This window comes from Benincasa hispida, chromosome 9 (assembly GCF_027475165.1).
Source record: "Benincasa hispida cultivar pf3 chromosome 9, pf3_genome.v1.1, whole genome shotgun sequence".
Taxonomy (NCBI): Eukaryota; Viridiplantae; Streptophyta; class Magnoliopsida; order Cucurbitales; family Cucurbitaceae; genus Benincasa; species Benincasa hispida.
In genome coordinates, this window is record NC_143486.1 from 25,596,869 (window position 1) to 25,668,957 (window position 72,089).

At 35.0% G+C, this 72,089-nt stretch overlaps 1 protein-coding gene and 1 pseudogene across 1 annotated transcript; one reads left to right on the top strand and one right to left on the bottom strand.

Moving 5' to 3' along the window:
- The first annotated feature begins 15,735 nt into the window (after window positions 1-15,735).
- Window positions 15,736-34,169, top strand: MIRO2 (MIRO-related GTP-ase 2). Its single transcript, XM_090317821.1, has 13 exons — window positions 15,736-16,101; window positions 17,082-17,364; window positions 17,906-18,082; window positions 18,214-18,465; window positions 19,230-19,298; window positions 19,434-19,489; window positions 19,881-19,962; window positions 31,796-32,007; window positions 32,156-32,225; window positions 32,474-32,586; window positions 33,044-33,194; window positions 33,391-33,577; window positions 33,698-34,169. Exons 1-13 carry the CDS (start codon window positions 15,902-15,904, stop codon window positions 33,769-33,771), a joined length of 1,926 nt encoding a protein of 641 aa, XP_090173947.1. The 5' UTR covers window positions 15,736-15,901; the 3' UTR covers window positions 33,772-34,169.
- On the bottom strand, window positions 28,944-30,418 carry LOC150033704 (uncharacterized; annotated as a pseudogene).
- Window positions 34,170-72,089: the final 37,920 nt, after the last annotated feature.

Genomic DNA, 72,089 nt, shown 5'->3' on the forward strand with positions numbered 1-72,089 from the left:
ATAGAGAGATAGAACAACAACCAGCAAAAGTTAGACATTACATTTAGCAATTACATTCTTCTGCCTCATTTACAAGAGTGACTTGGCATGTCGTGAGAGTACTCGGATGGATAAAAGGACGTTTATGAATTTATGCAACATGATTAGAACGACAAGATGTTTGGAGTCAGGTAGATGTGTTGGTATTGAAGAAATGGTGGTAATGTTCCTACACATTCTTGCTCATGATCTGAAGAATAGAGTAGTACGCACACATTTTTCAAGATTTGGCGAGATGGTTTCGAGATATTTTAATGCAGTAGTACAACTAGACACCGTGTTATTGAAAACCCCCAAACCAGTTACAAGTGCATGTACCAATTGATGATGGAAATGGTTTAAGGTAGAAAAAAGTTCCAATATCGTTCTATTAGTGCATCCGAAATCAATTGTGCTAACATCTTCTCGAATTATCATGATTAAACAATTTCAACAGAATTTCCTGGGGGCATTGGACGGCACGTACGTGAAAGTGAATGTCAGTGTCGTAGATTGACCACGATATAGGACAAGGAAAGGGGAAATTGTCACAAATGTTCTTGTGGTATGTGACCAAAACGGAGAATTCATCTTTGTTATGCCAGGCTGGGAGGGCTCGACCACTAACTCTAGGGTCCTAAGGGATGCAGTTACGCGACCGCACAGATTGAGGGTTCCAAAGGGTATAAAAATCACTCATGTACACAAGCAACCTCCAGTTACTCCATTAATAGACATGTATTACAATGCAAAAAATGGTATAAGGTACTATTACCTATGTGATGCTGGCTACCCTAATGCTGAAGGATTTTTTGGCTCTGTATAGAGGGGAATACTACCATCTCTCAGACTGGCATGGAGCGGGAAACACACCGACAACATCGAGAAAATTTTTCAACATAAAGCATTCGTCAACAAGAAATATTATTGATCAAGCATTCTAAATTTTGAAGGGTCGATGGGCAATTCTTAGGAGAAAATCCTTCTACTCGGTATAGGTCTAATGTCGAATGATAACTGCATGTTTTTTGTTTCACAACTTAATCACAAGGGAAATGGGGATCAGTGCTTCACTTTATGATTTGCTATACGAGAATTTTGCCTCTGCTGTTACGGAGGGAGAGAATATTGAATTTATTGAGACATTAAATGAATGGACAAAATTTAAAGATTATTTGGTTGCAGAAATGTTTTCTCAGTGGCAAAGATCATGATTAACTTTTCTGAAGAAAGACATATTTGAACATCTTATCTATTTGTTGAACAATATTCCCATGTTTCATTTATGTCGTGAACATTTTTAATTCGACTATTTTAATCTATGGTTTTAGTTTTTTATTTTATAACATGTCATATGAAGCCATTTAATTTTCAATAATGTCTTTACGATGTATGCATTGATGAATTAGAATGGCAGGTAATGGAAAAAGATCAAAACACACGTGGACAAAAGTTGAGGACGTTGGGTTGGTCAATGCCCTAACCTATTTGGTGGAGTCCGTTTGGAAGTCTGACAATGGGATCTTCCAGTCAGGATATCCACAACACTTGGAGTGAATAATGGAGGAGAAGTTTCTCGGGTGTGGCCTAAACCAGAATACTATCGAATGTAAGATTAGAAGTCTAAAGAAACAATATTCAGCAGTAATGGAAATGTTAAATCAATCAGGGTTCGAATGGAACGAGAAGTTTAGGTGCATTCAGGTGGACAGGGAAATCTTCAACGTCTAGGTTCGAGTAAGTTTTTTAAAATATTAAATAATGTACACTGAACCTGTTTTTGTATAATTTCTAGTATTGCTCCATATACACATCATCATTTAGCTATTGCATTTATTTTTCTTGTTGGTGGTCATATGTATAGAATTAAATTCGGGATTGGACACAGTATAAAAGTCTAGGTAAGGCCTTCCTTTATATATTACAATATAGTAGTGAGGCGTACCTCAACATCCTTCTGCTCATGGTGTTTCACGATTAGTATTGGAAATGAACGAAGAAGTGGTGGAACATGCTTTTTTGAACTTTCATGTAACAAGTTTATAAACGACGTTAACCATTTATCTAATATATTCAAATCAATTGCTTCTTGCCAGGTGGTTTGACTAATAGTGGGCCAAGAAATATTGAATGGTGATGTAGGCGGGGTTTTCGAGGAATACAAATAACCTAGTTTTTTCAGCTATGGTGAACATCTAGAATAACTAATGAATCATCCAAGACCTTATTGATTCAGAGAAAATTGAGCCACCAAGGGAAAACCTAAGAGCACACCCCGAGTGGGATAACTCTAAGTACGACATTCAGTAAGAAGTAAGCGAATGCAGAGTCATCCTAACGCAAAGGGATTGTGGAACAAGCCATTCCCCCATTACGATGAACTATTAAGTATGTTTGGAAAGGATAGGGCAATCGGGCACTATTGCAAGCCACCAATGGTGATGGCATCAAATTTGTTATGGGAAATGGAAGACGAGATTCGGCTAGGGTCACAAGAATACCTTACTCTTGATAATGAACCAACCCAACTGCCTGAGGATGTAATGGAAGAAGATCAAGAAGATATGTCCATGTGGAGAGTAGGTGTACCAGATATTTCTATTGGCAGAGCAAGCGTACCAGCGGAGCCATATAGAGGGAGTAATAGGAAACAACTCACCTTCCAGAATGAAATGATCAACATCATGCGATCAACCACTAATATGCAATCAGCGCACATGGGCAGACTCGTGTGGCAAGTCGAGAAATATGAGATGGAATTTGGATATCGGAAGGAGGTAATTTAGGCCATATTTGGTATTGAAGGGCTCATTGAGAATGATAGATGTGACCTGATTGATATAATTGGTACAAACATACAAAAAACAGACCTCTTCCTAGTCGTACTAGAAGAGACACGGCTACGGTATTGTACATGCCTACTTGCTCGAACCCACTAGACTGATGTAACACCCCAAATTTTTGTTAGTAATGTAATTTCAGTAATTTCTTTTAATTGGGGGTATTTTTGGAATTTTTGACTTTAAGTGTAATTGCGGGAATTTAATTATTGATGTTAAAAATTATTTATATTGAAAATGATTGGCAGAAGTTATTTCTTTTTTGAAAGGAAGGGAAATTAAAGAATTATGTAGATTAGGAAAAGAATAAAATAAAATAAGATATGTTTTATTCTTTTATTTTTTTTATTCTTTCCTTTTCTTTTTCCTTTTTTTTTCTTTTTCTCTCCTTTCCCTTTCTTTTTCCTCGTGCAGACACCCCCCCCCCCCCGTCTTCTTTTCTTCAGCGCCACTCTAAACCCCAACCCCTTGCTCGCCAAACCTCTCGACCGTCGTGTCTTCCGTTGAGCCCAACACCCATGAGTCGTTACCTCGATCCACGAGCAACGCGTGTCACCAGCAACCCTAACGCACAATCTCTCCCTTCTCAGTCGCATGTCTGCACCTCTTCTCGTCATCGACTCTACACACCGGAGTTCTGCACGCCTCCACTCACATCGAATCGATGTCGTCAACTCCCAGCCGTTCGCGGGTTCCATATCTAAAGTCGCGCGCATCTTTCGTCGTTCATGGGTTATGTGTCATTGCCCATATTTGTCCACCGCCGTTTCCCTAGCCAGCCACACCGATCCATCACCACCCAGCCCCTGCCGCCATCGATTGTTGCTGGTTTGGAGGTTGGGTAAGTTGTTTGGCATAATGGTTAATTTTGGGTTACTCAATTGATTTTGGTTTGGATTGTTAATTTACCCATTATGGTTGGATGCTAGATTTGGGGATTTTGGAGGAGAATTTATGCGTTGTCCAGCGGGTGTTGAAGTTCTTTCTTCATGACGATTTGGTAAGTTCCAAGGCTTAGTAACCCCATTGTGGTTTGGTTTGGGGATTAGATTAAATTTTATATGTATTGGTTTTGGGTTAAAAGTGTTAATATCTCTCGAGTTTGGACTTTAGATTCAAGATTTGAGACGTTTAGGGGCGTTGCTCATCAAAGTAAAGGCCAATTTTATTTTGAAGTTTGGTAAGTTTAGAGTAAGTTGTTGGTTGGTTATTTTGAATTAAGATTAATTGTGGAGAATTAAGTTATTAATTTTGGAATTTGTGTATGTTCAGGTAGCCAACATAATTGGGTTTTGGAATTAAGTTTAGACCAAGACATAGTTTAGGTAAAGTTAAATTGGAGGTCTTTGAATAATTTGATTAACTGGAGTTAGACCCAAAATATTGATTTAAATATTGGATTTATTTTAGGTATTGTTTGGCTAGAAAAGGATAAGCTTGCTTGGGTTTCTTTGGATTTAACTTTAAGGTAAGTAATCTTACTACTGGAAACTGCCCACGAGCCAAGCACTAGATGTATGCTAGCATGATAGATGGATATTATGACAGATTGATAGCATGATAGACTGATAGTATAGTATAACCGATGTATATTCTTGTATGAGGATCTGAAAGATTAATTGTGCATATAGATACTTGAATGTTAGCATGAGATGATATTTGATTCCATGAGGTTGTATTTAATCTAATGATATTGAGACATATATGTATGTTGTAGAGGCATGATATTGTTGAGGTTGATGCCCTAAAGTCTCGTGTCCTATAGTTTGTAAATAGTTTCTACGAACGCTTATGATGTATAATATACGATATTTACTTCACTTCTTGACTTTGCACATTTGGATGTTTTATTTGCTTTACCATAAACCAATAAACTAAAATCTCTGGCTGTCATTATGTAACTTAAGCATGTATATGGTGACATACAAGTGGATCATGTCTTAAGTGACAACCAAAATGGTCTATAGTATATGGATATAGGAAGAAAACCTTATCCTGGTAACGTTACGGATGTGGCCCGCTTTGTGGAATGTTACAACGGTTGTGACTTGCTACAAATGATCTGATCCTGATCATTCATGTGCGGACGTGTGAGCGGGGGCGTCCTATACAAAGAGTTTGTATAAGGCCTGACCACGAAGTGTTAACATCTCGTCATATAACCCCGTTCATGACAAAGACTTCACTTCACTAGGATGACCATATGTAATATGACCTCAATCCTGAGTGAGTTGAGAACTCCTGCCATTGAGGACGGTCTTTTGATTTGCTTGGGTGCGAGTGGCTAGAGCGTCGTCTCAAACCTACCACTTTGGGGATTCATTTGATTTGGGTGTGGGAACTCAGCTACACAAGATGGAGTTCACTTCTTCTCCGAAGTAGGGGTATGTATATAGATTGGTCCCTTAAGGATTGATCCCTAGGCTTGAACAATGTGGCGCCACATACCTTCTCATGGCCTGAGAGGTGTTCACACATAGTAGGACTGTTATATTGTTCATTAGAGGGATCAATGGTACTTAAAGAGTGAGATGTAACTACAGGGGCAAAACAGTAAATTGGCCTAGTTGTACTCATGAGCATCTGTGAAGGGTCATCGTATTGATGATTGGTTATATCCGATAAACATAGAAATATATCTATGATAAGAAGAGTTGAGCTGTCGGTCTTTAGTGGAATGCTTGGCAGTTAACAAATGGTGGATATCGTGGCTAAAGAGTTTAATCAGTTATTCACGTACCATTGAAGCTTCGAGCCATAGGTTCATAAGGTCCCCTTGGTAGCTTGGATACAAGTTGAGAATCAGTTTTTGGGTCAGTTTGAAATGTTCAAATTGACAAGAGGGAGTTCGATTATATATGATATAATTGAACTAGTTAATTATATATGATATAATTGACTTTATGTATGAGATGCATTAATTTGGAGGAAATTGGTGGAGGAAAAATACTATGGTTAATATATGATATTAAACCATAGGTTATGAATATAATGTGATTATATTTATTATTTATTAATTGGACAGTTATGGTATAATTGGCCGACGTCTCTTCTGTTTTCATAATTGATGAGTAAGATGAAGAATCGTTTTGAGACGTTTAAATAGCTCACGGTGCATTGCGATTCTAGAGAGTCATCGCTTAGTAAATCAGAACCTATACAATAGTGCTGTTTACTAAACGATCGCTTACACCCGCACGCGCTACTTACTAAACGATCACTTACCTTTTACTAAATGATCGTTTAGCGCCCGAGTTTTACTAAACGATCGTATAGACGATCGCTTAGATTTTCCTACACGATCATATATTTCACGTAAACGATCAAGCATTTTGTCTATACGATAGACGAGTCTTTCTCCCATTTGCTTGATCGTTGTATATGATCTCTTTTCCTCCTCCCCTCTACCAAATCCGAACAGAGCCCACTCTTTAGATTCTCACTCTGAGAATACTAAGGATTCTAAGTGGTGGTGTCGTCCCTTTTCTTCATCTGTTCGTGTGGAGACTATTCGTGGTAGAAGATTGGGTGTTGTTGAATGATAGCTTGCCGTTCTAGCGAAAACGAGATTTGCTGCGAAGAGAGTCTTCAACTGGTAAGTTTACTTGTTCTCCTGTTTATTTATCTCTAAGCATATCGGTAATTTAGTATTATGATGCATATCTATATGTGTGAATATAAATGTGGTAATTCTTTCACAATACTTTTGGAAAGATCTGCTTCCCTCAGATGTACTCTTGTATAAGAGTTCCTTCAGTTTAGATGTATATGTATGTCGTATAACTATGATGTTGAGATGTATATGTATGTTATAGAACCATGTTGTGATACTTGTGATGTTGAGATTGTGATAGTGTCCTCACTGATTAGTAAGATGCCCACTAGATGTTATGTTTCCTTCGAGATTCACTAGAGGTGGTGTTATCCTTCGGGATTCACTAGAGGTTGTGTTTCCTTTGGTATTCACTAGAGGTGGTGGTTTCCTTTGAGATCCACTAGAGGTTGTGTTTCCTTCGAGATTCACTAGAGATGGTGCTTTCTTTCAGGATTCACCAGAGGTTATGGGTCCTACAGTACTTACTAGAGGTAATGGGTATACTTAACTACAGTAGGATAAAAATTAGTTTTTCATGTATGAGTTCCATGAGGACTAGAGGAGTATTTATGTTCCACTAGAGATAGGCATCTAGAGGATATAGATGCCTAGCTTGACCCCAATGGTGGGGTTACTTACTGAGTATTTTTATACTCATTCTTTCTCATGTTGTTGTTTCAGGTAAGGGTAGAGAATTAGAGAAGATAGCAACTGGAGAATGAGCTTTGAAGAAGTTCTACAAGAGGTATGTTTTGAAACTCACTTGTTTTTTGCAAGAGCATACTTTATATTTTGCCAAAATTAGTGAATTTGAGTGCATAGATGATCCTTGTGCTTCCGCTGTTGTTGATACAATCCTACAATTGGTATCAGAGGATCAAATAAGCATTCAATTCGGTTTAATTTTGGTTTGGTGGGTGTTTTATATGAGAAATATGAACTGATGCACTAATATGGTTTTCTGAGTTTTGGCTTTGTAATTCTCTTTAATTTCTCATTTAAATTTGTAATTGGCTCTTGTTTAATGAGCTTTTATGTATTAGCAAGAGTCCATAATTTATTTGGAGTCATAGAAGTTGAATTTAAGATGTAATTGAAGAAACAAGTGAAGAAGGCCGAGCTGCCGTTCCAGTTTTTCAGCTTCTGCTCAAAAGCGTTGTTGAGGAGCGATCGTCTAGCTCCAGACGCTACACGATGTGAAGAAAAGTTAAACGATCGCATAGCAATGGGCGCTGGTCGTTGTGATGTTAAATGCTAAACAATCGTGTTCCTGCGAGAGCTAAATGATGCGTTCAATTTGCTATACAATAACATTAAGTGATCGTTTAGCTTTGGCGTGGGAACTAAACAATACGTTGAATTTGCTAAACGATGGCACTACACGATCATTTAGCTACGATGTGTGCTAAGCGATGCGATGAAGTGCTACACAATAGCACTGAGCGATCGTTTAGATGCAGAGCTAGGCGATCATGTAGATGAATTGCTAAGCGACGCGATGATGTTCTATACGATGGAGCTAAGCGATCGTTTAGTCACAGCAGATACTAAACGATGACATGAAGTGCTAGGCGATGGTGTTAAGCGATCATACGATAGAACTGTTGAGGTTGATGCCCTAAAGTCTCGTGTTCTGTAGTTTGTAAACAGTTTGCACGAACGCTTGTATTGTTAATATATGATATTTACTTCACATCTCGTATTTTTGCTCAATTGCTTGTTTTATTTACTTTACCACAAACCAATAAACATAAAATCTCTGGTTATCTGTATATGACTCAAGCATGTATGTGGTGACATATAAGTGGATTATGTATTGAGTGATAACCAAAATGGTCTGTAGTATATGGATATAGGAGGGAAACCTTATCCTGGTAACGCTACGGATGTAGCCCGCTTTGTGGAATTGTCACAAGTGTTGTGATTTGTCACAGATGGTATGATCCTGATCATTCGTGTTGGGGACATGCGAGTGGAGGCGTTTTATACAAAGAGTTTGTATAAGACTTGACCACGAAGTGTTAACGTCTTGTTATATAATACCATTCATGACAGAGACTTCACTTCACTAGGATGACCGTAGATAACATGACCTCAATCCTGAGTGAGTTTGGAACTCCTGCCATTGAGGGCAGTCCTTTGATTTGTATGGGTGCGAGTGGCCAGTTTGCCGATTCAAACCTACCATTTTGGGGATTCGTCTGATTTGGGAGTTGGGAACTCAGCTACACAAGATGGAATTCACTCCTTCCCCGAGGCAGGATAAGTAGATAGATAACTCCCTTAAGGGCTGATTCTAGGGCTTGAACGATGTGGTGCGACACATCTTATCTTGGCCCGAGAGGTATTCACACATAGTTGGACTATATTGTATTGTTCATTAGAGGAATCAATGGTACTTAAGGAGTGAGATGTAACTACAGGGCAAAATGGTAATTTGGCTTAGTTGTACTTACGAGCATCCGTGAAAGGTCATTGTATTCATGATTGGTTATATCTGATAGACACAGAAACATATCTATAGTAAGAAGAGTTCAGCTGTTGGTCTTTAGTGGAATGCCTGACAGTTAACGGATGGTTGATCTCGTGGCTAAAGAGTTTAGTCAGTTATTCACGGACCGTTGGAGCTTCGAGCCACAGGTTCATTAAGTTCCTTGGGTAGCTTGGATAAAGTCGAGAACCAATGTTTGGGTCAATTTGAAAAGTTCAAATTGACAAGAGGAAGTTTGATTATATAAGATATAATTGGACTGGTTAATAACATATGATATACTTGGCTAAATGTATAAGATACATTATTCTAGAGGAAATTAGATATAAATATGTTTTATATCAAGTAGAAGAGAAAATACTATAGTAGTTATATGATATCAAACTATAGAATAAAAATATAATATGATTATATGTATTAATTAATTAGTTGGTTAATTATATGATAATTAATCCAAAATTCACGTTCGGACGTGGGTTAGTGGGGCAACGTCAGTTATTGTAACTGATGAGTTAAAATGAAAATAGTTTTCATTTTGATCAATCGCTTGAAGAGAAAAATCAGAGACGCGCGTTGGTGAACATCTAAACGATCGCTTGCATAAAATGAGAGTCTCTGCGATAGTCCTCTCCGCCTAAACGATCGTCTACCTCGCACCTAAACGATCGCTCGCTATTTCCTACACGATCGTATAGTATGCTGATTTTGCTAAAGAATCGTATATCTTTTCCTAAATGATTGTTCAGTAAAATCTACACAATCGTGTAGCTTCTCCTAAACGATAAGCATTCTGCTATGCGATAGCGTCTTTTTCCCTCCCACTTGCTTATCGCCTACACGATTTGTGTTTCTTTCTTCTTCTACCAAATTCACCAAAGACCACTCTTTGGGTTTTCGTTTCGAGAATACCCGGGTCTTTACTAGTGGTGTCGTCCCCATGGTGTTCGTGTTTGCGGTTGTTCGTGCTACTGCAGCCGACGCTTCCGCTGGGCATTGGTACATCGCGTGGAGATTTTCCGCTGCGGTGAGTACCGGAGTTTCGAAGATGGTTTTTAACTGGTATGGAACTCTTTCTCTTGTTATATCTCGTTCATAGCATGTCGATAATTAGTGTTTGTTTGCATAACTGTATGTTTTGAATATATAATGTGTATTTCGGTCACTGTGAGATCGGAGCGATCCGAACATGCTCATGGAACTCTTCTGTAAGAGATCTTTCAAGAACTAAGCGATAGCTAAGTGATGGAGTTAAGCGATTGTGTAGTTCTATACGATAGAGCTAAACGATCATTTAGCTTCGATAGACACTAAGCGATCGTGTAGTTCTATATGATAAAGCTAAGCGATCGTTTAGTTGAGGCAAACACTAAGTGATCGTGTACCCCTTTCACAACACAAGGCAATGGAGCTAGACGATTACCTTCAGCGCTACACGATCGACCTTTGCAAGACTTTGAGGTTGGACCGAGAACAGCCGGTTCGACCGATTTTCTCAAGGTCCAATCTGGTTCAGCCTCAAAGTGGTTTTGGCTGGTCTGATTTAGACTCATCCAGTCCGGTTCAAGGTGCTTGGGTTCGGTTTGGAGCAATTCAAAGACGGTTTTGAAGCTGATTGTAATAGTTAGGCTTATGTTTACTTGTTTATGCCAAAACTGAAACCATATCAGTCTTTGTTTAATGTTATATGCATTTGATGTATGTTATCATTAAATAAATCTTGTATGTGCATACAGTATGCCATTTAGATTTAAAATCCCACCATAGGAAGTATGTTACATGCATTGAAAGTATGCTATAATTGTTATAATATATAGTATGCATGTAAGGGTTTCTTGTACTTAATATAAGTGTTATATTAAATATTGAATGCCTTGTGTATGTTATGGATATTTAGCATGTCTAAAGTTTTATAAGTTGTTATAAAATTGGGTTAGACATTTAAAATCCATAAATAATAGTTGCATGCTCACGTAGGTTGACCACATGTTTTAATTGTTAAAACTTATAAAATCTAGGTTACAAACTCAACCGGTATATAATCATGTCTAAGGCTAGGGGTACTTAAGTTGACGGTTTACGAAATACCTCCTACTTAGGGATTATGGCCGAATTTTTAGCGTTGGTAACTGATTTTATGAGCATATTTGAGTGATGTGAGATAATAAAAAAATTTTCACCTAGACATCGTAGGTTAAAATCCAATTATAAGAGTTATACTTGAAGAAACCATATAGACTTAGGGTTGTTTTATTAGCCAAAAAGAACCTAAGTATAAATCTACCCAATAAAACACTCCAATAGCAGTTTAAGAACTTCTATATGATAGAGTTATTAGAAAACTTTAGTGGGAGATTAATAACATATTCGATACGTTATTTTTAGCTCTCACGTCTTTAAGAGTTCATAATCGAGATTTAAGCGATACTTCATGTCACCCTGGAAGTGAACTTCATTCAGAAAGTATTTTTTAGCTTAAATCTAGATTTAGGTGAATAAGAGGACGTTGTTCAAACATAAGTCTTTTATACGATAAATAGATTTCAACTGCCACGTCTCCACATAGTTTACACTGTGAGATTCATATGACGCTTCGTGTCACCCTGGAAGTGGCCTCCATTTGGAAAGTGTTTTGTATGAGTCAATATCAAGGTAAACGGAGGAAGTAGTTCATAGTAAGTGGGTGAAGGATATATGTCCATATATCTTACAGTCTTCTCCATTAGTTTGAACCGTGAGATTTCTATGTTGCACCTGCTAGTTTGCTTTAGACAGCCCTTTGCTAGTCGTTTAGCGACATTTATCCCCTCGAAGGGTTGTAACATAGGATTCGGAACAACTCAGGCTTCAGTAAAATGAATAGGGTTTTATAGTTTTGTCTTGGATATTGTCTTCTATTTCGAAGGCAAGTTCATACTGTTCTATAAGATCTGAAAATGACGGGTCACTTGTACTAAGTTGTTAGTAAAGATCTTGACCGAAAACGATAAATAAATGACTATAGGAATAAGAATTATTCCTGAGACAATAGGAATAAGAGTTATTCCAGGGATAGTGTTTAGTCAAATTTGTTTGTTTTAGTGAAGGAGTATGTGACTACCCCTCGATAGCACATAGTCTGACTCACTAAAGTATCACTGCAAATAAATAATGGTTATGGGTACATTATTACTGTTTGCTAAAACTTGATTTTGGATTTAGTTACAATTTACTAATTAGAATTTGTTTGAATTTTATCAGTATGTCGAATTTCTCTACAATACTCACTTCCGATGTGCATAACAGTAAAATCAAATCGACAAACAAATTACTAGCGGTTGATTCCACCAAAAGAGTTTTAACAGAGGATTGTCAATTATATAGATGAGAGTGCTGAATTCGAACAACAAGATAAATATGATTTACTTGTATCGAAGCATGTTTAGTGAAAAATGATAAAATCTAGATAATTGATTCAGGTGCCGCTAATCATGTATGTACTATCTCATAGGAAACAAGTTCCTGGAGACAGTTGACAGAAGGTGAAACAATCTTCAAAGTAGGGACTGGGGAAATTTTTTAACCCAAAGCAGTGGGAGATATGAAGTTATTTATAGGAGATAAGTACATTTATTTGAAAAATGTATGACAAACTCCATAATGGAAGCTGAGTATGTAGCTGCAAGCGAAGCAGCAAAAGAAGCAGTATGACTCAAAAAGTTCCTGACAGATCTGGAAGTAGTTCCTAATATGCAACTACCTATCACTCTCTATTGTGACAACAATGGAGCAGTTACAAATTTAAAGGAACCACGAAGCCATAAAAGAGGAAAGCATATCGAGCAGAAGTACCATCTCATCAGACAGATTGTACATAGAGGAGATGTAATCATCACCCAGATTGCTTCCAAAGACAACTTAGCTTATCCATTTACAAAGTCCCTCTTGGCTAAAGTGTTCAAGGGTCACCTAGTAGGACTAGGTCTACGAGTTTTGTATCACTAGGACAAGTGGGAGAATTTATGGGTATTGTAATGCCCTAGTTTTTTGTATTTGTATATTTTATTCTCTCCGTGTAAACTCAACATTATATATATGTATATATTTGTATATATTGATTCACTAGAGTCTTAGTCCAAGTGGGAGTACAACCCAACCCTGAGAGAAATAAATGAATTCCAAAAATCTTCGGCTTTGTTAGGTTTTATGTCATAAAACTCGCAGTTTATAAAATGATAAATATTTTCTATAATCAATATATTTATTATTGATTTCATAAATTGTATGAAAGTCTAAATCCAATAAACTAAGACCCATGACTATTGTATGAGTACGTGAACTTTATGTAGAGACATAAAAGTGGATCAAGTTCGAGTAAATAGTCAAAATGATTTATGGTACATGAATAAGGTTGGACACCTTATTCTGGTAACACCATTGGATGCGACATACTCTATTGTTGTTACAAAGAGTTATAAAGTGCTACATACGATATGATCATAATTCGTACATGTTATGACATGAGGAATGAGGGCGTCCTATGCAATGAGTTTGCATAAGATCAAGACCAAAAAATAAGTCACTCTTACTTTATAACATTGTTTACTGTATAAGACTCACTATTTCACCTAGATGACATAGGTAACTCGATCTTAATCCTGAACTAGATCTTAATCCTGAACTAACTATGAACTCCTGTTTATTCGGAATTGCCTTAGATTTGCATAGGTGAGGGTTGGCTCAAGAGCGTTGGCTCAATAAGACTCCCATTTCAAGGGTAAGACTGGATAGATAGCTGGGGACATAGGGCGCAAGACGAAATTTACGCCTACCCGATTTAGGGATAGGAGAAAGGTTGTTCTCTCAAGTACTGAATCCATGTCTTGAATAAGGCGCCCCACCCTCTCACTGAGCTGAGAGAGTTTGGTTTAGTGATTGGATCACAAACCAGTTGTTCATTAGAGGACCAGAGGATCATTAGGGACTTGAGGAATATGACGTAATCTCGGGGATAAAACAGATATTTGACCCAGTCGTTATTACGAACAACCTGTGAAGGGTCGACTTGCTGATTATGGTTAAATCATGTGGACATAATATATCTACAGTGAGGGGAGTGCAACTATGAGCTTTAGTGAGTGACCGATTAGTTAACGAATGGGGATTAATTTGGTCTAATGAATTTAGCCAATTAACCTCGGATCATTAGAGCCCATGATCTGTAGGTCCACGAAATCCCTCTACTAGCTCGTAACGGACTAACTCTGGAATAGCGTGATAAGTTAGTTTGGAATGTTCAAATTAGAATTAAGGGAATTAATAATTATATGAGATATAGTTACGTATATAATTTGAGAATTAAACGGAATAAGATAATTTATATATTTAAATATGATTTAAGTATATAAAGATTGATATGTGTAAAAATTAATTTAATATTTGATATTAAATTAATTGAGTTTTATTTAAAATTAATTTATGAAATTAATTTTATTTTTCAGTTTTAGAATCAAAATGAATTTTAAAATCAAAATTTTATTTTTAAGATAAAATTGAAAATTAGAAAAGCAAAACACAAATGGAAAAATTGGGTTTTCCATTATCCATCTTTCAAGTTGCTCGCGCAAAATGCAATCAACTTTGTCTTGTCTTCTCCAAGCATGAGCTGCAACTCATGCAACTCTTTCCTTTGCAATTTGATATGTAATATAATGAAGAGTTTGGAGTGAAATTTGGTGATGCAATAGAGAATTTTAGAGAAAATTCGGGTTGAAGAAAGGGTTCTTCATTAAGATTGTTGCTGTGAACTTTTCTTTTTCATCCCTTGATTCAATCTTGTTTTGAGTCCCACAACTCAATTTAGAACACCAAGAGAATAGTGGGGAAGATATTGAGGTGGTCTGCAACAAGATCTGGAGAAGATAGCAGCTGGAGAAGGAGCTTTGAAGAAGTTCTACAAGAGGTATGTTTTGAAACTCACTTATTTTCTGCAAGAGCATGCTTTATATTTTGTCAAAATTAGTGAATTTGAGTGCCCAGATGATCCTTGTGCTTCCGCTGTTGGTGATACAATTCTACACGAAAATTTCAACTCGAAAAAACATATATTTTGTGATTTTGTTTTTAAAACGGCCACATGTTCGGTCAGTTGATATTATTTTTGTGATCTTCAGAACAATGCTACTATACTACATCACATTGTCACCATCATTATCAAATGGAAGGTAAGTATCCTATATACAATTTCAATTCCAGATATACAATCCATATTATATAAAACTAAACTATTAAGTTATCTAGTTATTCAACGTTCATGCATACGATATGTGAAATAATAATGTTAAGTTAGCAAGATTCAATATATATTACATACAATGTACACATTCATTAGTAATTGAGAACAATATGAAATGTATTTTGGTGGTATGTTTTACCCATTGAAGGGAATTAGAATTATCACGGTCTTTGAAAAGAATAATGGAAAATAATCTATTATGTTATACAAATTGAGATTGTCCAATTTATGTCCTCAATGATTTGAGAAAATAGGTGTATGGTTAAAAATGAATTAACAATATCAAAGCATAAAACCAAAAAATAAAAAATGAAATAAAAAGAATTAATCTTATTTAAAACAACTGCATCAGATATCCCAACTCAATTCAACACTACGGACTTCCAAACATACCAAACATAGATAATAATTACCAATTCAACTAACTTTACACAACAAATATAGAAAACTTAATTCTCCAGATAATTTAATGGCCTACCTAATAATTATAACTCAACTGCTTTTATCGTACACCAAACGCCCCATAGCTAAAAATTTCAAACCTCGCACAACACACCAAGCGTATTTGCATTCGACTCCCTCGGTCCATTATTTCCCACGTCGTGGCCTTCAATCTTATGCATCCAACGAACTAATTCCTCTCTCTCCCTCCCTCTCTCTCTCTCTCTCCCTGTTTCGCTGTTCCAATGGCAGCTAAGACCGGCGCCCGCACCAGCGTTCGAATAGTCGTCGCCGGCGATCGAGGCACCGGAAAATCTAGCTTGATTGCCGCCGCCGCCACCGAATCATTCCCCGACAACGTTCCCTCTGTGCTTCCTCCGACTCATCTTCCCGCCGATTTCTACGCTGACGGCGTCCCGCTCACCATTATAGACTCCTCCTCCAGGTTTGCGACTGTTCGTGTTTGTGTTTTCTGTGATCTCTGAGTGATTCGGATGTCATTTTGGATAGGGATTCGTTTATGCTTTTCGGGTTTATGAAGTGTTGGTGTTTAATGTACTTCCATTTTTCTTTTCTTAAAAAATCGCATCCAACGGTTCAGTTAATAAGTGCTTGTGTATTTGTGATTTCTGAGCGATTCAAATGTCATGTTTGATATGGATTCGTTTGTGTTTCTCAGCTGGTGTTTAATTTTACTTCCATTTTCTTTTTCCCTTAAAATTTTCATTTAATGGTTCAATAAAAGAATGTTGGTGTATTTGTGATATCTGAGTGATTCGAATCTCATATTTGATACGGATTCGTTTCTGGTTTTCAGTTTTAGAGAGTGCTAGTGTTTAACGTAGCTCTAATTTGTCGTTTCTTTAAAAATCTCATCCGGTTCAATGAAAGAATGTTTATGTGTTTCTGATTTCTGGGTGGTTTGAACGCCATATTTGATATGCACTCGCTCGTGATTTCAGTGTTAGGTAGTGCCAGTCTTTAAAACAACTTTCATTTTTTCTTGCCTCAAACTTTTCATTCAACGGTTCAATTTAAGACTGTTTTAGTATTTGTGATTTCTGAGTGATTTGAATGTCATAGTTGATAAGGGTTACTTTATTTTTTCCGTTGTTGGAAGTGCTCGTGTTTAATACAACTGCCATATTTTCTTGCCTCAAAGTTCCTTTTCACGGTCAAATGAAAAAAAAAAAAATGTTATAGTTGTATCTGTCTTCTGTTTGCTTCAAATATTGTATTTGATATAGATCCGTGTATGTTTTTCAGTTTGGTAATAGTGTTTAATGACAATCGTTTTCTCTTTCCTCTAAATTTTAGTTTACGCTAGTTATTTTATCCTATTTTTTTCCCTCCAGTATGTAGTGACTCCTTTTCTTGCTGCTATTTCAATTTGTGATTAATTTCTTATGATCTATCTATAATTAGCACGGATAACAAATTCAAGCTCTATGAAGAACTGAAGCGTGCGGATGCAGTGTTATTAACTTATGCATGTGATCAACCGATGACTCTTAACCGTCTGACCTCGTACTGGCTCAATGAACTGCGCCAGTTGGAGGTGAAGGCACCCGTTATTCTGGTTGGCTGCAAGCTAGATTTGCGTGACGAACACCATCCAATAAGCATGGAGGATATCGTCGCACCCATTATGAAACAATTCAGGGAGATTGAAACTTGTATAGAATGCTCTGCGGCTACGCTACTTCAGGTATTTGAGAAGCCATTTGTTTTTGTTGCTTATTGATTTATTCTCCTTTGAGCTTTCTTTCTTACTGGATTATTTAGCTTTCAATTGAGAAATAAGCTTCAATTAGTGTTGAGGGGTTTGTATCCCTTGGATGTTTTCGTAACTGTTGAAATCTATCAATGAAAAGTTCATATCTTGTTAAAAAAAGTGTTAGTAACTTGCACCATCATTTTCATTTTTTTTTGTTTTTGTTTTTTTTTAATTTAACCACCATTAATTTATTTGCAGCAGTAAGTTGCACCTTAATGCTATTGCCATTTGTAGTGAAGTACATGGAATGTCGTCTTCCATTTTCTTTCCACTGTTGCTGCAACGTTATTTGATATACTGCATGTCAGATATCATTTCCATTTGCCATTTTAGTTTTATCCTTATTTAGTGTTGTATAATTTAAAGTATCTCATAGAGCTTCAATTTCTCTGTCAAGTGTCAATTAAAAGCCTATTTTGCATTTTAAGTTTGTTCCTGTTGAATCTTGAAACTCTAAACTACTTGTTTACAGGTGCCGGAAGTTTTTTATTATGCTCAAAGGGCAGTGCTTCATCCAACAGCACCATTGTTTGATTTAGAAGGACAAAGTTTGAAACCCCGATGCAAAAATGCTTTGAGAAGGGTATTTACTCTTTGTGATCGTGACATGGATGGTGCCCTTAGTGATGAAGAGCTGAATGAATTTCAGGTCACATTCTCACGTCTCTCTTCCTGCATCTCCCCCAAGAGAACTTCTTTTCCTTCCCGTTTTCCATCCGGTCATTTTATGGCACTTTCTCTTTCTTTCTTTGAAGCTAACATCTGTCAACTTTTAAACAGGTTCAGTGCTTCAATGCTTCATTGCAGCCAGCGGAAATAGTGGGTGTTAAAAGAATTGTGCAAGAAAACTTACCAAATGGAGTTAATGATCGTGGTCTTACCCTTCCTGGGTTCCTATTCCTTCATGCTCTATTCATAGAAAAAGGGCGCCTTGAGACTACTTGGGCAGTGTTAAGGAAATTTGGCTATGATGATGATTTGAATTTGAGTGGAGATTATCTTCCAGTTCCATCTAAACAAGCTCCTGATCAAGTAACTTCTATTTTCTTCACCTGATCACCCTTTCAAAAAAAAAAAAAAAAAGGTTTATTATTTTAGATGAGTTGGCTACATGTCGACGAAGGGATTTTCGTTTGTAAGTTTCGTTTGCAGTGTCTATTGAATGTAACTTATCTCTTTGGGTATCCTTGTCCTTGTAATTTATAGATTTCCACTCATTTTTCTTTTCAATTTATGGAAATGTGGGGTAGTAGTTATTTCTGGATGCTTCAGCTGCGTAGGCCTCTTGTACTTTTTAGATGGATCCTTTAGAGGTGAACTATTCAAATTTTCTTTTTGAGAGATTTCTCTCCTCACGCAGCCCATTTTGTACCTTTGTGTTTCATAAAGCCTCTGGTCGAAGTGTCAGATGCGTGTTTTTTGGTAGCTACTGTACATTCTTCGTGAACAAAGACTGGGGTGCTGCTTGGCCTGATTCCTTGGAATGGGGGACTTTTATCTCTCTGGTCATTGAGTTTTGCTCCCTCTTCTTAATGGAGTGGTAGTTCCTCATAAAAAATTGCCATTTTCTATTATTAAAAATAAATAATGAATCACCACTTATGAGTTGTTTATTTCTAAAGAAAACACAGGAACCATCAGTAGGTTTGAAATTAATATACAATTCAATAATGTATCATTTTCATATCCTCTGAATTTTCCAGTATTTAACTACCATGAATAACGAACTTTACCCCCTGTAACAATTTACTCAACAGATGTTTGTGTATAACATACTTGCTGGATGTTATTGTTAGAGCATGGAGCTGTCAAATGAAGCCTTGGATTTCTTGCGTGGTGTATTCAAATTGCTCGACAAAGATAATGTGTGTATTCGCCTACCCTGAGATTTTTTTGCACCATGTTTTTTCCCCCTGCTGCAGTGATATTTGGTAGTTGAGGCTGTTTAACGGTGTTAACCTTCTTTTGAACCTCAAAATGCATTTGGTTGGGATTGGTAGGATGGAGCCCTGCGTCCAATAGAGCTCGAGGAACTATTCAGTACTGCTCCAGAAAGGTCGCCTTTGTTACTCTAGCAACCTTTTCTCATGTTACATGTCATTCATTTTAATGTTACTTGCGTTAACTTATTGGCATGTCCTCCATTCGGCTTCAATTTTGTACAGATTCATTATGGACATAGCAAGCAATTATATCTTTATTTTTTATTTTAAACAAAATATTTGTTCCACCTTAGAATTTAAACACTTCATATTTTTACCACAAAACTGTTCTTAATAAACATTTTAGTTCAGTTCTCCAGCTATTTAATCATTATCAATTTCAATTTATTGCTTATGGACCTTATGGGTATAATTCCTTGAAAAAATTTATTTAACTAATATGTGCAGATATTAGTAATATTTAACTGGCCTTATTAATATTTTCTCATTGCTTGTTTAAATCAGTCCTTGGGATGAGCCTCCTTACAGGGATTCCGCAGAGAGAACTTCTCTTGGAAATTTAACTCTCAATGGATTTCTATCCCAGGTATGGTATAATGGGAGCTATTTTTTTGCTACATTAACCATTCCTATATGTTTTATGAATATGAGTACTGTCGTTCTGGATGTAATTGATGGTAAGAGTGTTGCAACCCTGAAAACCTATAGGTATGTTAGTAAGTGTGCAAATGATATTGTTGAGGTTGCATATTTTTTAATCCATTTTCTCTATAAATTTTAAGGATAGTTTCAATATATGATTGTTCGTGCTCCCGTGTTTTAAACCAAAACTTTCATTCCTAACAATGATCCATTTTGGGTTTTTCTATTATCATTAATAGGAGACCTAGAAGGAGGATTGTTCATTAGATGGAAGTGAGGCAAGGAAATTTCCTTTCTCCCTTCCTCTTTGTGCTAGTTGCTGGTGTCTTTAGTAGGCTACTTGAGGGAAGGTCTCGCTGAAGGCTTTCAGGTTGGGAGTGATTCTATACCTCTAAACTACTGATATATTGTTGGGGAAACCTTATCATTCCACATCTACTGATAAATTATTATTATTAGTTTTTCTTTTTTTTCTTTTGGATAAAAAGCCAAGCTTTCGTCAAGAAAGATGAGAGATTGGCATGCACAAAAAACATCAAAATAAGAGGAGCTAAACTAAAAGAAAATAAAACCTCAAAGTTGGACACTAATACCCATGAAGAAACGTGAAATGTAGCAACATATCAAACCTCTTCCTAAGAACTCTCCCATCCTCTGATATTCTTCTTGTTTCTCTCAGCCCAAAGTCTCCAGAAAATTGTAGAGAAGCCAACATGCAATAACAACGGCGCCTTCTCACGAAAATGGAGAATGGAGAAGGAACTCCATAATAGAACTACAAACTCTAGGGTGGCCCAAATAAACATTGAAGGTCTTAGAAAGATGGTTTTACATTGAAAAGTACATCGAATACTCCATAAAAGATGATATGGGTCTTCAATGCTTCCCCGCACCTCTCAAAAAGGATGCATGCCTCGTACGAGGGTCCAAAGTGTTAATTCTGTTATGTAAAATCCAACACACAAAAAAGTTGACGTGCTTGGGAGTGTGAACTTCCCAAAACAATGAACAAGTGGGCAATTGAAGGGGGATAAAATTGAAGTTGTTAACTTCTTCACAACTTGTTAGGATAAAAGAAACCTTCTTCAAAACTTGTTTAGAAATTTTGACCTTTTGCTGTTGGCGTTGTTCACCCTAGTGCCGATTCGTTTTTCTTGAAGATATAGCCAAGGAGTAGAGTTTGGGGAGTGGTCTCTTGAATATTTGTGTCCTTTAATCCTCTTTTGCGGTAGGCTTGAAAGCAAGGAGTTCTATGGGCATATGGTGGAAAAGATTTCTAGCAGGGTTAGTAAAGGGAAGATCAAGAAATCTATGTTCTCCAGAGAAGAAACGAGTTGCACTCATACTAAAGCCATTCTTCCAGACTATTTCTTTGAAGTCTTTATTTTCCCTTGCTCAGTAGTCAGTTCTCATAAGACTAGTAGTGTAATTAGAGACTTCTAGGAAATGGTTGAAATGGTTGACCAACCACTTGTTGTGTTAGGTACTTAAGTATCTTGGAGAACCACACACCAAAAGCTAGTTATTGGGGTGAGAGAGCCAAACCACTTAAGTAACACATTGGTCATCCCATTCTAACCAATGCGGAAAAAGGCATCCCATACTACCTTGGTTCCTAACAATACCCCATCCTCAGAAGCGGATGTCGTGGCGACTACTCCGATGATACTTCACTTGGCCACACTCGGTTAGAATCCTCGTCGGTTTCACTCCGGAATATCAACAACCGGCTCTGATAACATTGTTAGGTACTTAAGCACCTTGGAGAACCACACACCAAAAGTTAGCTATTGGGATGGGCGAGCCAAGTCACTTAAGTATCACATTGGTCATCCCATTCTAACCAATGTGGGACAAAGGCATCCCATACTACCTTGGTTCCTAACGATACCCCATCCCCGGAAAGCTCATGTCCCGGCGACTACTCCAGCGGTACTTCACTCGGCCACACCTGGCCATAAGTCTTTGCCGGTTCCACTATTGAACGTCAACAATCGGCTTTGATACCATTGTTAGGTACTTAAGCACCTTGGAGAATCATACCCTAAAAGCCAACTATTGGGGTGGGAGGGCCAAGCCATTTAAGTACCACATTGGTCATCCCATTTTAATCAATGTGGGACAAAGGCATCCCATACTACCTTGGTTCCTAATGTTATAATATATATTTATATTATTCTTATATTCGTCCTTTATTGTAATTTTACATTCTCTAGATTAGGGTTTATGACTTGCCTATATGTATATGTATCTTTACTTTGATTAAATGATAAGATTATGGGAAAAAAAACCTTTTTGATCCTTGATTTTTCAAGAATATGTGCATTTGGTCCCTAATGTTTCAAATTGGCCAATTTAGTCTCTAAGTTTTTAAGAATAAGTTTAAAAGATCCCTTAACCAATAAATTTATTAAACTTAGACATAATATTGACTTGATAGTGATGTGGCAAGATAAGTTGGAACAAAAAATATATTTTTTAATCTATATCTCCTTCTTCTCTTATTTCTCTCCTCTTTCTCCCTTCTCTTCAGCTAGAAGAAGGCCATAGCAGACAAAGGACAAAAGCACACTGGTAGAAGAAAGTCCCAGTAGATACATGATCGGCGGTGGCTTCATAAGCCTTAATCCCCTGAGAAGTCGAGCGAAATTTGTTGACGGATTGCCCCAACAAAGTTGATATGTGGCTCAAATTGGGTCCTGTCGAACTTAGATTTGAGGTTGTTCATGAGGTTCTTAATTCTGGCATATGCTGGAGGAAGAGCCCACACCGAAAATACGATCTTTCTCCTTCAGAGGATTCTGGGTTTGCTATTAGAGCGGAGAAGAGAAAAAGGTTGAAATAAAATAGGGCATTGTAGTTCTGATTCAATTGAAATGAAGAATGAGAAGATGACTAGAAGAGAAAAGAGAGAATAAAAGTGGAGTGAGAAAGAGGAAAGAGAGGCGAGAGAGATTATAAAAAATATTTTTATTCCAACTCCTTTCAAGCCAATATTGTATTTAAAATTTAATAAATTTATTAGTTGAAGGACCTTTTAAACCTATTCTTAAAAATTCAGGGGCTAAATTGGCCAATTTGAAATATTAGGGACCAAATGCACACATCCTTGAAAACTCAGGGACCAAAAAGATATTTTTTTCTTAAGATTATCATTCTCCAAAAGTACAAAGTACATGATATCAGAGCCGTCTCGGGTTTAGAATATTCGTTTGACAACTGCACTAGGGTTTACGCTTCTCACAAAGTTAGGGGTTACGTTTGGGTCATTGAGTTTGAGTGACCGTTTGTCAACACCGCCCAACTTAGGAGGAGCATAGCTCGTGTTCTGTCTTCTCTGTCGTCGGAAAACACCGCGCGTGAAGCTCACGCACCGCTAGAAGGGTTTGTCTTTGTCGCCACGCACCGGGGAGTGAGAGCGTGTGAGATGTCTGTTTCAGTTGCCGTCGGTTGGGTTCATCTCATATCCTATTTTTCGGTCCGTCTGTGCCTTTGGTTCCATCGAAATCTACTCAGGTGTGAGGTTTTTGGAAAAATACCCTTTTGTTCTTAGGGTCTGTGATTGTTTTGTTATATCTTGGGGCTTTTTGCTCTTTGATTCACCTCACTTTCGATTTTGATTTGCTTTCATTCTGATCGTGAGATCTAATGGATGAGATGAAGCACATGGTAGTGTCTAATGTAATTCTTCTAGCATCAAAGATAATAGAACACAAGCTAAATGGATCGAATTACCATGACGTCGAACAATTCAGATTTATTTACTTAATACTGATATAGATGATCATGTGACTGAGGATCTACCAAAAGATGATAAGAAAAAGGGTTGGCTTCATAATGACGCTTGACTTTATCTTCAGATTAAGAACTCTATTGAGAGTGAGGTCGCTGTTTTGGTAGATCATTGTAATTCTGTGAAGGAACTCTTAGAATTCTTAGACTTTCTATACTCTGGAAATGAACACGTCCATCGAATGTTTGAAGTTTATATGCAATTTTTTCGAGCTGAACAGAAAGTAGAATCTGTTACAAGCTATTTTATGCGACTTAAGAAAACGGTTGCCGAACTTGCTTTATTATTACCTTTTAGTCCAGATGTCAAAGTTCAACAAACTCAACTAGAAAAGATGGCTGTTATGATATTTTTTAATGGACTTCCACCTGAATTTGGAATGACTAAAACATAGATTCTTTCTAATTCTGAAATTCCGTCATCAAAGGAGGTCTTCAGTCATGTTCTTCGTATTGAGAGTTCTCAACGTGGTTTGTCTGTTTCTCAACCTAGTAGTACTCTTATAAGCAAGAATAATAACTCTCGGTTTACTCCAGAGATGACCAACAATTATTAGAAGCCTAATTATGATAATCGAAAATAAGATTTTCAAGTGATCGTCTGTCACTATTGTCGTAAGCCAGGACATCTGAAACGTGATTGTTGAAAATTGTTATATCTACCAATGATACGGCTGAGAAGACTGTTATCATCTTTGCAGATGACTTTGCTAAATTTCAAGTGTTCCAGGAATCCTTACAAGCATTATCCTCATCACATTCTATTGCTACCGTTGCCGATACAGGTAATACAAAATGTCTTCTTACATCATCTACCAAATGGGTCATAGGCTCTGGTGCCACCGCTCATATGACAGGTAATTCTAACTTATTTTCTACTCCTTTGTCCCATGTCTCATCCTCATCTGTCACTTTGGCAGATGGCTCAACCTTCTTTGTTCTTGGATTTGATACTATTCCTTTTACCTCATACCTTTCTTTGTCCTCTTTATTACATTTGCCTCAATTGTCTTTTAATTTAATTTCTATTAGCCAACTTATTCGTGACCTTAACTGTCTTGTCTTGTTCTTTCCTGGTTATTGCTTGTTTAAGGATTGTATGACGGAGAAGATTATTGGTAGAGGACATGAGTCGAGAGGCCTTTACATTTTTTACCACCAGATACCGAAGGCTGTGACTTGCTCTGGAGTTACATCCCCTGTTTGAAGTTTATTGTCATTTAGGTCATCCATCTTTGTTCGTGTTGAAGAAACTTTATCCATATTTTCGTTCTTTACTTTGATTAAACAATAAGATTATCATTTTCCAAAAGTATTGAGTATACCTAACAATACCCCATCCTCGGAAAGCGGACGTCCCGTTGGCTACTCTGGCGGTACTTCACTCGGCCACACCCGGTTAGAACCCTCCACTGGTTCCACTTCGGAACGTCAACAACCGACTCTGATATCATTGTTAGGTACTTAAGCACTTTGGAGAACCACACCTCAAAAGCTAACTATTGGGGTGGGAGAGTCAAGCCACTTAAGTATCACATTGGTCATCCCATTCTAACCAATGTGGGACAAAGGCATCTGATACTACCTTGGTTCGTAACATGTCGTTAACTAGAGTTTGGTTTCTCTTCCTCTGAGATATGCCAAGTGGTTATGAAGTTTCCATTGGGAGTTGAGACTTCATGGTATAGAATTATTGCTTGCATTCATGGCTACTAGACTAATTGAATAGTTCGGTTGGAAACACTAGTAATAGGTCTAAAATGCCCTTAGTTTTCTCTTTTTATATATATAAGTATATATGCATCCACGATCATGTGTAAGTAATCTCACGAGGCAACTGCTCGACCACACAACATTTGGTTGACAAAAATCTTGTTGGTTTTTAATATTCTAGGTTGGTGGCTATCATATGATTTGAACCAATGTTCCAAGAGTCCCACTTTTACTTTTTTCACGTTTAGTGCCTTGATTCTCCTTTCTTAAATGAAGAAAATTCTATGTTACAAGTTGTGTAAAATGTATTATTTCTCACACTTACAAGAGTACAACGCTCCTAATTTAAATAGAATATAGACCTTATGAAATAAGGAAAATGTTGACAGAATAGGAAAGAAATTAACAGAATAATTACAGCAAATAAGACCAAATAAAATAAAATATTTGCATAAATCAACACTCTCCCTCAAGTTGGTTTAAAGATGTCTTCCATTGCTATCTTGCTAATCAATTTGTCGAATTGTAATCTTGAGAGCCCCTTTGTCAGTACATCAACAATTTGCTCAGTTGTAGGGAGATAGGTAGTACATATCACTCAAATATCAATCTTCTCCTTTATAAAGTGTTTATCAACCTCTATATGTTTTGTCTTGTCATATAAGACTGTGTAGTGTGCTGTAGAGATAGCAGCCTTATTGTCATAATAAACTCGTATAGGCGATACCTGGATAAATTTCAATTCCTCCAATAATCCTTTTATCCATATGCCTTCACAAATTCCATGTACTAAAGCCTTGAACTCTGCTTTAACACTACTTCTGGCTACACACTTTGTTTCTTGCTTCGCCATGTAACAAGATTGCCTCCAACAAAGGAACAATAGCCAGAAGTTGATCTCCTGTTTGTGATACTGCGTGCCCAATCGGCATCAGTGTAAATTTCCACTTGTAAATGACCATTCTTCTTAAATAGTATCCCTTTTCCTGGAGTCCCTTTCAAATATCTTAGAATTCTGTAGACAACTTCAAAGTGGATTGGCCCTGGGGCATGCATGAACTGGCTCACTGACAGCAAAAGCAATATCTGGACGAGTATGGGATAGATAAATAAGTCTTCCCACGAATCTCTGATATTTCTCCTTGTCTTTTATCTCTGTATCCCTTGCAGCTTGTAATTTTAAGTTTGGCTCAATAGGAGTTTATGCTGTACAACAACCAAGTAAACTCTTCTTTTTGAATAAATCAACGACATATTTTCTTTGATTAACAAAGATACCTTGTTTTGATCTAGCAAATTCCATCCCTAAGACGTATTTCAAGGTTCCCAAGTCTTTAATTTGGAATTCATTAGCTAGTTTGTCCTTTAAGTTCATCTCAGCTTCATCTCTTCCATAACTGCTAAGTTCCAATTCGGATCATTCAAGACTTCTTGGATATTCCTTGGCACAAATAGATTTGTTATCCTAGAGGTGAAAGCTCTATGATCATCAGACAATATCATGACTAGTATGTCTGTAGAAATGGTGTGATCTGCTTGACTCTGACAAAAACCATAACCTGTTACTGTTTTCTCAAAACGCCCATACCACGCTCTAGGAGATTGCTTAAGACCATAGAGAGATTTCTTTAACTTACAAACTTTATTAGTTCCAAGATTGGCTTCAAATCCTGGTGGTAAGTTCATAAATACCTCATCTCCAAGTTTACCATTAAGGAAGACATTTTTTACATCAAGCTGATAAAGATGCCACTCACAATTAATTGCGATAGATAACAATATTCTGATGGAATTGATTTTTGCAACATGGGCAAATGTTTCATGATAATTAATCCCATAGGTTTGTGTAAAGCCTTTAGCAACTAGCCTCACTTTGTATCTTTCAACATTCCCATCAGCTTTGCACTTTATAGTAAACACCCATTTACATCCCAATGTTCTCTTATCTTTTGGAAGCTCAACAACTTCCTATGTGCCATTTTCTTCTAGAGCACTCATCTCTTCCATAACTGCTAAGTTTCAATTCGGATCATTCAAGGCTTCCAGTATATTCCTTGGCACAAATAGATTTGTTATCCTAGAGGTGAAAACTCTATAATCATCAGACAATCTATGGTAAGAGAGGTAGTTTGCAATAGGGTATTTAGTGCATTGACGAATACCTTTTCTATGGGCTATTGGAATATCAAGATCAGAGATATCAGATAAAGGATTAGAAGGAGATGAAGAACTAGGAGAAATAGGGGTAGAATGTCTAATACCTGGATCTTTAGGATCATTCATCGGAGTTTTTGATTGGTCCTGTGATAAGTCAACTGTTTGATCTCGATCTCTTTGAGTTGAGTTTCTTCTAGTATAAACCTGAAGTATAGGATTTCGACTTATTGAGTCATTTTGTAGTGTTTCTCCCCTTGAAGAACTCTCCACACTTGGCATCAAAGGACTATAATTCATAATTTTAAGACCACTGATGTTTGGGAGAGATAATGAAGTGTCCCAAAAATTCTCTTCAGGGGGAAACATATCTTCAAGGTTAGATGTCTCCCCCTGAAGAGAATTTGGGCTAAAAAAAGGTTAATTTTCCAAAAAATACGCATCTATACTCTCAAAATACTTATTGGTCAAAGGATAAAAACATTTGTAAGCCTTTTTATGAGGGACATAACCTACAAAAATACATTTGGTGGCTCGAGGATCAAGTTTAGTTTGAGAAAGGGTAGGAGTATGGACATAAGCAGTACACCTAAATAATTTAATTGGTAAATCAGAGAACAGTCGGCTATTAGGAAAAGACTCGTTGAAGTAATTCAGAGGAGTTTTAAAACTCAAAACCTTAGATGACATTCGATTAATCAAATATGCAGCCGTAAGAATAGCATCACCCCACAGATATGTTGGAACATTCATAGAAAACATAAGGGCGCGAGCAACTTCAAGTAAGTGTCTATTTTTTCGCTCAGTAATGCCATTTTGTTGAGGTGTGTCACGACACGTAGCCTGATGAAAAATACCCTTATCTTGCAGAAAATTGGTTAATGGTTCATTGAAATATTTAGTGCCGTTATCAGAGTGAAGAATTTGAATTTTAGTTTGAAATTGAGTCTCAACCATATTGTAAAACCGAACAAAAACCTCTTTTACCTTTGGCTTTTTTGTTAACAAATAAAGCCAAGTTAAACGAGCGTGATCATCTATAAAGGTAACAAACCAATGCTTACCACTCTGAGTTAAGACTTTAGATGCCAAACATTAGTATGAATTAAGGAAAAAGGTGATGAAGCATTGTAAGGTTTAGGCAAATAAGTAGATCGATGATGTTTGGCAAAGATGCAACTTTCACATTGAAAAACGGTACAATCAAATCCTTTAAATAAGTCGGGGAACAAATACTTTAAGTAGAAGAAATTCGGATGCCCTAATCTACGATGCCAAAGCATTATAGTTTCCTTTAACAGAAGGAGAACAAACACTACTCAAGCCCTGGACTTTTTGATGACTAGCGGAAACGTCATCAAAGTAATAGAGACCATCAATCATCCTAGCACGTCCAATCGTTCCTCCGAGTCCTGATCCTGAAAGATACAATGAGTTTCACAAAAGATAACACAACAGTTAGCATCCCTAGAGATTTTACCAACAGATTACAAATTACAGGCTAATTTTGGAACATGAAGGACAAAACGTAATGTAAGTTTTGTAGTCAAAGAAATAGTTCCTTTTCCTGCAATAGAGGTGAAGCTACTATCAGCAATGTGAATTTTTTCATTGCAATACACAGACAAATACGATTCAAATAAACAAGAGGAACTAGTCATATGATCAGAGGCTTCGGAATCAATAATCCACGGAGCTGAATTAAGGCAAGAGAGAGCTTGAGGATAAGTACCTGATTGGGCCAGGGAAACACTAGGATTACTAGATGATGAAGTGGAACTTAGCAGCTTCAAAATTTGATCAATTTGCTCTTTACTAAATGGGTTGGACTTAACAACATGAGCACTAGAGGTATGCGGATGAGAATTTCTCTCACCTTGCTTAGAACTTTTCCAATTCGTAGGTTTTTCATGAAGTTTCCAACAAGTTTCACTCGTATGTCGAGGTTTATTGCAATGGTTGCACCAGACATGAGGCTTTTCATGTGCCTTGTTGGATTGATCAGAAGCCTTCATCCCAGTATTTTCGATCACCAATGCTGAGCATTCAACTGAATCAATAGTTTTTCTACAAATCATAACATTCCTGCGACTTTCTTCCCTGCGAACTTCAGAAAAAACATCATTAATAGTTGGAAGAGTAGCTTTTCCAAGTATTCTACCTCCAACTTCATCAAACTCAACATTGAGACTGGCAAGGAACTTGTAAATATGACCATCTTCAACAGTTTTCCTATAGTGCTTTTGGTTCTTTGTAGACTTCCACTGATACGTATCAAAAAGGTCAAGGTCTTGCCAAATCCGTTTTAGGAAGTGAAAGTATTGTGTAATTGAGTTATTTCCTTGTCGTATATCTCCCAACTTCAGGTTCAACTCAAACACTTATGACTGGTTGCCCAAATCAGAATACATCTGAGTTACACTATCCCATATTTCCTTGGTAGTAGAGTAACACACGTAGTTAGAGCCGATATCTTCAACCATGGAATTGACAAGCCAAGTCATAACCATGGAGTTTTCAGTGTCCCACCCGGAAAATGACGGGTCATCTGGACTAGGGGCAGTTTTTTCTCTCGTGATGTAGCCAATCTTCCCTTGGCCACGAATATACATCCGAATACTTTGGGACCAACAAAGAAAATTATCCCCATTAAGTCGAATGGTGGTTATTTGGACAGTGGGACCAGTTGAGTGGATACGATTGTTGCAAACTTTAGCAATGGGGGTCTTAGTGTCTGACATATTGCTGAAAAAACACAAACCCAAAAAGGCAAATAGTAAATCTGGAAAAACAATAGAAAAGAAAATGAAGAAGAAACGCTGTCGGCGGTGGAACATGGCGACAGAGTTGCAAATGTGACCGGCTAGCAAATGAAAGACAACCTAGCAGTTGACTGGATGGTAGATACTCACGTCGAAAGGGAAAAAAAGGGGCCGAAAAACCCACGTAAAACACGCAATTTGTGAAGAGACCCACGCCGGCGGTAGGTGGATCTAGCGGAGATACGTTGGCCGGCGAGCTCTGTATGTCCGGCGATAACAACGAGCGAGAAACGAGATTGGCGGTGCTGGTGACGGCGACACTCCTAGGTTTTTAAAAAAATTAGGGTTTTTAGGGTTTTGAGTATAGTTTTGCTCTAATACCATGTGTAAAATGTATTATTTCTCACACTTACAAAAGTACAATGCTCCTAATTTAAATAGAATACAGACTTAATGAAATAAGGAAAATATTGACAAAATAGGAAAGAATTTAACAGAATAATTACAGCAAATAAGATCAAATAAAATAAAAAATTTGCATAAATCAACACAAGTATTGTTGGGATATCAAGGGCATATTAGTCTTACCCGTTAGCTAGATAATTTGTTAGAGCCGTGTTTATAAATACAAATAGTAGCCAATTTTGAGGAATTGTTTTGGGGGAATTTAGACCTCTCGAAGTTTTGGGATATTGTAATTGCATTTTCGATTAAATTTTACCTAAATTCTCTGGTACCTAAGAAATAACAAAATAACAGGAAAGAAATAACAAAATAACAGGATTAATCGCTGATCACCTTGTACTCATCTGACCTTACGTGCTAAGCTTTGGTGGAAGCTGCTTAAACTTTTTTGGTTCTCGGTTCCCCTTTGCTTTGAGGACTACCAATGGTCAAAGCTTCAAAGGTAAGCTGAGGACTCTTCGGCTCAATGCCTCTTGGGCCATTTTGTCAGAAGTGCTTTAGAGATGAATGAGAGAACATTTCAAAAGTTTGAAGGATATTATTCGTTTGTGGCCTCTTTTTGGAATTCTCTATCCAATTCCTCTGTACCTATCCCGTGACATTTCTATTAATGCCAATTGGACTGTTTTTTACCCCAAAAAAGAAAAAAAAACGACTTGGCAATTTTGTGTGCACAACCTTTGTTGTTACTTTCTTTGGCTTGGAGATTTTGGATATCTTTCCTGATCTTTTGTAATCTCATTCTGCCCATAAATTATTGTTTCTCATCTAAAAAGTAAACTATTGATTGTTTCACGAAGTTATGTTAACTTCATTGTTCAATGAAATGATATTTTGTTTCGTATAAAAAATATTGATCTATTATGACAACAGTCGGTTATGTGACTGCAGTGGGCTCTGATGACGATATTGGATCCTCCACGGAGTTTGGCTAATTTAATATACATTGGATATGGTGGTGATCCAGCTAAAGCACTCTGTGTTACTAGGAGAAGATTGACAGATCGCAAAAAGCAAAAAACAGAAAGAAACGTGTTTCAATGCTTTGTCTTTGGTCCTAAAAAGGCTGGAAAGTCAGCTCTTTTGAATACCTTAATCCGAAGGTCTCATGCCTTTACTGATAACTTCTTAGTGATGATTTCACTTATACCTTTGCCTTATCAGCTTTATTGCACAATCTTTTATAATATCTTCATTATTACCATCTTCAGATTGCTTTTTAATTTTTTTTTTACTTGACTTTCCTTTCAGGCCTTATTCAAAAAACTATAGCTCAACAACTGAAGATGGTTACGTCATGAATATGCTTGAAAGTGTTCAGGTGACTACAATGTGTTTTCATATGATTTTGTCCTCTTTTCTCATCCTCCCTCAAAAGGGAAAAAAAAAGGGTCAGAACCACATATCTTTTAAGTTCCACAGGCGCTGAAACATGAGAGTTCAGAGCAGTCATAATATTTAAATTTACATATTTACCAGTTAATCTTTCGCAGTATAGCTTTTATGGTTCTAAAATCTGAATCTTATTTGGTCTTTTGATCATGTTTATTGTACTGTTTACATTATTAGGGAGGTCAGAAGACACTTATATTGAGAGAGATACCTGAAGATGGCGTCCATAAATTTCTTTCAAATGAAGAGTGTTTGGCAGGATGTGATGTTGCTGTTTTTGTCTATGATAGGTGACATGACAATTTTTACTAGATTTTCATTGCTAACATGACAGACAAATATGAAGTTTTCTATTATTTCATTTGGGGTAACTGCAACTTTAAGAGTTGAAAATTGGCTGCTTGTGTTGCTTAAATATGCCATTTGTATTTGAACAAGAAACACAACTTTTTATCATTGTTGCTTAAATATGCTACATATTCAATAAGAATTTGTGTTTGCTAGTATTAGGCATAAATGTGCGTGATCTAGGATGTTTAGAAAACTTCTAATAAGTTGATGTCGACTTTGATACATCATATTTCCATAGTCATCTGAACTATGATGAGTAACATTAATCTAAAAGCTAAAATGAAATTGGTTCTTGATGAATGTAGTATTCACTATCGTGGATCATTGTTTATGAACTGTCGATTATATTTCTTTGTCTAACAGAGCTTCATTTCGATATTGATTCACTCTCTACAGTTCAGATGAAGATTCATGGAATAGATCAAGAGAACTACTTGTTGAGGTCGCAAGGAAGGGAGAAGTTAGCGGCTTTGGAGTTCCTTGCATTGTTATTGCTGCCAAGGATGATCTTGATCCATCTCCACTTGCAGTACAAGACTCAGTGAGGGTATGCTTACCATTCTTGCCTCTATACACGCAGTTCAAACTTTCATGCTAGGTTTTTATCCAAAGTACCCACTCTCTAATGTGCAAGGATAAAATAAATTTCACCTCAACTTCTCTGTTTTACATTATGACGGTTACAAATGTATTTTGTACACGATTCACTAGAATTTTAGTTTAACTTCAGTCATCTATTTTAGGTTTGTCAGGGATTGGGAATAGAAGCACCCATACCTGTGAGCTCAAAATCAGGTGACTTAAGCAATGTATTCAATAAAATTCTGAGTGCCGCAGAACATCCTCATACAAACATTCCAGAAACAGAGAGAGGGAGGAACCGTAAGCGGTATCACAAACTCTTTAGTCGCTCTCTGATATTTGTCTCAGGTATGTTTTGGTTCATCCATTTCTTTTTCCAACTCCTTACAGAAGAGAAGAATAGAAACATATTACAAATGTTAGAAAACTAACAATGATCATGCTGATTTCTCCTGTCGCAAATTACAGTTGGAGCTGCTGTGGGAGTTATTGGATTAGCTGCTTGCCGTGCATACGCTGCCAGGAAAAACACCTCAAATTAGCTGCAAGAAATCAACTTGTGTGGTTGCTGTTAAGTACTGCTATTACAGTCAATTTTTCTTTGCTCTTTTTTGGTTAAGTTCTACGTTTCTGTCTTTTTCTAATTGATGTTTTGATGTAATCTAGAAGCATATTTGGTTATTTATAGAAAGAATACTTTTGGTATTTCTTTCAAGTTGGGATCTAAATTTCATACCTACCCAACTATTCATCGATCATTTGTTCTTTGTTTCAAATTATTTGTCTAACTTGTATTTATGGACCAGAAGGAATTCAAAGAGGAGGACTTGGGGCTGGCTGTCCTGTAAGTGGAACGAGTTTGTTGGGGCTACCAGTTCTCCATGTAACTGATGTTATTTAAAGCAATTACAATAATGCAAAGATAGATGCTGCTCTCTCATTTTTATGGCTTTGTGCTTTATTTTTTATTCAATTACGCCATGTATTCCTTTATCGTGATTTATTTTATTTTATTATCATACTTAAAGGCTCGGTTTCGAATGACTCAAGTGTTTAGGAACACTCTTCTAAACACTTAGAACGTCATTTCAAACCATCCCTTTTGCTAAAATTGCTTCTCATTTTGGTGTGTCTCGTGTGGCTAAACAGCTGCGCATCTGCCATCTAGGTTCCATCCTCTGGCTTCATGATGGTATCTTGTTTAAGTAATTGCTAATATGAATGAGGATGTCTATTCCTTTCTTGGGAACCTATCTTGTTAGTTACTAAAAACTAGTCTTGATTTTCATTGTTGAACCAAAATATATATGTATTTGCCTTTGTCTTTCATTATTTCCTTCATTTCCATGAATTTTTAAGTTTTTACCATTCAGAAAAGACGTTCCGTAGCTCAGTTATGGTTTTATAGATATATATCAATTACTTACATCTTTTCTAATCTGTGTATCCATCTCCAGGTTCTTCCACCATGATTCTTTCATGTTGGGTATCTTCGTTGCTGCCATCAATAGTTTGTCCTTTTTTTCTTTTCTTTATCACCGAACTTTTCGATCTTCATGATTCTGTACTAGTGATCTTCGTTTGATTATTCTCTTAAGAAAATGAAGAACAGGGTGATAGTCAATTCTCAACTACTAGATTTCTCGCAAGTAAGGATTGCACTTCTCTCAGCATTTTATTGAATTCTTGTATTGTATTTTGAGGAAGTTCGGAGTAGACCCAATTTCTTATATTAGGCTCATAACACTCACCTTATACTAATGTCCAAGGAGGTTTTGCCCATTTGAAGGCTAGCTTTTGAATACAACTAAACCCTTATTTGGTAACCATTTTTGGTTTTCAGTTTTTGAAAATTATCAACTACTAGACTTCTTGCGAATAAGGATTGCAGTTTTATTGATTCCTTGTATTCTATTTTGAGTAGGATCCTATTTCTTACATTAGGATCATAACACTCACCTTATACTAGCTTTGTAACGATTCGGCTACCTAGGACTCAAATTCGGCCGTTACTATAGACATGCATGCATACAATTCAAATGGCATTTTTTTATGACTTAATAAAATCAAATAAATATAATAAAACAATTAATTCTATTAAAAATAAATAACTGAAATTCATTTAGCAGGTATCTTTAAAACCATAAACAAAATTAGAAAATTCTCTTAAAAAGTTTAAAAGCACAAATACCAAAATTTCAAGTTCAAACATCAAGATTAGAAATTTTAAAACATAAAATCCTGAAAACATGAATGGAAGCATATGACTAAGTAACCCCACTACTGGTGTCAGGCTAAGCATTTATGTCCAATAAATGTAATATGTATTGAAAACTCTATATGAGTGGGACCTAAAGATTTCTCTTACTTGACCCACTCATTTACCTTTCCCTTAAATGTGCGTCACATTCATACACATCAAGTTTGATGTATATTTCATATACATTGAACCCTCTGGGAATGCATCACTCTTATACATTCCAAGTTTTCTATATGAATGTAGGGATTGTTGGGTTTTATGTCCTAAAACTTGTGGTTTGTAAACAATAAAACTTATTCTGAAAATTCAACAAGTTGTTATTGAATATATGAATTGCTTATTTCGTTTTAGAAATAAATTCAATAAACTATTACATGAATACTTGAACTTTATGTAGAGACATAAAAATGGACCAGGTTCAAGTACATAGTCAAAATGATCTATATTATATGAATAAGGTTGTGTGCCTTATTCTGGTAAAACTATTGGATGCGACTCACTTTGTAGTTGTTACAAGGAGTTGTAAAGTGCTACAGAGGAAGTGATCGTAATTCTTACATATCATGACATGAGAATGGAGGTGTCCAGTGCAATGGGTTTGCACAAGATAGGACCACGAAATAAGTCACTCTTACTTTAGAACGTTATTATGAATAACCTATGAAGGGTTAACTTACTAAACATGGTTATATCGAGAGGACACAATATATCTACAGTGAAGAGAGTGCAACTTTGAGCTTTAGTGGAGTGACTCAGTAGTTAATGAATGGAGGGTTAATTCGTTGTAAAGAGTTTAGCCAATTATTCTCGGATTGTTGGAGTCCATGATTTGTAGGTCCGCGAGATTCCCTAATAGCTCACAAATGGATTAGGAGTAGCGTGATAAGTTAATTTGAAATGTTCAATTTAGAATTAAGGGAACTAGTAATTATATATGATATAATTACACGTTTAATTAACGAAATTAGAGAATCAATTAATATTTAAATATGATTTAAATATTAAATTCATGAATAGGGATTCATGAGAGTGGAATTAGTGTTCAATTAATTTAATATTTGATACTGAATTAATTAGAATTAGTTAAATTGTTTAATTAATTATTAATTTTATTAGAAAATTAATTAGTAAATTAATCTTGTAAAATTAATAAAGATTTCATTTTTTAAAATAAAAATTGATTTTAGAAATCAATTAGAAAATCAAAATTGAAAAAGATGGAAAATGGAAAATCTCAAAAGTGGGTTTTTTCCACTTTACATTTCAAGTAGCTCACACATATTCCACCATAAACTTGAGTCAATTTTTCAAGCATGAGCTGCAATACATACAACAATGGAGTTTGCATGATAGTTGTGTAATAAATGAAGAAGATTGAGTTGAGAATCGAGCATGCATTTGATAGTTTTTTGCTGAAAAAACTTGAGGTTGAAGAAGGTCTTCAACCATGGTGATGCAGTAACCTCATCTCCAAATTCCCTTAATCCAAGCTTATTTTGAGTCTCATAACTCAATCTAAGACACCAAGAGGATAGTAGGGAAGACCTTGAAGTGGTTCACAAGCTGATTTGGAGAAGATTCGCAGCTGGAATCATGATTCAAGTGTTTCTTCAAAGGTATGTCATGAAACTCTCTTATTAGTTTATGAGCATGCTTAATTTAAAGCCAAAATTAATGAATTAGAATGCTTAATGATCCGTTTTTCTTACGCTGCATGTTTTCTAATTTTAACAGGGATGTGCACTTCTTTTGTGCCCATAGTTATGTATACACCTCTTTCATATACACATAACTCACTGAGCGTGCATCTCTTTCGTACACCCTAGACCCATCTAGGTATGTATCACTTTCATACATACTAACCCTAGTATATCTCTGTCATGTACTAACGCCCTTGGACATGCACCATTTTCATATAGTCAAAGACCGTGGAAAGGAAAAGAGATTGCATCTAAATTCATACTATATATAACATTCACATATTCATAAGTTCCATAAAATCTCGTAATTAATGTCATGTTAAGCAGTCTCAACATACATGTTTAATGTAGTTTTAATGAATCAACCATAGTACATCACTTTCATGCAATAGATCATGTACATAACAAAACAGTCACACTTTCATAATAATTCGCATGGTATACATTTATACTCACATAATAAGTCACATGAAGTTATGCTCATCAACATATATCTCATTTTTGCTTGGCGCTAAGGCATTCTAGTAGTGGTGTCACTTACCTCAGAATTTAGGCCCATGCTCAATTGTCCTCTTAATATATCTCATAAAATTTTAGATCATACTCATGTATATAACATGCTCATTTAAGTCTCAAAGGCAACAAAATCATCCTTAATTTTATTTCCCGACATGAAGGCAGTTCCAGTAGTAAAATTACTTACCTCAAAATTAAACCCAAATATATCGTTCTCCAAGCAAGCAATTGATGATAAAGTAAAAGAGTGTGAACTAGAGCCTACAATACAAAAACCCAAATTTAATTTATCCTTTAGAACACGAATTCCATCTACCAATTTTATTTAATTAATCTTCAAATAAGTTATCCATCGCGAAATTGATCAACAGTCATTTCCAAGCTTCAGCTCCAAAATCTCCACAAAATATTCCAAAACAACCTTTAATTCCAACCTTCAAAATTATCATAAAATAAAGAATTTAAACTCATATCCAATGGGTAACCAAAAAAAATTTAAGAAATCACCGAAATCTTACCCGAAATGGTAGGCTTGTTGAGTCGGAGATCTAGCCACTCCCACCCATACAAATCAAAGGACCACCTTCATATGTAGGAGTTCATAACTCACTTAGAATTCAGGTCATGTTACCTATGGTCATCCTAGTGGAACATAAGTCTCTATTATGAACAACGTTATATAATGATACTAAAAATTTCGTGGTCTGGTCTTATACAAACTTCTTTGTATAGAATATCCCTGCTCATATGTCTTTACATGAATGATCAGAATCAGATCATTTGTAGACACATGAATGATCAGGATCAAATCATTTGTAGCACTTTACAACATTTGTAACATCTACAAAGCGGGCCATACTCGTAGTGTCACCAAGATAAGGTATTCAACCTTATCCATCTACTACAGATCATTTAGTTTAACAATTAAACATGATCCACCCATATGTCTCTACAAACATGTTTAAGCTACAAGATAACCTTGAATGTTAGTTTATTGGTTTGTGGTTAATGCAACTAATTTTGAAATAAAACATCACATATTTTATTACATAAATAAAATGTTTGTACATTACAATTACAAACTATGAGACCTTACGAGATTTAGAGCATCAACCCCAATAATCTCTACTTTACTAAAGATAGTGGGGCATATAATGTAAAAGTCATACTAAAATACAAAGTACACAAATCAATAAACTAGGGCACAAACCGCCTAGTAGAAATCTTCCACCTGCCCTAGTCTAAACGTGGCTTGTCTCATAGACCCATACTCTGCATAGGGGATCCTTGAACTATGTGCAAAGGTTACTGTTCTTCGAGGATGAAGACGACCAAGCGTTGGTCGTGTAGATGATGGGGTAGACGATCGTTAAGTATCGAATACTTGGGAGCTGTTTTATACGCACGCACTAGACGATCGTATAACTTAGTAAGCTTCATCGCTTAGTTATTGACTATACGATCGCGTAGTAAATCGTTTACCTATCGCATGTTACGCGATCGCCTAGACGATCAGGCTTCGTAACTTCATTGTCGTCTAAACAATCGTTTAACATCCGCGCGTTATCATCTTGTGCGCTACACGATCATTTACCTGGAGGCGTTTACTAAACGATAGGAGCTTCGCCCGGCGTTTCAAGACCCGGTTCGCCTGTCAACCGGTTTGCTTGATGGAAAATGTAATAGATAGAGTTTTTCATTCCGGTTTTTGAGGTGGTTCATCCCGGTCCATTAATCTGTGTTAATATACATAGGATGTATGTTTTATTTATATGTCATATAGTATGCCATATAGAAGAATCCCACTTTAGGTTATGCATTGGTCATGCATCATCTCTTTATTATAAGTGTTATGATTTAGAGAAGCATGATTTAAATTATGTAAGAGTATGCTCATGCATCATATAATATAAGAGTTATATTTATGCATGCATAAAGTATTGACATGCATTCTTTAAATTATAACTGTTATAGTATAAGGTGTATGGAAAACATGTGTGCTTGGTTGTTACTTGTATATAAAAGTTATGTATAGTAATAACCGGGCATTGCATGAAGCATGACACATAGGTAAATTTATAAGCATTATACCTATCTCGTTGTGTGGCAATGTATGTTTTAGTTGTTTCTTTTATAAAGGTTATAAAAAGAAATTAGAACTAAAATCAATAAGAAAGAAATGCATGCCAACTTAGGTTTGTTTAAATCAAGGTTTTAAAGGTGTTTTAAAACTTGGATGAGATAGACTTAAGATCACGGTTCTAATATTATTAGGAACCTTAGGATTTAATCTTTTAATAAGTTCAATAGGATTAAATTGACTAATAAAATGTTAAAGTGTAGCAAATCTATCTATAAGGGACCTTTTGTCTAAGGCAGATTCTATCTAGGCTGAGGTATTTAAGGTGACGAAAACGTAACACCCCTACCTAGGAACCTACCTGAAAAGGTGAATTAGATAGATTTAATGCATGCATGCAAGGTTAAGTACAGTCCATTAAAGAGTTTAATGTGACTACTTGAACTTGTTTTATTTCAAAGACAAAAGTTGTTTTTGAGCGGATTAAAAATGACTTAGACTAAAATCAGCAGCCAAATTGTCTAGATTAATGAGTCCTTAGGTAGAACATTCAGTGGGAGGTACTTGGGGCATTTGATGTTTCATTTAAATCTCTCGCATTCTCCCTTATTGTCCACACCGTGAGACCTATCATCGGCCTCATGGAACCCTGGGAGTGTCCCCCTAAAGGATGGTGTTTAGGTAGGTCAATATCAAGGTGGATGGAGAGAATGTTCATAGTAAGTGGGAGTGGGAAGTACGACAACATATCCCACGGTCTCTCTTGTTAGGTTTAATAAAGTTTTTGCGCATCACCTCGAGGCACCCTGGGAGTGTCCCCCTATAGGATGACAGTTTTGCGCATTTCTTTATTTGATCTTCTGTATAGGATAAGGTTACTGGGGCCGAAAACGAGGGGTTACACTTACGCGGAATTGTTAAGGGTTAACAGTTCTGAACCGAACAAATGGTGGCTGTTAGGTTCAGTTACAAGAGTTGGTTCTGCCTAATGGTTGAGAATGTCTCATCCTAGTGAAAGGGCATCTGATCACCCCATCGATGACGTTTGTCCAGCCTCGCTGGGGCATCATTGCAAAATAAAAGTTTTAATAACTTAGGGTACTTAGAAATTGTTTTGCTAAAACTAATTGGATAAAATATGGTTTAGCAAAGTCTTATAAAAGTTTGTTCATTTTTTCAACAACATTTTTAAAAATGGCTACAGCCATAATTGCATTACTAAGTGCCGAAAAACTTACTGGCGATAACTATTCAAGTTAGAAACATATGATCACGACGATACTCATCATTGAGGATCTCATGTTTGCCCTTACGAAGGCTTGTCCTTCTATTCCAACTTCAAACGTCGCTCGAAATGTTTGGGAGGCATATGAGCGATGGACACGGGCAAACGAAAAGGTCTGAGCCTATATCTTGGCCAGTCTTAGTGACGTGTTGGCCAAGAAGCATGAGCCCATGGTCTCAACATGTGAGATCATGGAGTCCCTGTGGGGATGTCTATCTGGACAGCTCAGGCATGAGGCTCTGAAATACATCTTCAACTCCAAAATTGAGGAAGACGCATCTATTGTGAACATGTGCTTAACATGATGGTTGATAACGGGCAGAAATGCACGTTATTACAGTGCTAAGTTATTAAACAGTGCAGGTTTGAATTGATAAAATATATAAGATTACGTCAAAAAAGCATTAAGTTCATAATATTGTGGTCGCATGCGTCCATCGCATGAAAACAGTTAACTTATGTATTTTTGTGCAGAATATGCGTTGACGCAAAGCGGAAAATGCGATCGCAAGAAATCAATGGTCGAATGCAGTGTTACCGCAAAGCTTTGCGGTGTTTTGCACTCGTAAATATCTACTCAAAAAGGATTGCCGTATAGAGCCCGCGTAACTTGGTGGGCGCATCTGGGTGAAAAGCTTAATAAATCACGATGGGACAGAAAGCTGATGACGGTCGATTCTGAATTAAGTTGACAAGCCGCTAACGAACCACTGTAGCAAGTACACTCAACTTTTTGGTGACAAATATTCGGCACATCAGACAGAGAATTAATGCCATCCCATCAGTGCAATCATAAGAAAGAAGAATCCTTTCACCCCGAAGTTCTATAAATACCGAAGGCAACCTTCAGTGAAGGGGTTCGTCTAATTCAGACAATTAGATAATTTCCCCTTAGATAGAAGTAACCTTGTTCATAGTTTTTCTTTTACTTCGAAGGTGGAGCGAGAGAAGGGAAGAGACACCAGAGGATTGCTCTGGTCAGCTCGAGAGAGAACCCAGAGGCGTGAAAAAGCAGAGAGAGGGTCGACTCTCGCGAGAGTGAGACTATCTTTTGAACAGAGTAGAGAAGAACAATGTAAAAGCCTTGGGAAGCAAGAGATTGCTACCAGACTCTTTATTCTCATTTCGCATTGTTACTTTGTATTTCAACTCTATATCTATAAAATGAAACTTGCTTATCTATATCTATTCACTCTCTTAAAAGCACGCATGAGTAGCTGAATCTATCGAATAGGTTGAGAAGAACTAAGCTAACATGAACTAGGATCTTCATTGCTTGCGATTATCTTGTCTTATGTTGCACCCAATACCCCTTTAGAGCTACTCAAGAGAGAGTCTAAAGAAAGAACCTAAGACTTGAGAGAGCTAGGTTAGAATCTAGACTCGAGAGAGCAAGATTAGATCTGCATAAGCAAGAGATAGGGACTTAGAGATAAGCTCTGTTTGCCAACATGCATCGCATGCACCCTAGAGATAGGTTATGATATTATGCGGTCGTCTTGTTTGTGTGTGTGTCAATTGTCATCGCATAAATAAGAATAGAGGCTTATGTGTAGGTCCTATAGACTTTATCGCATATATCGCATGCGTTCTAGAACTAGAAGTCGTAGCATTTGCGTTGAGAGATGATTTGGTATTGTATGTGTGTTGCATGATCGCATAACATGAATGCAATCCTAGGAAGTGTTAGCTGAACCCCTTCTCAACCTGTTCATCGCATCTTCCGTATTATCAACTCTTTTCTTAACTCCGCTACATACTTTTTATACCGCAAACAACAACCCAAAAAAAACTCTTGATTTATTGGTCACCGCAAGGTCTTCTTAAAAATTATCACCGATACTGTTTTCCTTAGTCTCTGAGTTCGACCCTGGACTTACCAGGAAACTCAGTAGGATTTATACTTGGATTCTGCTGAGAAAACTTGTTGCACAATGCATTTCCCATCACCGCAATTCCTTTCATAAAATCACCGCATAAAATAACGCATCAAGTTTTTGGCGTCGTTGCCGGGGACTTCGACAATTCATTGTGCTAATGGTAATTTTTCTGATTTCTTTGCAGCTTTTAATCTTTGGCAAACTACGACTTGGAGATTGAAAGAACGTTTTGACGAAGACTGAGAGACAACCGCCAACAACAACAACAAGATAGAACTCCAAGAATGACGGAACAACCGAAAGAAAGGGCTGCAAACTCAAATAATATAATGGCCAACCCATGTATGCTAAAGTATTAAAAAAGTAAGAAGTAATATAGAATCAATGGATTTATGGTAAAATCCCTACCTGATACATTTTATCAAAATTTTGGCTGGCTGGTAAGGGATCAAATGGTATATTTTGTTGGTAGATTGGAGGATTAGTTGATAATATTAGTTGAGAATTTTGTGAAAGGATTCCTATAAAAGGTTTCATTAACTCCTAATTCATGTCGAGTAGACCTTGTTGTTGCGAGAATTCTTAATTCATGAGTTGTAGGGAGAGAGGTGGATGGAGTCGACTATGAGGAGACTTTCTCGCCTATTGCCATGTTAAAGTCGATCTGTATCCTCTTGTCCATTGCCACTTATTATAATTATGAGATATGACAAATGGACGTCAAGACAGACTTTCTGAATGTCAATCTTGAGGAGACCATTTACATGGTGCAGCCTAAGGGATTCATTACCTAAGGTCAAGAGAAAAAAGTGTGCAAACTGAATCGGTCTATTTATGGGCTAAAAAAGGCATCTCGATCTTGGAACATTCGGTTTGATACTGCGATCAAATTGTATGGCTTTGACCAAAACGTCTATGAACCTTGTGTCTACAAGATGATCGTCAACGGTTCAGTAGTTTTCTTAGTGTTATATGTAGATGATATCCTACCCATTAGGAATGATGTAGGTCTACTGACTGCAGTTAAGAACTGGCTAGCGACCCAATTCCAAATGAAAGATTTAGGAGAGACTCAATTTGTTCTGGGAATACAGATCTTTCAAGATCGTAAGAACAAAGTGCTAGCACTGTCTCAGGTATCGTACATTGACAAGATGTTGCTCAAGTACTCAATACAGGACTCCAAAAGGGGCCTACTTTCGTTCAGGCATGGAGTCACTTTGTCTAAGGACATGTATTCTAAGATGCCTTAAGAGGTTAAGGAGATAAGACGGGTCTCATATGCATCTGCCGTTGGCAGTTTGATGTATGCGATGCTTTGTACTAGGTCAGACATCTGTTATGTTATGGGAATAGTTAGTAGGTATCAGTCTAACCCAAGCCAGGGTCACTAGACCGCAGTGAAGAACATCCTTAAGTATCTTTTGAGAATGAGGGACTACGTGCTCGTGTATGGATCTAGGGATTTGATCCTTACAAGATACACGGATTATGACTTTCAGACTGATAAGGACTCTCACAAGTCCACTTCAGAGTCAGTTTTTACTCTTAACGGAGAAGCTGTAGTATGACGAAGCACTAAGCAGGGGTGCATCGTCGACTCCACGATAAAGGCCGAGTACGTAGCGGCTTGTGAAACTGCTAAGGAGGCCGTCTGGCTCAAGAACTTCCTGATAGAGGTGGAAGTTGTTCTAGATATGTCTAGGCTCATCACCCTCTATTGTGACAATAGTGGTGTTGTGGCGAACTCCAAGGAGCCCAGGAGTCATAGACGCGACAAACACATAGCGAGGAAGTATCATCTAATCCGCAAGATAGTGCATCGAGGGGACGTTATAGTCACGAAGATCGCTTCGGAGCATAACGTTGCTGACCCATTTACGAAGGCTCTCATGGTTACACTGTTTGAGGGTCACCCTCAGTGCATGGGTCTACGGGACCACCTGCGGTTGGACTAGGACAAGTGGGAGATTTTTATGTACTGAGCCTTAGTGCCCTAGTTTATTGTTTTGTACTAGTTCTTTATACATCCTACTCGCTTTAGGACAAGTGGGAGATTGTTGGGAATGAGGCCCTAAACTCTCGTGTCCTGTAGTTTGTAAATACAGTTTTGAACAAACGCTCGTGATGTATAATATATAATATTTTCTTCACTTATTATCTTTGAACATTGGATGTTTTATTTGCTTTACCACAAACCAATAAACTGAAATCCATGGTTGTCATTATGTAACATAAGCATGAATGTAGTGACATACAAGTGGATCATGTCTTAAATGATAACCAAAATGGTCTGTAGTATATGGATATAGGAGGCAAACCTTATCCTGGTAACGCTACGGATGTGGCTCGCTTTGTGGAATAGTTATAAGTGTTGTGACTTGCTACAGATGGTCTAATCCTGATCATTCGTATAGGGACATATGAGCGGGGTGTCCTAGTTTGTATAAGACCTGACCACGAAATGTTAACGTCTCGTTATATAATGTCGTTCATGACAGAGACTTCACTTCACTAGGATGACCATAGGTAACGTGACATCAATCATAAGTGAGTTGGGAACTCCTGCCATTGAGGACAGTCCTTTGATTTGCATGGGTGTGAGTGGCCAGGTCGCTGACTCAAACCTACCACTTTGAAGATTCGTCTGATTTGGGAGCTGGGAACTCAGCTACACAATATGGAATTCATTCATTCCCCAAAGCAGGGGTAAGTAGATAGATTGATCCCTTAAGGGCTGATCCCGGAGCTTGAACGATGTGGCACCACACACCTTCTCATGGCCCGAGAGGTGTCCATACATAGTAGGACTATGTTGTATTGTTCATTAGAGGGATCAGTGGTACTTAAGAAATTAGATTTAACTACAAGGGCAAAACGGTAAATTGGCCCAGCTGTACTTACGAGCATCTGTGAAGGGTCATCGTACTGTTGATTGGTTATATTCAATGGACACAGAAATATATCCGTGGTAAGAAGAGTTCAGCTGTCGGTCTTTAGTGGAATGCCTGGCAGCTAACGGATGGTAGATCTCGTGGCTAAAGAGTTTAGTCAGCTATTTATGTACCGTTGGAGCTTCGAGCCATAGGTACATAAGGTCCCTTTGGTAGCTCAATGGATTCAAGCTGAGAATCAGTTTTTGGGTCAGTTTGAAATGTTCAAATTAACAAGAAGGAGTTCGATTATATATGATATGATGGAACTAGTTAATTATATATGATATGATTGACTTTATGTATGTGATACATTAATTGGAAGAAAATGGATATAAATATGATTTATTTCTAGTGGAGGAGAAAACACTATGATTGATATATGATATTAAACTATAGGTTAATGAATATAATATGATTATATTTATTATTTTTTAATTAGACAATTATAGGATAATTGGCCGCCGTTTTCTCTGTACCCATGCATTAGTGGGAAGTTTGATTCAGTTTTCATAACTGAAGAATAAAATGAAAATTGTTTTCCTTTTTGCAAGATAATCGAAAGAATACGATTAATTGCTCACGGTGTGTGTTGCCCATCGCTTAAATCAGAGACTATACGATAGCTCGCTTTTACTACATGATCGCTTATACGCTCACGCCATCTTTCTAAACGATCGCTTACCTTTTCCTAAACGATTGCTTAGTGCCGAGCATTTACTAAACAATCGTATAGACGATCACTACCCTTTTCATACACGATCGTGTACTTCACCTAAACGATCAAGCACTTTGTCTATATGATAGACTCAACTTTCTCCCACTTGCTTGAACGTTGTATACGATCTCTTTTCCTCCTCCCCTCTACCAAATCTGAACAGAGCCCACTCTTTGGATTTTCACACCGAGAATACCAAGGGTTCCAAATGGTGGTGTCGTTCACATTTCCTTCTGTTCGTGTGGAGGTCATTCGTGGTAGACAACCGGAGTTTTGCTGAGCGATTGGCTTATCGATCCAATGAGAGCGAGAGGAGCCTGTTCCCTTGGAGAGAGCGAGTTTTGCCGAGAATAAAGAGTCTTCAACTGGTAAGTTTCCTTGCTCTCTAGGTTGTTTAATCTTAAAGCATGCCGGTAATTTACAGTATTATGCATATCTGTTTGTTTGAATGTAAATATGGTAATTCTGTCACAATGTCTTTGGAAAGATCCGCTTCCACTGCAAATCCCTAAAATGAGTCTGGAAGATGAGCATAACTCATCATAGACTGAACCATGTCTAACAGGGTTCTGTTTCTCCTTTTTGATATACCATTCTGTTGAGGTGTACCTGGGGCTAAGACTTGGGACGTGATTTCATGTTCTATTTCTAGAATTCTAAGTCCATATACTCTCTACCATGATCAGATCGTAGTGTTTTTATCTTTTTACCTAACAAGTTTTCAACTTCAGCCTTATACTCCTTAAACTTTTCAAGGGCATCAGACTTATGTTGCATTAAGTATAGATACCCATATCTTGAATCATCATCTACAAAAGAGATAAAATATTCATATTCAACTCGAGCTCTAACACTCATCGGACCATAGAGATCTGAATGTATAAGCTCCAAGGTTTCCTTGGCTCTAAAACCTTTTCCAGTAAAAGGTCATCTGGTCATTTTGCCTTCAAGGCACGATTCACATACCGGCAAAGAGTTTTCTTATAAACCATTTAGAAGTCCACATTTCACCAACTTCTCAATCCTATTGAGGTTGATGTGACCTAACCTTAGATGCCAAAGATGAGTGTTTTCCTTAGAAGAAACCTTTGGTCTTTTTGCAATTGTTACTGTTTTGAACATTTCAGTATTAAGCAAGGCTTTTATGATTAATGGCCTTAGTACGTATAAGTTATTTTCCATTGAACCAAGACCATTCTCCATACCATTCTTGAAAATAAACACTTTATTCTCAGAAAAGGAGATGGTATAACCTTGTTCAATTAGACAAGAAATTGAGATTAAGTTCCTCTTGATACGAAGAACTACATAAACATTATCTAGTAACAGATAACGTTTCTTGTCCAAAAATAACTTTAGCTTGCCTACAGCAACAACTGAAACAACCTCACTAGTACCGATTCGAAGAGTCAACTCTCCATCTTCCAACGTTTTTCTAGAACTAAATCCTTGATCGGAAGAACTTATGTGATTGGAAACACATCTCTACTGTCTTTAGACTTTTTCCTCTTCTGGAAAGTAGTGGGATCAGTATCAGAACCTATATAAACTCCAAGTTCCATTTCAGAGAACAATTCTCGTCGATGAACTTTTTAAGAGTCAGCAACAATTGCTTTCTCTTTTAGTCCCTTGATATTCAAGAAAGACTGGAGATTATTTTGGGAACTAATACTACTGGTTTCTTTTTCATACATCCCTTTTTGCTAAAAAAGTGAGAACCGGTGTTCAAACAATTTTTGCAACGAGTCCATGATCTTACGTGCAATGACCATGTTCTCAACTTTTTTGGCTAATACATCAGGTATGCTAGCTAAAATGTGAAGTCAGGTCATCGAATTAGCCTTCATCCACACCTCATATGCATTACGAACATTTCGCGGTGCATGAAGGGTCGGGACTTGAGGACCCCCTTAACCATGACACACTTGCAGTCATTAAATACTACACGATCGGGTAGAAATTTTCTATACGATCGTTTAGCCTGGGCTACACGATACGACCAACCTTTGGTCTTCTTCCTCAATGAGAACAACATCTCCATGCTTTGAAATTTCATCACGAACGACTAAAAAAATCTTCAAACACTTTGAATACAGACTCGATTGCTTGTTAATTATGCCCAAAAAATGTAGGGGCCCTTACAAATTAACACTTTGTAAACTTACAGAAAACTTTAAATAAAGGCAATCATCCCGTAAACATCCATCGACACATCTACAAACACATTTAACTCTTAAACGCATTGTAGAACAAACTTAAAACCCACCATAACTGTAAAAGAAGTTCAATACAGTAATGAAATTTAGAATATCAGAACAACTTGGCTTTGATATCAATTGAAGGAAATCTAAGCAAAGATCCTTTGAGCAGCAGAAGTGGATCGTTCCAAATTCCATTGAGAAAGAACATAAACAATTATAATCTTACACGAAAACGAACATATTATGCATAATTAGAAATTACAGTATGCTACTTAAAAATAAAGATAGAAGGGATAAAGTATGAAAAATCTTTGAAGAACTCTTCTTCAAGTATCCCTTGATCATTCAGCAACTAGTTCACAACACGAACTCGAACGCAACGATTAGAATACTATCTCAACAAACGGAACAACCGATAATAAGAACGACTGGAAGCACCTCGAACCCAATCGAGTCCAACTCGATCCTCGAACTGAATAGGAATACCACCATAAGTACCTTGGTATTCTCGGTGTGAGAATCCAAGAGTTGTGGGCTCTGTATGATTTTGGATTGAGGAAAGCAGGAGGTAGACGATCGAGTAAGTGGGAGATGAAGTTTGTCTATCGTATGGATGAAATACTCGATCGTTTAGCAGATGGAAGCCTATTGTACAGACTTTACTACTCGATCATGTAGCAACGATAAAGTGAGTAACTATTGTATAGTAAACTTGTAGCTCAATCGTATATGCTCTCTATGCGATCACTTAGTAAAACATTTTTACTTGATCGCCCTTTTGTGAGATTATTCCGAATGAATCATCAATCTAATTTTGGAAAACCATTTTCCTTTTATTCCACAGTTACCATAAAACTTCCAATAACCTCCCACCCAATTCGGTTATTAGAGAAAAAAGAACAATTAATTATCATATAATTAATATGTTATAAATAAATATAATAACAAACTTATCATATTATATTTATGACCTATAGTTTTAATATTTCATCATATAAAACATATAAATCATAGTTCTTTTTCCAATTTATGGTATTTAATATAAATCATATTTATATTAATTCCTCCAATTTATGTATCTAATACATCATATCAATTATATCACATATAATTTAATTTCCTCTTGTTAATTTGAACACTTCAAATTAACCCAAAATCTGATTCTCAGCTTGAACCCATTGAGCTACCAAGGGGACCTTATGGACCTGTAGCTTGAAATACCAACGGTACGTGAATAACTGATTAAACTCTTTAATCACAAGATCCACCATTCGTTAACTGTTGGTCACTCCACTAAAAACCAACAGCTGCACTCTTCACACTACAGATATATTTTTGTGTCCATATGACCAATCAATAGTGCGATGACCCTTCACAAATCGCTTGTAAGTACAATTGGACCAAATCACCGTTTTGCCCTGTGTAGTTACATCTAACTCCTTAAGTACCACTGATTCCTTTAATGAACAATAAGTCATAGTCCTACTATGACCAAGTCCCCTTAGGCCAGGAGAGGGTATGACCACTATGTTCAAGACCCAGAATCAGTCCTTAAGGGAGCAATTTATCTACTTACTCTACTTTGAGAAAGGAGTGAATTTGGTCTTGTGTAACTGAGTTCCCAGCTCCCCAATTAAATAAATCCCTAAAATGGTAGGCTTGTTGAGTTGGTAATCTGGCCACTCTCACCCATAAAAAGCAAAGGACCACCCTCATAGGTAGGAGTTCCCAACTCACTTAGGACTAAGGTCATGTCACTTATGGTCATTTTAGTGAAAGTTAAGTCTTAATTATCAACGGCGTTATATAAAGAGACTAATCATCTCGTGGTCCGATCTTATACAAACTCTTTGTATAGGATACCCCCGCTCATATGTCTCCATATGAATGGTCAAAATTAGACCATTTGTAGTACTTTACAACACTTGTAGCATTTATAAAGCAGGTTGTATCCGTAGTGTCAACAGGATAAGGTATCCCTCCTTTATCCATCTACTACAGACCATTTAGGTTATTACTTAAGTCATAATTCACTTGTATGTCTCACATACATGCTTAACTTACATGAAATAACCATGGATCTTAGTTTATTGGATTTGAGTAAATGCTTATAAAATAGCATTTATTTTATTAATAATAATATGTGTACAAAAGTTTACAAACTACGAGACCACTGGGAGAATTAGAACACCAATCCCAACAAAGGGTGTAAACCTGTTGCTTTTAAATGGATTTTTAAACTTAAAGAAGGAGCATATGTGATCAAAAGCCTATGTTTATAGCTAGATTGGTTGCTAAGGGGTTCCCTCAAAGGGAAGGAATAGACTATGCTGAAATTTTCTCTCCTGTTGTAAAACAAACTTTAATAAGATTTCTTCTATCCTTAGTTGCTCAAAATAATCTAGAATTGTATCAACTAGATGTCAAAACTACTTTTCTTCATGGACATCTAGAAGAGACAATCTATATGACACAACCTAAAGGATTTGAAGTTAAAGAAAAAGAAAATCTCTATTGCTTACTCAACAAGTCTATATATGAGTTAAAACAGTCACCTAGATGCTGGTATAAGAGATTCAATGACTATATTTCTAGCATTGGGTTCAAAAGAAGCTCATGTGACATATGTGCTTATGTAACACAGGTTCTTACAAGGACAAAGTTTACCTACTCATATATGTAGATGACATGTTGTTGGCAGGTAGGTCTAAAGAAGATCTAACCCATGTTAAAAACCTCTTAAAAGGAGAGTTTCATATGAAGGACTTAGAAGAATCAAGTAAGGTCCTAGGAATAAAGATCCATAGGAACAAAGAGAAGTCTATTCTAAGCATCAGTCAGTCCAACTATTGTGAGAAAATCCTTAAAAGATTTAACATGATTGATGCCAAACCTGTGAGGTTACCCATTGCCTAGCACTTTAAGCTTTCCTCAACCAACTCTTCTAAGGATTCTAACCAATAACACGTGAAATAGATGGTTGTCATACCCTATAGTCAAGTTGTTGGAAGCCTTATGTATTTAATGATTTCTACTAGACCTGATCTCTCATATTCAGCAAGCTTAGTTAGTAGATATACATATAATCCTGATAAGAGACACTGGGAAGCTACTAATGGATCCTAAGGTATCTAGAAGTTAGTCGATCAAAAGTCAGCTGAACCAAAACTAGAGCTTTATGGATATGTTGATGTTGACTATGCTGGTGATTTGGACAAAAGGAGGTCCTTAACAGGTTACCTTTTCCTATTTGGTCATAATCTAGTCAGCTGGAAAGCATCTCTTCAGCTTATAGTAGCCTATCTACAATTGAAGCTGAATATATGGCTCTAACTGAAGCAATCAAAGAGGCTTTGTGGCTTAAGGGATTGCTGAAAGACTTTAGAATAGATCAAACAGTAGTGAAACTCTACTGTGATAACCAAAGTGCTATCCATTTGTCCCGAAATCCATAATTCCATCTAGAACAAAGCACATTGATATCAAATATCACTTCATTAGACATATAATTGAGACAGGGGATAGAGAAATCTTAAAAGTCCATACTTCTGATAATGCAGCTGATATGCTAACTAAACCTGTTACAAAGCTTAAATTGTTTAAATGTTTAGAACAGGTTGGTTTTGAGCTTCCAGACACAGGGTAGACAAACCAGTCAGAATTAAGAAGATCATGAAGATTGCAGGCATTGGAGTCAAGGTAGAGAATTTGACGAAGTTTGACTCAAATACCTCAGAGTTTCAGTTTGTTTATAACTAACTTTTTGTAATAGTCAACTGGTATATCGTTATCAATACCATTGACTTTGAATTCAAAAATGAAAGAGGTATCATCTTTTCTTAATTTTCTTGCAAACTAAAATCTGTTAGCAATCTTCAGTTAGTAAAAGATTTTAGATTTTTTCGTGGACGTAGGAAACCTTGTCGAACCACATAAATCACTGTGTCTCTTTCTTTTTCCTTATCTTTCTTATTCAATTGAGTAATACTTCATTACAAATCGCACGCCAATCGTTTACATTACAAATCGCATCGAGTATCAAGCTATCGAGTCAATCGTGCATCGAATTATTGCTATCGAGTAGGTCCGAGTACACCATTTTCACCTTCGTGTTGCACTGAGCATTGTTCAAGTACTGTCGAGTACGATCGAGTATTAACTCTGTTATCATCGAGTTGCATTGAGGATTTAACAGAGACCAGTCAGACGAAGAAGGAAATTCTAATTGAGGATCGAGTAACAAGGTGTCGAGCGTTGAGTTTTGAGTATCGAGGATTTGGCAGAATTGATTTGAGTCATTTCTTCATCTCTCCAACAGTGATCTTAAGTATTTAGGACTTGTAAAGGGTCTTCAGCTCAACATATATACTTATTAAAGTTCATGGTTTAAAGAATTTAAACTAATATATTTATTAGTTCGAGGTTTAAATTAATACACTTATGAAATTTAGAGTTTAATTGGATACAATTATTAGTTTAGGGTTTACATTGATATAACCCCCAAAGTTTAAGGGTATAAATTGATATCTGTCCTTTAATTTTTTAATAAAATAATAATATCCACAATTTTCATAAGAAAGACACTTTAGTTTAGTTTAGTTTTTTTTTTTTTTTTTTTTTTTTTTTTTTTTTTTTCTCTTTTGAAAAAGTTAATCATGAACTAATGATAAATACTACATTTAAGATTTATTGAGGTATGAACTCTTAATTTGAATATTTGAAAGTAAGTGACCAAAATGATATTTAGAGTATTAAATTTTTGTTAACATGTCGATATTTTCACGATAAAAGTTGAATCAACGTTTCCATTATATCGTTAAAAAATCGATGAAATATAAAACAAAAAGAAACAAAATGTCATTGATATAAATATAATATCAATTATATATATTTTAACTTAATTTTTTCTTTATACAGTATATAGAGGTAGGAGAGATTTGAAAAGGAGGTGGAATATGCCAATTTCCGCTATACTCACTTTGACATCTTAACTTAGTTAAAAAAATGTAAAAATATTTATTTACTAATTGAAATATTTTTCAAAATACTTTTTTCTTTTAAAACAAAATTTCTAAAAATATCTTTCATCTAATTGACATGTTATTGAGATTTTCATCAAGATTTCTATAAATTTGAGATTTTAACATCAAATTTCGACATATATTATCAACGTATCTATCAACATCGATATTTTTTAATTTTTAATCAAATTTCATCCATCCCCATCATTCCCCCACACCATCTCTCTCTTTGTTTGGAGCACAGCTTTCGAGAAGATATAGGATATATATACATTGTGGTTTTAATTAAAAGACAAGTAAATAATTGCCATTTTTGTGTTGCTTTTTAAGTGGATTCGCATATAAATTTCTTTCAAAGGCCTTAGATTGCATAGCCAACTTGTTTGGCAAAGGCTTCTAAATAACAAACAAAAACCATAAATAAATGCATATAGCTGCTTAGGGTTTTGACAATTAAATGTCAACCATTTATAACTTCCAACATTTTAATTTATTGTTGGAAAAAAAATTATATCTACAACTATGATCCATTAGAATCTATAGCTAGACATACTTTATTCGCAAAATCTTATCGATCTTGTAATAAAAAAAAATCATGAATTCGTACGATTTGAATGTCCACTGTTTGACCTACATACTTCACAACCAAGTGTCTTTTAGTACAATAAGGATAGAGAGATTCAGACCACATACCTTTTGGTGGCTAACACATCTATATGTGAGTAGAGTATGCTTGATTAACTATAACGCAGTGTTAAATAATTCTGCACATTTATCGAAGAACTTTTAACTTCCTCTATTTTTCTTTCTCCACTATTTCTAATAATTCAAAAATAAAAGATTAATATCTTAAAAAAATTATTTAAAAAACTTACCAATTTTTGGAATTTTATCAAATTAGAAATTCTCATTCAAATTATAATCTGCAAAGAATTCAAAATTTCTACCCTTTCATCCAAAATCAAATTACGCATAAAGTGTATCCTAGAATTTTATTACAAATCATCTAAATCAAACATCGTATAGAATCTTGAATTAAATTTGGACATTCTAAACTTTATCTTAAATATTTTTTTATAAAATGTAAAATTTGAATTTAAACCATCGAGATTTCATCTCAAATTAAGAAAATTTGTTACATTCATATCCAATAACAATTTTGAGTGGAATTAAAAATCAAAAGGTGCAACAAATAAGGTAAGAACATTCCATATGAAATTTGTTATCATAAAAAAATTATTGAAAAAAAGTTCAAATAAATTAAATTTCTTTTAATTCGGGATTAAACAATTTTACACTTGTAAACAACTTTGCATTTCAAGTATAGGTTATTTTATTTCATAAATTAATTAACTCTCAAATTAAACAATTTGAAATTTTATAACTTAACTCAATGCCCAAAACGCTCGTTAGAATAAGTTTTAAGATGGATTTTTAAAACACTAGTTTAAAAGGATATACTTTTTCCGTAAGCACTTTTGAATAAAAGACAAATTATGTGTCTTTGAAGCATACTAGCACACAAGTGCTTTTAAAATTTTTTAGTATTTAACATTAACTATTTAAAATCTCAAGTTTGGGGTGCTTTTTAAACTATTGAAGTTACTTTTATGAGGTTGAAAATCACTTCAAAACGTGATTTTAATCATTCAAAATTCACATCATGATATATATTTTAGTTTATTTGCATATATTAAAATAAAGCTTCATACAAATTTGATTAATATGAATACTTGGAATTTTACAAAAATGTTTTAAAACAAAATAAAAATTAAGTTTAATGATAATTTGGTTTTAGAAAATGAGAATATTTTCGAAATTGAAATTAAAATTAAAAATTCTATCTATCTATATCTATATTTATATCTATCTATCTATATATATATATTACTAATTCCATTTATGTGTAGCATGTAGCGTTATAAGTTGGTAATGTTAGACGTATGTATACATTCATAATACATACACGTGTCTTGTGAAAATTGTGAACTGTTGGAAAATATTTATACATCCAAATTTTAATCTAATCTAAGCCTAAAAATTGTAGTTGGTTGTTGCAATAGAGTTGTTTTTTTTTTTTCAAAGAGAAAATTAATTTTGTGGGAACAAATATACTTTTTTTTAGGCAAAGGGAACATATATACTTATTACATAACCATCCACGTCAGACTACTAATTGTTGTCCACATGTCAGCCGTCAGATCAGCATATCCCCAAATCTTGGTATTTTTGTCTGACAGATAGGGAACTTGGACGGCTATGATTTATCTTCCACTTAGCTGATATAATTACCATGGTTGATTTGGTAATTATTTTCAACCAATCCATATTGTCAAGTCTATTACCATTTAAAATACCTTTTTTTCTTCTTTGGGTAGGTATGTAAACTTTTCGAATGAGACCCAAAATATTTGTAAATATAGCATAAATTTATAAATATAATAAAATTTATATTTAACTCTCAGGATTTATCAATGATAGAGTTGTAGATTTTTCTATATTTGTAATTCTTTAAAATTATTGCTATACACTTCATTATTAACCTTAAAAGTGCTACTCATTGCAATTATATACGTATATTTAATAAGTATTATAAGGGATAAATTACAATTTGGGTATCTATAGTTTTAAAAAAAGTTAGAATTAGTCATTATGACTTATAATTAGAATTTAGTCCCTATAGTTTGATATAGTCTTCATGAATAGTCTTTATATAGTAGACAATTTTTGAGACTTTATCAAACCATATGGATTAAATTTAAATTTATAATTTAACCTATTTCAAAGAACACACCCACAAGATTAATATTGTTATATTGAGATAATAATTTATTAAATAAGGACTAAAGAATATATAGTGACAACAAAAATTTCTCATTCAACTAGAGGGCTAGCTAATAAGAAGTTCACTATTTTCCTTATGTAGAAGGTAAATAAGTGACTCTCTAATGCATTAGTTTAATTAATAAGTTTTTGAGCAATAATGTGTCACTTTCCATGGTATAAATGGAATTTAATTTCTACGGCTACATGATATGGATATGATCGGATACGGCAATTTGTTAATTTCTAAAAAACTAAGATACAGATACGTCTAAGGATGCGTCATTTTTTTATATATATTTTTAATATATATATTTCTAAAAAACGAGGATACTAATACGTTGAAGATACATTTTCTTTTTCTTTAAAAAAATATAGGATATAGATAAATTTAGCATACAAGTTAATAACAATAGCAAAAAATAGAATATAAACACTGAAATACAATGCAAAAAAAGCAACATCTAAGATGTTGAAGTACAATAGTTAATAAAATGCAATAGAAAAGTGACTCATATTGCAAAGAAGAAAAAGAAGATTAGAGTGAGAAGTATGAAGATAAACGAAGAACTTCTTCATTGAATTGTTGAAGATATCCAAATGCTTTATATTTTGGTGGACTTTATGGGGACTCAAATGTGAAGATGAAGATTAGATGATTCTAGTTTAGGGTTTGATCTGTTATTTATTTATTTTTCCTTTTAGTTTCGGACTCGAATAGTGATTTTTTTAAATAGGTTGCCTAGTTTTAGATTGAGAAAGATTAGATGAGTTACTTGTCTTTTTTCTTTAAAAGAAAAATACGCATAGAAATAGATACGTCAAATCACGTATCAGATACATATCTGAAAAGTATCAATATCAAATACATGTCTGATATAGATTCTTACTTCATAGTTTCTAACTAAACATCAACTATTTTCATTAGAAAATTGAGTGTTCTCAAAAGACGAGGCTTGTAAGTTCTAAGCCCATTAAAAGGGATTACACATACTATTGCGGCCCATATTAGATTAATGGAGTCCTATAGATGACATTTTCACACGTGAAGGAAAAATATTTTTTTATTGTTCTTTTGTTCTATATGGATAATATAGTATATTTAAATGTGCGCATATTTTGTTTTGTAATAAAATTGTCGATGAGAATCTTATAAAGATGGTCGAGAATAAAAGGTTCTTGCATTTGGTTTACCATATTTATCCACTGAATCACAATCAAAATATAATTTAATAGATAAAGACATTAATTGCCATCTTAAAAATTATACTTCAATTTTCCATCTTGTTAAACTAAAAATAACATTCTGATCCTATTAATTGAATATTAATTTAATCATTACATGTTATATGCTTTTCACTCTCATTAAATTATATTGTCTTTTGTAGTCATCATTAGATGAAAACTGAATTAAGTTTTTATTCTTTTATTCTTTTTTTTAAAAAAAAAAACACACTAACGATACTGCAACTTGCAAGAAGACAAGAAATTAGATTCTGAAAAAGAAACAAGGAAAAAAATAAAAAATGAAAAAGATAATAGGAACAATTTTTTTATTAAATAATCGAATGGGCCCTTATCTTGGATTCTCTAAATCTTGCATCATCATAAGCATTGTAATTTCTACTTTTAAAAAAAAAGTATAAAATGAAATGTCTAATGGATAGCATTTTTTCTATTGAATTTTATAAAATTAGAATTTTTTTTAGCAATTGGAAATTATGGTTCAATTTTAGTTTCCAAAAAAAGAAAAGAAAAAAAAGAGGTTTAAAAAGTTATATAGTCTATGGATCATCCATTAAAAAAATTTCAAAAATTCAAACATCTAACTTTCAAGTTAGATTTATGTAATTAATTGATTGTATTTTAATTTAATCTGTTATTAATATATCTGATTGCCAAATTATTAGTGCTTTTCATATAATTATATTTGCAAAAAATTATATTTCAATATTGGAACATTTATTATAATTTTGTAGTTGAATTTTAATTGACTCGTGACAATTTATTTGAATAATAATAATAATAAATCTATAATATTAACGTATCATTGTATTACTTAAAGTCTTATAAATATATAGATAGCCATCTCACTTCATATATTATTGTATTAATATTTTTATTAACCTCCATTTTCTCTACTCCAATCAAAATAGAAACTTGATCACATATGTTTGACATTAATTCAACTTCTAATATCAAATGTAGAACACATTAATTACACTCCATTATTTTCTAACCAAAATAGAGTTTTTAAGACACGCACATCTCCGTTAATTTATTTTTAACAAAATAGAAAACATGTGATTGTACTCTTTTGCACAAGTGACAATTCTCTTGATTCACTTATGTAGTGAAATAAACGAAACAAAAAGGATCAAGAACGAGAACGAAATACTCAAAGATTAGGTCGATGACATGGATCCTCACGTACTATTCACATAAGATGTGGAGAACATTAGGGTTGACTACGTAAGACAATATTGTAACACAAAAGACACCACATAATATAAACTTTAAATATAACTCTCTCTCTCATTCTTGCGTGTAGATTGTGAATAGAGATGGCTTCCTAATCCTACAGCACAAATTGGCTTTATATTTGTGGTGGGCTTTTCAAATATAATCTAATTTGTAAATATGGCATATCCAAGGGAGAAAGGAGACAAGGACAACTTGGGCATTGAAAATCACTAACACTCAGAATAAAATTGAAAGCTTTTGTCTATATATATGTATGTATTTATCTATGGTGTGAAAATAAGGTGTATGTAAAACCCAACAAAAGTTGGCTTTTCTGCCTCGTTTCTTAATTTTTTTAATACAAATTTTGAAGGTGGGCATCCAACTTTTGACTTATAGTTTTAATTCTTGTACTTCAAGTTTCATTCAATTTTAATCTTTATATTTTTAATTGTCCAATTTTAGTTTCTATATTTTTAATAAATTTTACTTTTTAATCTTTATATTTTTAGTAAATCTTTAACTTTAGTTCTTTAAAATTAATATATTTTAGTCGTAATTGATTAAATTATAACAATAATTTTCATATAATTAAGAAAAGATACTAGATATATGAATATATATATTTGTCACCATTTATAAAGGGCATGCTAATAGAAAAGAGACATAACCATTTGCATAATTACTTTATATCTATATTGAATAGATAAACCCTAAGATCATTCATATCAAATTATCAAAAAATATATACATACCGGATTCCATTGACGAATTGATAATGACTCTAAATGGGTATTGTCTTCCTCAACAAAAATTCTAGGATTGGATACAAGAAAGATTGATTGCTTATTATTATTTAAATATATCTAACAATAACTATTTTAGAGTAAAATCACTAATATTTTAAGATTTATTGGAAGTGCAAGTATTAAAATTGAAAAATTGAATGTAAAAAGAACTCAAAGTATTAATTTTGGATAATGCCCAAAAAGGGATCTTTCTATAGAATCATAAACCAATAATGAGATGAATAAGGCATTGAGGTGCAATGCAATGCCAAAGAATATATGAAAATGATACTCCCAATTAGAAATTTGTCCAAAGTGTTGCCAATGGTCAAAAACTGTTAAGAGGTGTCCCAAACTATTGCCACACAAACTTAAAGGTCATCTTGTAAAGCTAAAAACTTTATCCAAGTTCAATGGGGATATATCGTACGAAGAATCAAAACTTTCCGAAAAGAGTGGTTCCTTAACCTAAATTGATTCACAAATGGTAAGAACATGATTTTGAAAAATAAGTTATGTTTTTTAAATTGTTTTTCAACTCTTTTTTCAGAAAACTTGTTTTTCAACTCCATCCATCATATATTGAGGATTTTCATATCCAAGAGTGATCAGTTCAATAATGTTAGAGAGAAGTTTGATGATGAGATTAGTAAGAGAAAGTATGTATGTGGATGTGTGTGTATATACATAAAAATATATGTAGACAGCCTGAGTAACTCTAAGTTGTTATTCTAGGTATTAGTGAAGAATGGTATTAGAGAAAAAGTCATTTTTATAGTGGTAGAATTTGATATTTATAAAACTTTTTAAATCCTAAATTTTTTTAATTTGGTTTTTTATTGAATTGAGAATTTCACTATGTTTCAATCTATGTTGAGGTCATAGAGTTGATTCTAATAGATTTTGAATCATTCAAATGGGATGTCAAATGAGAAAGTTATAGCCAAAAGAAACTTGGAAAGAAAGTATATACTTGTTCAATACTAATATGGATAATTGACTTGGCTCACCGAGGTGTGTTTGACACATAAAGTTGAGTTGGTAATAATTGTCTGTGTTGATAATAATTTTCTGTATTTGGGGTGTTGAGTTGGTTTAAGAAGTGTGTGTTTGCTGGTGCATAGTTGATTTATGTTGAGTTATGAATATTTGGTGCCATTTTTTTTTATTTTTTAACAATTGCTAAAGTTGTGTTGGTTGACCATTTTTCCTTTTGGCCTTATGTTGAAACCTTTGTTTTTACTCTTGTCAAAGGTCTCTTACTTATCGAAGTTGTTGTTTAATTATTTGGAGAGAACTATTTTTTTCCTTGGTGGTGCAGATTTCCAACAGTATGTTCTATCTTTTGTTGTTGCGAGGATCTTTGCCTATGCAGATTTGTTTCCTTTTTTGTTTCTCTTAGGCACAGTTTGGCAACCATTTCGTTTTTTATTTTTTGTTTTTTAAAATAAAGCTTATAGACACTACTTCTACCTCCAAATTTCTTCTTTTGTTATCTACTTTTTATCAATGATTTAAAAAACCAAGCCAAAATTTGAAAACTATAAAAAACATAGATTTTAAAAACTTATTTCTGTTTTTGAAATTTGGTTAAGAGTTCGACCATTGTCCTTACGAGAGATGCAATCATGGAAAGAAATGGGAAAAAATAGGCTTAACTTTCAAAAACAAAACCAAAAAACGAAATGGTTACCAAACGAGACCTTATTTATTCATTCTTATTCGTATTCTAGGGCTGACACTTCTGAATATAACTTTTTGGAATAGAGGAAAAAGAAAGTGGAGAGGTTGTGTATACTCATTGGGTGAGACACCACTAACTTAATTCTTGATCGTCCTCGAGCAAGGTAGAATAAATACACAGTCTTATAAATGATATGCTCATTCAAATTGCATGGTTCATTACTCAAGCTTCAACAGTCTCCTAGGATTTAATTTACAATCAACAATGAAATCAATTCATAATCAGTCAGTGAAGCACAATTTAAATTTAATTCTAGATCTATTCATGCATGAGTGAGTCTAAGTCCTTCTGATTAAGTCCAAGCTACCCGGAATGGTTTTAAATGACTCTTAATTTGTTTTTCTCCTACACTAGTTTAAGCACTAATTATCAAGCATTAAAGCAATGAAGATAGCAATATGTCAACTGAGGCACCTCAAATTAAATTCTAAGAGTATCCTAAACTTGCATTTATTTTACTTAGGGACATTAACTTTCACACATTACTACAAGGAACTATACTACTCTTTTCTTGTGAGTGTCCTAACTAATCACAACAAGGTAACTTTTTCTACTCCCAGTCATGCATAACATTACAAGTTTATTTTCTTTTTTATGACATTTCTTTTCAGTACAATTTTTTTTATCTACAATTTTTTTTTTCTTTTTCCAAGCAGACATATAAATCACTTTACTTTTCAGCATTACACTACAACCCATCATACAAGTTACAATCTAATTAGTGGGGTCCATCAAAATGATAACAAAAATACGAGCTAAGTAATACGATTCTAAGCATGCAAGACCTAATGTAGACAGACAAATAACTTAAACGTGCATGAAAAGTAAGATTTTTTTTTTTTTTTTTTTTAAAAAAAGGGCTAAAAATCATGATTATTCATATCAAACATCATGTCATACAAATTAAAATCACAAGGGAGGGCGTCCTAGACTAATCATCATAGCGAACTACTTAACATGACCAAAAACATGCATACAAGCACACAAACAAAATAACCTGAGCTCAAATACTCAAGGGCTCCAGCGAGAACACAAACATCCCCCACCCCCAACTTAAATCCTAAATTGTTCCCAATGTGATAAAGAATTGAAAACAAGGACAAAATGAAAAGGGAAATAAAAATCTTCCCTGAAATTTTGGGCACACAAGAGACTCATGAAAAAGTAATTCTCTCCAACTTCTTATTGGGCTACAAAAATCTAAAAATCAAAGAAAGATGGGAAAAATTAAGCTCATTAAAATAAAAATAATAGAAAAAGAAACCTATACTAAAAAACAAGTAAAAGGTAAATCTCGGTTGCCTCCAGGTAGCGTAATTGTTTGTCGATATATTCGACTCGACTCGACTTCATCACCCATATTCATCAAAGAACTCTGGGTTTCCATCTCTCAACCCAACTTAGGAGGTTGACCACTATCCTAAAAAAGATAAGTACTAAAACATGAAGGATTAGTGAGGGAAGAAGATTTAATCAATTTTTGTTTCAATTTTACCCCTCCCTCCCCGATCAATTTATAGAGACCCTTTGTCCACATCGATGATAGCAGGTCTCTCTAACAAAATAGATAAATTTTAAGGAGGGGAAGAAGCATTCACATCTAACACGTAAAAATCAGCAGTAAACGTTAGGCCATTAACTCTAACTAGCATATCTTTTACAAATCCTAATAGACTAACAAAAAAATAGGAGTATGCATAATATTAATACCAAGCCCTAAATCAAGTATGACCTGCTCAAACTTTCTAGTCCATGTCTGATAGGGAACATAAAACATACTTGGGTCTTCCTGCTTAGTAAGTTACTTGGGATAACTACCTTCTATTTTACCATCTCTTCTTTCTTTTCCTTAAAAGGAATCACAATCCAGACTTTCTTGCCTTTTGCAATAAGGCTCTTGGCCCTAGAAGTATGTACTGGACTGTACTGAACTCACATTCTTCTTGTGCACAACTTACTTAGCAACAACAAACCTGCTAGGGAAAAGAGCAACAAACCATATTGAGTGTTCGACCTATTGACCGCGTCAGCCAGTTGGGAAATTTGAGTAGCCATACTTTGTATATGAGAGTCAATGGTCTGCTGGAACTTCTCCTGGTAGTCTTGAATCTGCATGGTAGACTATGCTAGGCTCTTTACCATATCCACCAAGGGCATACTCGAACTACTTTGGCCCTGCATTCCTGATTGCCCCACTAATTGTTATTATACATTCAGCCAGCTTACCGATTCCCAACATAATTCATCTCAGCTGTAGGCTCTCAGGACTGTGTCTTTATAGAGAAAACCTATTTCACAAGAGTAGATAGTTCAGTAATCTCAGCTCTAAGTTCACTTACCTCTTGTGGAGATGTGGATGACTGAGAAGCGCAATCTCTAGTCTCAAACCACTGATTATTTCTAGCTATGGTGGAAATCAGCTCCATAGCTTGAGAGAGAGTTTTATTAACTAGTGCTTCAGTTGCAACTGCATCGATATTGCTTTTTTCATGCTGTAGTAATCCCTTATAAAAATAGTGGATCAGAAGGTGATATGAGATCTGAAAATTAGGGAAGCCAGCAGAGAGGTGCTTGAACCTCCCCCAATACTCGTATAATGACTCATCATGCCCTTGTAGGTGCCGTAAGTCTCTTTCCTGTTTTTGGCTACTCTAGATATTAGGAAAAATATATCCAGAAGCTTCTTCTTCATTTCTATCTAGGTGGTGATGCACAATGATGGTAGATAGTACAATTAGTCCTTCACATCATTCTTCAGAGAGAACGGAAAGGCTCGTAGGTTGAGCTGCTCCTCAGTTACACCGTGACTCAACTACACACGATGTAGAAGTCTTTCAGGTGCTTGTGTGGATCCTCATCTACATGTCCAGAGAAAGAATGCAGTAAATGAATGAGACCAGTTTTTAATTCGATTGTGGTCTCAAGATAAATGATGCAGAGGGGTTACTACGTAAGGTCAGGAGATGAGAATTCCTTCAAAGTACGCTTTTCAAGCTGCGCCATTATCTCTCGTTCACATTCCTCTTCAGAATGTTCTTTTTCATATGTGTCTTCTGCACTAATTTGTCTTCCTCTAGCTCTTCATCCTCTGGCCACCCTTCTATGCCGCCTCTCCTCCTTACCAAGCTTTGCAAAATACAACAAAGAGTTTCGATCTTGAAAGGATCAGGTCATACAAAGATAGATAAATTTAAGAACGAACAAAGAACTGAAAACCCTTTAGAAGAGAAAATACTTGGCTCCCCAGCAATGGCACCAATTTAGTCGAAGCGGATTTTTTCGCCTAAATCTAGAGCAAATAATTTAACTGTATTCACTCAAAACTAATGTAGTAGTGGTAGTTCAGGTCAAACTCGGGGAGCCCTCAAGTTTCTCAGTTAAATAGTTTGCAGTCTGAGGGTAAGCAAAAAAGGGTTTTTGAAATTGTTTTGTTGCAAGAAATTTAAATGCATAAAATAAAATAGAAAGTGAAGTGTTGAAAGTCTATGCGAGAAAGCCTAGCTCGGGTCATGACGGAATTCTCCTATTCAATGTATTTGATCATAGAATTCTTATTACCAAGATCATGTAATTGTTTATACCAACCAAATTAATTGGAAAAGCCCATTAATTTGTTCAAATTAACTAATTAGTCCAATTCAAATTGATGAACAACATACAACTTCAATTTGGCCTACTTGCATTAAGATCTAACAGAAAAAGCCTTAATTAAATATTCTTTGATTCAATTCTAAGTTGGTTAGAATAATACTCATCCAAATTGATTTGCAAGTTAACCTAACCTATTGCTCTAGGTGATTAATACGAGATTATTGTTATATATCAAATGTTAATCAGAAGCTACAATTATAAAATTCACAAGCACCCAATAATATAACCATAATCTATAAAGAACATAATTGAATCTGACAATTACAATAATCTAGTTCAATAACTCACAAATACATCAAAATAGGTAGATAAATCCTAAAACCTAAGCTAGAAACGAATACCTTAGCCCATGATATTCATGATAAACGTCAAGGAATTGTTTTGATGCATTCTCAGACTAAGAACAAAAGAAAAGTGAAGAGAAATCGTGTAGGAGTCAGCTGGTATCAAAATCTCTTGGCCTAATTTGGAAAAGATGATATTTATAACTGTTAGGATTGACAATAAACAAGCGGAAGCAATTTGGACCTTAAACACTCTAATTTTATCAATTTTAGCAATCAAGCAACCATGTTCAGAACAAAGAAATAGGGTTTCAAGATATTACCTTTGAAGAATTCTTCAATCCTTTAGTTCCAGCTTGAATCTTCATTGCAAATGCTTATAAACCACCATTTAATTTTCCATACTATTTTCAAGGATATCAAATTGGGTGGTGAAACCCAAAATAAATTTGAATTGAAGGGGAAAAAAGAGAACGTTAGGTGTATTTTAGAAGAACAAGAGAAATCCTTTTTTTCTCTCCATTTTAAAATTCAGCACGCATGAATGAATAAATATCAGCAAAATCAATTAAATTTTGTTCAACTACATCATGTAATCTGATTGCATCATATCTTGACATCAAACAAGTCAAATTTTAGTGAGAATTTAGTGTTTAAAGTGGGAAAAAACCCACTATGACTTTTAAATTGGTTTGAAATCAATTTTCAATAAAATTCAATTCTTTTTCAAATTTTAATTAAATTTTCAAAAATTAAAATAAAACAAAAATTGAATGTATTATTTTAATTTTTATAAATTAAAATTTTCAACTTTAAATAAAATTAATTCAAACAATTAATTCTAAATAAAAATAATTTAAATAATTAATTAAACAATTTAATTAATTAATTTAATTTAATATCAAATATTAAATTAATTAAACACTAATTCCTCAATCATAAATCCCTATTTATGTAATTAATATTTGAATCAAATTTAAACATTATTCAATTATCCAATTTCGTTTAATCTGATAATTAAACGTATAATTATGTCGTATATAATTATTGATTCCCTTAATTCGAATTTGAATGCTTCAAATTCTCTCATCACATTATTCTAAGGTTTAGTCCATTTGTGAGCTAGTAAGGGGACCTAATGAACCTACATATCATGAGCTTCAATGATCTAAGATTAACTGGCTAAACTCTTTAAATCAAATTAATCAACATTCGTTAACTATTGGGTTACTCCACTAAAGCCCAGTAGCTGCACTATTTTCATTGTAGATATATTTATGTCCACTTGATTTTACCATAATCAGTAAGTCAATCATTCACAGGTTGTTTGTAATAACGGTTGGGTCAAAAGCTGTCAATCCTTCACAGGTTGTTTGTAATAACGGTTGGGTCAAAAGCTGTCAATCCTTCACAGGTTGTTTGTAATAACGGTTGGGTCAAAAGCTGTTTTACCCCCAATATTACATCTTGCTCCTTAAGTCCTATTGATCCTCTAATGAACAATTGGTTTGTGATCCAATCACCAAACCGAGTCCCTCTCGGACCAATGAGAGGATGGAACCGCTTGTTCAAGACCCGGAGTCAACACTTAAGGGAACAACCTCTCTACTATCCCTAAAAATGGTTAGGAGTGATTTTTGTCTTGCACCCTATGTCCCTAGCTATCTACTCGGTCTTACCCCTAAAATGGGGGGCTTATTAAGTTGATGTTGTTGGGCTAACCCTCACCCATAAAAATCTAAGAATAATCCCAAATAAATAGAAGTTTATAGTTAGCTCAAGATTAAGGTTAAGTTGCCTAGGTCATCACTTTGAAATAATCCATCTTAAACAGTAAACAACGTTATAAAGCAAAAGTGACCTATTTCTCGATCTGGTCTTATACAAACTCTTTTCACATGACGCCCCCACTTGCATGTCTTCACATGAACGATTCAGGATCACATTGTTTGTATTAAATACAAAATGGGCCAAATCTGATAATGTTTCCAGAATAAGGTACTCAGCCTTATCCGTATACTATAGATCGTTTTGGCTATCTACTCGAACTTGATCCACTCTTATGTCTCCACATAAAGTCCAAGTACTCATGTAATAGTTATGGATCTTAGTTTATTGGATTTAGATTCTTTCTAAAATGAAATGAGCAATTCATACATTCAAAAACAACTTTATTGAATAAACCTTAATAACATCTTTATTGATAACAGAATAAGTTTAATTGTTTACAAACCACAAGTTTTAGGACATTAAAACCAATATCCAATAGTGCGGTCCAGCGTTGCAATGTTGAGCATTATGCTCAAGCAATCACGTGTGCCTCCTTGTCCGTAAATCTTCGGAGCCGTTGCAACGCTCCCTTCTACATGCTACTGCCATTTACGATAAAGATAATGTAAAAAGAAGGGTTGTAACGTTGTATTCAGGGGCATTTTGGTAATTTTGGAATTTCTTGGTTGATGCAATTAAGTTTCATTTTGGACCGTTTTAGCTCTATGTTGTCACTGACGCTCTATTATACCTCCTAAGTGCTTGAAAGCTATAAAATAGCTAAATAAACACATAAAATCCAAGAACAAACCCGAATTAAGCAGAGTTAGATAGTACATTTTTGATGCTATCTATGATTTTTTCTATTTTCACCATCCATGTTACTTTAGTTGATTACAGTATGTGGTTGTTTTATTCTTCTATTGAATGATACAACAGTTAGTGTGAAAACCTTTTATAGAGGAACATAAGCAAACGTGTTTGAAGGTTGTTTTATATATGAGATGACAAGAATTGCATAACTTTAGGAGAAGGAGTCTCGAGTTTAGGGGGAGCCTAAACATGAAGTCTGTCAAGAGATGGAGTATCAAGTTTTGAGGGAACCTAAACTCTTCATTAGGAGTAAGCTTGTTGTGAGTCTAGATAGTGTGCACTATTAGATAAGTATTCCCTTATAATCAACTCTATTAGTGAAGTTCTTTTCATCAGGTCCACTGCTCTTCAAATGTAGGTGTTGTTATACCGAACTGGGTTACCAATCTACGTGTGTTCTTTTTACAGTTTTTTTATTCGACTTTTTGTCTCATACTATATTTGTGACATTTTGTTTGACTTGTGGGTTGTGTTTTTAGATTCACCCATTTTTCAATTGATATCAAAGTGGATTGTCGTAGTAGTGTTTTGATCCGCAAGTCTTAATAGACTCGATTAGAAAAGGTGGATCTACTACGTATCCTTCTATTTTTGATAGAATAAATTATTCGTATTGGAAGGCTTGGATGACTATTTTTCTCAAGTCTATCGACCATAAAACATGAAAAATTGGTGCAACAGGATGGACTGCTCCTTAAGTTACTGGGGTGCAAATGGCTTGGTTATACCAAAATCTGAAATAGAGTGGATAGAGGATGAGGATGAAGCATCCCTAGAGAACTCTCGTGCGTTTATGCCATCTTCACAATGTTTTTTTTATTAAAAAAATGTAGGTGATAAAGTAGTAAGAAAACCATATGTATACATAATTAATATGTTTATAGATTTAATTTATGAATATTTTCTCCTAATTTCCTTTCTAAGATTTTCACTTTTTCTCAATTAACATTTGAATTCTTAGTTAAAAATCTAAAAACAAAAAACATGTTAAAAATTAATTACTTTTTTTAGTTTTTAAAGTAAAAAAATGGACAACATAACATATAAATTTAAAGTTGGAAAAGTTTGAGTTTATAAGTTTATTTAAAAAAAAACAAAAACAAAATTATTATCAAATGAGATGGTAGTTTTCAATTTGATAACAAAGATCCAATTTTGTTAAGAAAATTGTGTGTATATCATTTTTCATCTCACTATTCAAAGTTCAAATATACACACATAATTTCACTTCTCAATAGTGCATTTCCAAACAATAACTTTGTGTAGGGTTAGACACACAAACTTGAAAATGACATTTCAAGATATTTTGCTTAATGGGGACATGATTTGGTGAGAGAAAAAGGGTCCTATATATATATAATTAGTACTACAATATGTCTATATATATACACACATACATAAACACATGGAAAGGGGTACAGGGTAATTCTTGAAGCACATGATTTTAGGGACACTGATGCAATTTATGCTTTAGTTGACTCCTTTCCCTATCCAAGCAACCACTCTCCAATAAAGTTTTACCCTTTTCATTCTATGGGTTACCCTAAAATTCCATGATTGGACAATAACACCCTCACTTTCTTGGCCCTCTAATCACATTAGGACATATTTGAAAGTGGTTCTGAAATTAATAAAATCATTTTTCACATATTTTAAAAATCATTTTGAAACATGTTTTTAATAATTCAAAATTAATTTTAATCATCATATGGAAATTGCATCTAAAAGTGTAGAAAATTAAATATGAAATTGATATTGAATGATTAAAGACATAATTTAGAGTTATTTTGAACATGACAAAAATGATTTTAATAATTATTCAAAATCACTCCCAAACATGTAATACATAGATCAAAATAAAAGCCCTAAACCTTCCTCTGTGTCTAAATTTGATTGTGAACCCTTCTTAGCAAAATATCTCTAGAGTTGGAATGATTAGTATTTCACAAACGTTCATTTAGTTAATTTAAAAGTAATTATTGTTTGCATAAATACTTTAAATCTATATCAAATAGATTAACCTTAGGATCATTCATGCTAAATTGTCAAAAATATATACGTAATGGATTCGGCTATTGTCTTTCTCAATTAAAACCCCTTAGTGGGGTCTCTTTCTAGTTGGGATTCAAGAAAGACTAAGTGTGTATTGTTTTGGTATATCGGGGATCATAGCCTTAAGGTCTCTTTATATACTATTTCAATTAGGGTTCCCATTAAACCTTAATTAACTAGGAATGAGCTTCTACCCATTAAGTTCATATTCAATTAAGAATCTAGGGCCTTAATTAATTAGATCATATAATATGGCTCAATCTAATAAAATAACCCAATGTGATAAAATATTAATCCACATACATAGTCCATACTTTAATTATATGTATTATTATTTAAAATATATCAACAATCTTTCACTTGGGTTATGTCTGTGTACCTAATGTAATTAAATCACATAAACATTAAGCGCGCATAAACTAGTTATTTCAATAATAAAATTTTCCTTTAGTTCAATCTGGTTCATCTTCTGTATTAACACGGAATCAAGGCGGCTTTCGCCATTACCCTTGTATCTAAACCTTCCTTGATCACCAATTCCAATATATTCAATGACATAGATCAAGTATGGATGGATAACATGGAAACTACATGCAAAGTGATCTAGATCATGCCTGTTTCTAACTGGTGCAAATTCCTTAGTGAGATCGTTCTTAAAAACTTTATGCTAAACCACATGTATGATAAACAAATTCAGATCATAAAACATAAACTATCAACTTTATTCTATATAGAAAATAAACAAAATAAGGTCAAAGAATATCCTCAATAATAAACTTTCACTAGACCATGAAATCACAAAAGTGACTAACACCAATGTGTGAGTAACATGCTCATGAAAAACTTTAGGTGGTAAACCTTTAGTCAATGGATTTGCCACTATAGAGTTTGTTCCTATGTATTCTAATGAAATTTGACCATTCTGAACTCTTTCTTTAACAACTAGAAACTTCACATCTACATGGTTTGACTTCGTATTGCTTTTGTTGTTGTTGGAATACATCACTGTCGACTTATTATCACAAAATAATTTTAGTGGTCTTTTTATGCTAACCACTATCTGCAGCCCAGTGACAAAAATTTTGCAACCATATTCCATGATTGGATGCCTCATAACATGCAATAAACTCCACAACCATGGTAGAAGAAGCCATAAGTTTTTGTTTAATACTTTTCCAGGATACAACTCCTCCAACCAACATGAAGATATAGCTTGAAGTGGATCGCAAAGTGTCTTGGTATCCAGCAAAATCGGAATCAGAATATCCAATGATCTCCAAAACTTCCGATCTCCGATAAGTGAACATATAATATTTTGTTCTCTATAAATACCTCATAACCCGTTTGACTACTTTCCAATGATCCATCCCCGAGTTACTCAAATATCTACCTTGTTGGGAATGTCCTAAAACTCACAGTTCGTAAATCATGGAAACATATTCTATTTATCAATAAAAATATTATTGAAGTTTTTATTCAATAAAAGTATTATTGAAATTGCATTATGTAAATCCAATAAACGAATCTATGGCTATTGCATGAATATTGTAACTTTATGTAGAGACATAAAAAAGGATCAAGTTATAGTATATAGCCAAAAAAGTCTATAAGTATATGGATAAGATTGGGTACCTCATCCTGAGGACACTGTGGATGCGCCCTACTTTGTATAATGATACAAACGACGTGATCCTAGAAATCGTTCATGTGGAGACATGCGAGTAGGGGCATCCTATGCAAAAGAGTTTTGCATAAGACTGGATCATGAAATAGCCACTTTTTCTTTATAACGACGATCATTTACTGTTAAAATTGACT

Coding starts and splice junctions, on each gene's coding strand:
- MIRO2 (XM_090317821.1), top strand. CDS start 15,902: ATGGCAGCTAAGACCGGCGCCCGCACCAGCGTTCGAATAGTCGTCGCC. Junction 32,226..32,473: donor ATATGCTTGAAAGTGTTCAG/GTGACTACAATG, acceptor TTACATTATTAG/GGAGGTCAGAAGACACTTAT. Junction 33,578..33,697: donor CTCTCTGATATTTGTCTCAG/GTATGTTTTGGT, acceptor CGCAAATTACAG/TTGGAGCTGCTGTGGGAGTT.